At 34.2% G+C, this 72,089-nt stretch overlaps 5 protein-coding genes across 9 annotated transcripts; 1 reads left to right on the top strand and 4 right to left on the bottom strand.

Annotated features, from left to right (window-relative positions):
• Positions 1 to 17,995: 17,995 nt before the first annotated feature.
• On the top strand, positions 17,996 to 23,701 carry LOC131639733 (uncharacterized). 5 transcript variants are annotated; one of them, XM_058910214.1, is made up of 13 exons: positions 17,996 to 18,166; positions 18,246 to 18,311; positions 18,393 to 18,512; positions 18,596 to 18,682; positions 18,777 to 19,361; positions 20,532 to 21,014; positions 21,451 to 21,512; positions 21,600 to 21,705; positions 22,010 to 22,089; positions 22,430 to 22,759; positions 22,829 to 22,888; positions 23,084 to 23,315; positions 23,419 to 23,699. In XM_058910214.1, exons 1-12 carry the CDS (start codon positions 18,101 to 18,103, stop codon positions 23,085 to 23,087), a joined length of 2,049 nt encoding a protein of 682 aa, XP_058766197.1. In that variant the 5' UTR covers positions 17,996 to 18,100; the 3' UTR covers positions 23,088 to 23,315; positions 23,419 to 23,699. The 5 variants fall into 5 exon arrangements, with proteins under 5 accessions (XP_058766197.1, XP_058766192.1, XP_058766184.1 ...); XM_058910209.1 differs by having other exon boundaries at positions 22,829 to 22,976; positions 23,419 to 23,697; XM_058910201.1 differs by having other exon boundaries at positions 22,829 to 22,938; positions 23,419 to 23,696.
• A 113-nt stretch (positions 23,702 to 23,814) lies between these two features.
• On the bottom strand, positions 23,815 to 26,516 carry LOC131639757 (salicylic acid-binding protein 2-like). The gene is made up of 3 exons (XM_058910224.1): positions 25,993 to 26,516; positions 24,360 to 24,485; positions 23,815 to 24,255 (listed from the first exon to the last, which is right to left on the bottom strand). The coding sequence occupies exons 1-3, from the start codon at positions 26,368 to 26,370 to the stop codon at positions 23,971 to 23,973; spliced, it is 789 nt and encodes a 262-aa protein (XP_058766207.1). The 5' UTR covers positions 26,371 to 26,516; the 3' UTR covers positions 23,815 to 23,970.
• A 9,078-nt stretch (positions 26,517 to 35,594) lies between these two features.
• Positions 35,595 to 42,273, bottom strand: LOC131639722 (salicylic acid-binding protein 2-like). Its single transcript, XM_058910191.1, has 3 exons — positions 41,813 to 42,273; positions 36,120 to 36,245; positions 35,595 to 36,038 (listed from the first exon to the last, which is right to left on the bottom strand). Exons 1-3 carry the CDS (start codon positions 42,188 to 42,190, stop codon positions 35,754 to 35,756), a joined length of 789 nt encoding a protein of 262 aa, XP_058766174.1. The 5' UTR covers positions 42,191 to 42,273; the 3' UTR covers positions 35,595 to 35,753.
• Positions 42,274 to 51,246: 8,973 nt separating this feature from the next.
• LOC131607924 (autophagy-related protein 101-like) lies at positions 51,247 to 53,994 on the bottom strand. Its single transcript, XM_058879875.1, has 7 exons — positions 53,777 to 53,994; positions 53,663 to 53,699; positions 53,484 to 53,569; positions 53,319 to 53,414; positions 53,109 to 53,241; positions 52,814 to 52,979; positions 51,247 to 51,565 (listed from the first exon to the last, which is right to left on the bottom strand). Exons 1-7 carry the CDS (start codon positions 53,807 to 53,809, stop codon positions 51,490 to 51,492), a joined length of 627 nt encoding a protein of 208 aa, XP_058735858.1. The 5' UTR covers positions 53,810 to 53,994; the 3' UTR covers positions 51,247 to 51,489.
• Positions 53,995 to 58,403: 4,409 nt separating this feature from the next.
• On the bottom strand, positions 58,404 to 62,028 carry LOC131607914 (autophagy-related protein 101-like). The gene is made up of 7 exons (XM_058879866.1): positions 61,846 to 62,028; positions 61,732 to 61,768; positions 61,543 to 61,628; positions 61,376 to 61,471; positions 61,158 to 61,290; positions 60,897 to 61,062; positions 58,404 to 58,555 (listed from the first exon to the last, which is right to left on the bottom strand). The coding sequence occupies exons 1-7, from the start codon at positions 61,876 to 61,878 to the stop codon at positions 58,480 to 58,482; spliced, it is 627 nt and encodes a 208-aa protein (XP_058735849.1). The 5' UTR covers positions 61,879 to 62,028; the 3' UTR covers positions 58,404 to 58,479.
• Positions 62,029 to 72,089: the final 10,061 nt, after the last annotated feature.

The following is a 72,089-nucleotide window of genomic DNA, read 5'->3' as shown; positions in this document are numbered from 1 at the left end:
TCATATATTTGCTTTTTAATTATTCTAACCAATCAAAAAATCATAAAAAAAAATTGTTCCTTATGTTAAATATTGTTTATATATTATAAACTAATTTTGTACATATTTTGAATAATTTTCTTTTTAAGTTTTAATTATTTGTATAATTATTTGTATAATTATGTATTAATTAGCTTAATCAATTTCCAATCAATTTCAAAAATTCCAAAAAAAATTAGTTTTGTTTTAAAATTAATTAACAAATATTTTGTACATATTTTAAACTTAATTTCTAGGTTTAAATCAATTTTCATCTTTTTTCTTCATTTTAATTTAATTAATCATGCATTAATTATAATTAAAATAAATCATAAAAAATCCAAAAAACATGCCTTTTATTTTTCTTGCAATTTAAAATTCCTAGATAAATGTATAGGATGTCAAATTCATGTAAATAGGCTAGTTTACATTTCCTGCACAATCGATGTAATAGCGTAGATTTACTTTCCGCACTTTACATTTCCGCATTTTAATTTCCAGCACATATAAACTGCGTGTATGTCAAAGATAAAATTGAACCGTTAGATCACTAACTTCAAAGATAAATATCTGAATCCAATCACAATCACACTTGCACCTCTTCAGGTAATCCCTTCTCATTCCTTTCAAAATCAAAGTCAAAATTCCACTGTTTTGAGTACAAAATCGAACCTTGCTTTTATATCCGGTGAAAGGATAGATTTTTAAAGGAAATAGGATAAAGACCTTACAACTCAGGGTAGACCTCCTAGTTTGCTTGCTCAAATCAAAACAAACAAAATTCTCATACACTGTTGATTTTTCAAAACTTTCAAAAAAGACAATACTTTGTATACATCCAAACACGGGTTATTACCAAGTTAACGTTCTTTTCAAAACATCTTTCGAAAGATAAACAAGCATTTTGTATACATCCACACACGGATCATTACAAAATTCAAATTACAAAAGTATTTGGGAACCACATATGAGCAATTTCAGAGCAATTGAAAAGTGATCGAAAAACAAGTGAGCTAAGCAAACTTAAGAGCCCATGGATAACCATGGATACAAAGGGTGCTAACACCTTCCCTTTGTATAACCTACCCCCTTACCCAGAATTTCTTAAAGGTCTTTTTTCTGTTTCTTTTATAAACCTTTCCTTAATTGGATAAAATAAAAGGTCGGTGGCGACTCTGTGAATTTAAAAAATGCGAAAGCATTAAGCGACAAAAAAGAGTCAGTTCACGTATCTCTACAGATCAGAGGTATGGCCCGGTATTAAAAAAAAATCGGAGGTCCACAGAACTGGCGACTCTGCTGGGGAGATACTTTCAAAAACAAAATGTTTTCAAAAGGGGTTACCTTAAGAGAATAGATCACTTCGATGTTTTCAATTGTTTGACTTGATTGCTTTATTTTTCAAAGGCTTTCTTGGGTATTTTGCTTGTGTGAAAGATTCTAACCCGAATCTCGAGATACCTTAAGTATATGACAATAGACCAAGGAAACTGTACGGCATGTACCGATACGGTTGATCTGGTAGTCATCGTTAGTGCGATACTTTGGTTTATACTGATGTCCCTTGAAAACGATCAAGGAGTATATTAGGCTTCCGAAATGTCATTAAACACTAATTTGTCTTAGAACCTTTTTAGTTGAACTTGACTTGTGGCCTATTAAGTGGCTAGCTTTGAAATTGATCGAAGTTATCTCCGCCCCATTGCATCCTAGGTTGTCCCCTTATGCAAGAGCGCGAGCGTTAACTCCGCCCAACTAAAAAACACAAAAACAATCAAAACTATGGAGCCGAGCTACGGTCACTCTGATTCCTGAAAAGGATACGTAGGCAGCGGGGTAGGGCCCGTGCGAGTACAATTCTTTATTTTCCCTACATTTTGCATTCATTCGCATATGGACATAGACATAGTACACGCCCTTTAGATAGAAACAAACATAGGTGGATACCATCGAGTACGATGGGCGCGAGGGGTGCTAATACCTTCCCCTTGCGCAACCGACTTCCGTACCTTGATTCTCTGGTCGCAAGACCTTGTTCCTTCCTTTGTTAGTTTTCCTGGTATTCCTTTCCCTTATGGGATAAATATATTGGTGGCGACTCTGTTCATTTTTCGCGAGCGTGCGACACCCGCGTGACCGTTATTTTGTAATGTTGTTTTTCTGGGTGTATGCCCCCCGTTTTGATCCTTTATGTACAATATACCAGCTCGGTCTATACGGCCGTAGTTGGGCACATTTTTGGGCTGTTTGCCCACTTTTATTTTAATCGTACTTAGTTTTAACACTTTTGTGATTTTCTTTGGGACTTGTGCGCGTGTGATAAGTGCTTTATTCATGCTAAAATGACTTATTATAATATAGCACTTATCTTGCTTATTTGACATATTTCTCACATAAAACCCCCCAATCATTGAATAAACTATTATTGTGCAAGATTACTTGGCTTGGTTTGTTTTTGTGCAGGATTTGGCCTTAAGCAAAAAACCAGAAAACAGAGCATTCGCTGCAGCGAACTTTCTTTCGCTGTAGCGAACTCCAGGCACTCAAAGGCAAAAATCCAGAAACAGTGCATTCGCTGCAGCGAAAGGTAGCGAAGGCCCGATTCGCTGCAGCGAACCAGATTTCGCTGTAGCGAAAGAAGTCAGAATCAAACTTCCCAGTTTCGCTAGCAGCAAGCAGTAGCGAGGTACATTCGCTGCAGCGAACCATATTTCGCTGTAGCGAACTTTGGCGGTTTCTAGAAGATTTGAATTGCTTAAAGCTGAAGAAAACATTCGCTGTAGCGAAATATCCTTCGCGTAGCGAACTCTGGCGGTCAGAACAAGGACTTAACAATGAAGCAAGGCATTCGTTGCAGCGAAACTCCTTTCGCGTAGCGAACTCAGGCGGCCAGAACTGCTATAAAAAGAGCAGAACTCATTTCAGAATTCATTCATTCAGTTTTTATCTTGTAATACTTTTGTAATAGAAACACAAATAGAGGTTTTTAGGTAAAAAGAGGTGGATACACATCAAGAGTCGGGAAATCGTCGTTGATGTCATTCCAACTCAATTCTCCCATTGTTCATCAAGCTACCATGAGTAGCTAAATCCCTCTCTTGTTGGGATTGGTCGTAGTTCACCGAAACAGTATGTATTTTCTTTAATCATGGCGGTATATATAATTTATGTTTGAATCATTATTGTTGTTATCTTCGTTTCACCGTTTATTTCATGGATTGAATTGATATTGACAAATACGATTCTAATCTCGATCCAAGATAACAACTATTAAACCCTAAATGCTAGACATAGATTTAGGTTTAATATTCACTTTAAGTATTGAATCTTAATGCTACCATATAGTTTAATAGACTGAGAAATCGTCGATTAAACCATAAGGTAAGAAATCTCAACAAAACGTTTAGACATGAACTTTGTTGTGAGCAATACGTGATGATAATGAAACAAGCATAGATTGTGTATAACTGATCCAAGATTTGCATATTGAATCGGTGGATGAAAACCAATTCCCAACAAGTCTTTTCCTCTGAAATTTATCTTTCGTTATTTACGCATTTTACTTTCCGTAACTTTCAACCAAACAAATTTGAAACTCTATGCTTAGAATTATAGAAGTTGTTGAACGGTTTTGATATCGCCCCAATCCCTGTGGATACGATAATATAAAATACTTACATTTGAATTGTACTTTCCTACAACATCAAATTGGCGCCGTTGCCGGGGATTGGCGTTTAAGATATTAAAACATCGCAATCGTTTCTATACTTTTAAGCTTGTTGCATTTGTTTATATATTGTATATATTTTTCTGTTTGTTGCAACGTTTGCTCAAGTGTTTGGATAGGTGGAAAATTTTTTGTTTATGCTTCGAGGCAAAAGTTCAAAGGAGCAACTTCTTTTTGATCCCGAGATCGAAAGAACAATCCGAAAGAACAAAAAGCAAACGAAGAAACAAAAATCCAAACAGAAAAAGAAAGGAGCATCTACATCAACTTCCTCACCAAATTCATCAAAGGAAACAATGGCTGAAGTTGTTAATGGTCCTTGTGAAAGTAGCCCAAGGCGGTTCGCCCATCTCACCAACAATCCAGCCGCAAGACGAGCTGAGATGAAAACAGGACTGCTGCAAATTATTTATGCTAATCCTTTTGCAGGGTTGGATCATGAAGATCCATACACTCACCTCACCCGATTCTATGAAATAGCTGGTACCTTAGGTGCACCAGAAGCTGAAGAGGAAGCCGTTTTCATGAGATTATTCCCGCACTCTTTGATCGGCAAAGCAAAGGATTGGTACCTCGATCAATCAACGGAAACCATGACCAATTGGAATGTGTTAGAGAGAAACTTCCTTAGCAGATTCTTTTCTCACAACCGATTCATGGATGCAAAAACAGCTATTGCCACATTCACCCAATTTTCAAATGAAACTTTGTGTGAAGCCTGGGAACGCTATAAATCCATGCTACGGAAATGTCCAAACCACGGTTTCGACGACATGTCACAAATCCACATTTTCCGTAATGGATTATTACCTCAACCGAAGCTTTTACTCGACGCAACAGCTGGAGGTTCCTTGATAGCAAAAAGTGCAGCAGAAGCAATTTCAATCATTGATAGGATGGCTCTCACAGATCACCAAGTTCAACACAGTCGAGGTACCATCCAAAAGAAGCCTGGAGTTTTGGAATTGGGTACAAATGATGCAATCCTAGCACAAAACAAACTGCTCACTCAAACCGTAGAGGAATTGACAAAACAGCTATCCAAGCTTCCTCAACAACTCAAAGATGTGCACGGTTCGTCAAACGCATCACAACAAGTAGCCTTTTGTGAAATTTGTACGGGTGATCATCCAACTGGTTTCTGTCCCCCGATCAACGAAGAGGTAAAATATATGGGAAATCAACAACAAAGGCAAGTTCCGTACAATCAAGGTTATCCACACAACAACAACGCAAGCTATGGCCAAAACCGACCAAATCAGTACCAAAGTTACACGCAGCCGGATAAGCTTTCAAAGATAGAGGATACCTTGAATCAATTCATGCAATTGTCCATGGCAAACCAGAAAAACACTGATGCGTCAATTAGAAATCTTGAAACGCAAGTTGGGCAAATTGCGAAGCAACTAAGTGAGCAACAAAGAGGTACGTTTTCTGCCACCACTCAAGTTAATCCCAAAGAAACTTGTAATGCAATCACGACAAAAGGTAGTGACATTGTTCAAGACAAAGTTGGGGAAAATTCAAAAGGTATAGTTGTGGAGAAAAATCAAGAAAAAGAGGAAGAAAACAATGCGGATCCTGGAAAAGTTACTTTACCGGTTACCATTGGAAATATCTATTTCGATAACGCTTTAGTAGATCTTGGATCAAGCGTCAATCTTCTTCCATTATCCACCATGAGAAAGATTGAAGATCTTCACTTGAACCCTACAACAATGAAGTTGCAACTTGCTGACAAATCAACCACAAAACCAATTGGCGTAATGAAAGATGTAATGGTCAAACTGGAGGGTTTTCGATTTTCAACTGACTTTGTGGTAATCAGCATGAACAAAGATGAAGACAGCCCTCCAATCTTAGGACGTCCATTCATAAAAACAGCAAGAATGATGATTGACGTGGATGAAGGGAAGATGAAAATAAGGCACAAAGATGAAGAAATCAATTTCACATTGTTTCAACACAAAGAGGATTCCAAAGTTAAAGCTCCTGATGAAGTAGGCCTGGAAGCATTGAAAGGAATGGATAAGAAAGAAAGGCCAAATAATGGTGGCAAGGATGTTTTGATAAATTCATACAAACCACCGTAAGTTTATTCGAAACAGGCGTCGAGCTAATGACGTTAAACCAGCACTTGTTGGGAGGTAACCCAACCTTTTACTTCTTTATTATCTTTATGCATCATTAGTTGAATTGGTAAGAAGAAGACATCATGACATGGCACAAATGAAATTCTGCAGAAAACAGAATTATGCAGAGTTCGCTACGCGAAGCCCTGCTTCGCTGCAGCGAACGCAGCAAATTCAGCAAAAAATTCTTTGCCAATCATGTCATCTTCTTCATTTTGAATTTTTGTGTGTTTTCATTATAAGCTATGGGTGACTTATGACCAATTCTTGATACTGGTTGTCCTCTAACAATGAATTGAAAGAAGAAGCATGGAGTAGAGGACCAATTTCACATAAACTAAAGATACAAGAGAAAGGTTATGACTTGAGAGGATTGCAATAGCCAAGGTACATGTTTATAGCTTTCTTAGAATTTAGCATATACATGACATGAGTAGGCTGCATAAAACCAGTTCATACAAACCTATGCCATGACATGTTTTCATATGAATCACTTAGTTCTAAAAACAAGAAAGTGAGGTAACCTTCCATTGTTCACTATATGCTAAGGAGACTGAAAAATTCTTGTTTTAACTCGTTTGATTCATGCTTAAATCTTGCATGTATGTTGGTAATCGCAAAGACATAGAAGGGATCAAGGCAATTCTTTGAAATTGAGCATAACCACTAAACCAAATATAGCCTCATCGTCCCTTGTGAGTGAGTGATCTTTTGCAACCCCTTTTGAGCCCTATGACAATGAATCTATCATTAATGAACTGAACAATACATTAGGTAAACCACTTAGTGGATATTGTTTTATAGCTTTGAAAATCATAAAAAGTTCATATATGATAGATTCTATTTTTCCTTGAATATAACATTGAAACCATGATATCTTTTGAAAGATCTCAATGAGCATTCAAAGCAAGTAAGGTATTATTCAAGTTGGGGAGAAAAGAGAAAAAGACTTTCTTCAAAATAAAAGAAAAAGATTTGAGAATCAAAAGAAAAAAATTAGAAAATGAAGAAAGAAAAAGAAAAGGATATAAAAGAATGTTTTCAAAAGGAAGAAATAAGAAGTATTGGATAAAAGAGTCAAAACTTTGAATGCTCTTCTAAATAGAAAAATCAACAACCTTTTTGTTTCCATTATCCCTATAAATGACACTTCCTTGGTTCCTTAGCCACATTACAACCATAAAAGACCTTAGTGATCTATGTTCTTGCTTATCAACATATCTTGCTTGGATGAAAGTATGAATTGATCTAGATGTTAGCAAAATTTGTCATGTGAGAGATCAACATACCTCATCATTTTCACTTATACTAAAAGTGTGGTAAGTGTGATTCATGATTAACATGTTTAGTGCTTTGGATTGATTGACATGGTTTTTATGTGGAAGACTTGTTTCATGAATATGTCTAAGTACTAAAGGAAGTCATAAAAACATTTATCCTTGGATGTTCAAACTTTAAAGAGCCATGTGCCTCCTATACTTCATTGAGAAATTTGGTTAATCATGTGAAGCTGGTATAGAAACTCTTGCTTTTGTTTTTACTTTGATTGAGGACAAGCAAAGATTCAAGTTGGGGAGAGTTTGATAAGTGCTTTATTCATTGTAAAATGACTTATTATAATATAGCACTTATCTTGCTTATTTGACATATTTCTCACATAAAACCCCCCAATCATTGAATAAACTATTATTGTGCAAGATTACTTGGCTTGGTTTGTTTTTGTGCAGGATTTGGCCTTAAGCAAAAAACCAGAAAACAGAGCATTCGCTGCAGCGAACTTTCTTTCGCTGTAGCGAACTCCAGGCACTCAAAGGCAAAAATCCAGAAACAGTGCATTCGCTGCAGCGAAAGGTAGCGAATGGTAGCGAAGGCCCGATTCGCTGCAGCGAACCAGATTTCGCTGTAGCGAATGAAGTCAGAATCAAACTTCCCAGTTTCGCTAGCAGCAAGCAGTAGCGAGGTACATTCGCTGCAGCGAACCATATTTCGCTGTAGCGAACTTTGGCGGTTTCTAGAAGATTTGAATTGCTTAAAGCTGAAGAAAACATTCGCTGTAGCGAAATATCCTTCGCGTAGCGAACTCTGGCGGTCAGAACAAGGACTTAACAATGAAGCAAGGCATTCGTTGCAGCGAAACTCCTTTCGCGTAGCGAACTCAGGCGGCCAGAACTGCTATAAAAGGAGCAGAACTCATTTCAGAATTCATTCATTCAGTTTTTATCTTGTAATACTTTTGTAATAGAAACACAAATAGAGGTTTTTAGGTAAAAAGAGGTGGATACACATCAAGAGTCGGGAAATCGTCGTTGATGTCATTCCAACTCAATTCTCCCATTGTTCATCAAGCTACCATGAGTAGCTAAATCCCTCTCTTGTTGGGATTGGTCGTAGTTCACCGAAACAGTATGTATTTTCTTTAATCATGGCGGTATATATAATTTATGTTTGAATCATTATTGTTGTTATCTTCGTTTCATCGTTTATTTCGTGGATTGAATTGATATTGACAAATACGATTCTAATCTCGATCCAAGATAACAACTATTAAACCCTAAATGCTAGACATAGATTTAGGTTTAATATTCACTTTAAGTATTGAATCTTAATGCTACCATATAGTTTAATAGACTGAGAAATCGTCGATTAAACCATAAGGTAAGAAATCTCAACAAAACGTTTAGACATGAACTTTGTTGTGAGCAATACGTGATGATAATGAAACAAGCATAGATTGTGTATAACTGATCCAAGATTTGCATATTGAATCGGTGGATGAAAACCAATTCCCAACAAGTCTTTTCCTCTGAAATTTATCTTTCGTTATTTACGCATTTTACTTTCCGTAACTTTCAACCAAACAAATTTGAAACTCTATGCTTAGAATTATAGAAGTTGTTGAACGGTTTTGATATCGCCCCAATCCCTGTGGATACGATAATATAAAATACTTACATTTGAATTGTACTTTCCTACAACATCAGCGTGCGTTATGAGTTTTTTGGGAGATGCGTTATCGTTTTCCAATGTCTTTATTCCTTAACGACACATTTGTTTCCCAAGATTATTGTTCCCCTTCTTCCCTTATAAAAGGAGGTCTTATGGACCTCTTCTTTCTTCATTTTTTCGCAGGGATGGGTGAAGCTAACAAGAAAAAGGTATCCTCAACCTCGTGCTCCCGTGGGGTGAAGAAGGTGAATGAGAAGAAGAAGGCTTCAATTGGATCTACTTCTCGCTCTCGTGGCTCTTTGAGTTCAGATGCTCGTGCTCGGGAGACTGGTGTGAGAGTCGTCGTTGACGTGGATGGTTCTGAGACCGAGTGGGATGAAGATTGGTATCAGTACGTTCACTCGGAGGAGTTTGCCAATCGGGAGGAATAAAGTGTTTTCTTCTTAATTGTTTGTTTTGTAATTTCTCGTTAATGATGAATAAAATAGTGTTGTTGTTCCTTTATGTGTTTATGTTGCATTTTATGAATATTTGCTCGACTTATAACGTGTTGATCACCCAGTGTGTGGAACTGTGGTCGATTACCGGGGACGTGTGCCTGGCATATGGTGAGTCTCGGATTTCGTTGTATAGAGCTCCGAGGCTCATGGCGTGAACGGTCCCCTCGCGAGTGGGGCGTTCTGCCGTCATGGTACTTGTTTACGACGGGGATGCTCGGTGTTCGGGCCCCCCTGAAGGACAAGAAGTCTGTTCGATTAATAGAGCAAGCTTCTATCGTATTGTGATATTGATAGGTGCTCGACACGTACCATGTCGCACATGTGTTTCTAACTGTAATACTGTTTAAGCTTTTCAGCGTTCCAAGGTCGAGCGAGTTCTTCTCCTTGCAAATTCTCTAAGTAATATGCCCCGTTTTCTGTCTTTGCCCGGATACAATAGGGGCCTTCCCAATTTGCGGCCAGTTTGCCTTCTCGGGAATCTTTGTGGTTTCTTTTTAGTTCTAGGCTGTCTATTTTGAATTCCCGTTTAATGACCTTAGCGTCATGTGTTAGGGCGATTTTTTGCTTAAGTGAAGCTTCGCGTAGAGCGGCCTTAGTACGAATTTCTTCGACTAGGTCGAGCTCTTCTTTGATTGCCTCGGTGTTGCCCTCTGACTCGAGTGGCTCTTCGACGCGTCTAGAAGGCACATGTATTTCGACGGGGATCACGGCCTCCAATCCGTACGTCAGTCGGAAGGGGGTCTCCCCGGTAGTGGAGTGTGGAGTGGTGCGATAAGCCCATAGGACGTTGTGTAGCTCTTCTACCCATCCCCTTTTTATTTCGTCTAGTCTTCTTTTGAGGCCCCTCAAAATTACTCTGTTGGCGGCCTCTGCTTGCCCGTTCGTTTGTGGGTGCTCGACTGACGCAAAATGTTGCTTCGTACCTAATTTCGTGACGAATTCTTGGAAGCGCCCGTCAGTGAACTGGGTGCCATTGTCGGTGATAATAGCTAATGGTACCCCGAACCGGGCGAGAATGTTTCTTTTGTAGAAGCGGAGTACATTCAAGGATGTGATTTTGGCCAGTGGCTTGGCCTCGATCCACTTGGTAAAATAGTCGACCGCAACTATGAGATACTTGTTCTGATTGCTTCCGGTCACGAACGGACCGAGGAGATCCACCCCCCACCACGCGAATGGCCAGGGAGATGATAAGGATTTGAGTTCGTTGGGGGGCGCGAGGTGCATGTCCCCGAAACGTTGGCATTTGTCACATTTCTTAACATATTCTTTGGCGTCGTCCTGCATTGTTGGCCAATAGTAGCCTGCTCGGAGAGCCTTCCGAGCGAGTGATCTTCCTCCTAGATGTTGGTAATTGATTCCTTCGTGTATCTCTCGGAGTATGTAGGGGAATGTGCCCTCGTCCACACATTTGAGGAGAGGTATGGAGAATCCTCGTCGGTAGAGGCGATTTTCGATTAAGACGTACGAGCAAGCTCGTCGTCGGATAGTGGAAGCCTCTTTAGGATCGGTGGGCAAGATGTCACTTGTTAAGTAATTGTATACGGGGTCGTCCAGCAGGACGCGTCCCCAATTGCGCTTACGAGTGAGAGGGAAGATGAGGTCTCGGTACTGGGTTTTGGTAATATCTACTGGATTACGGATTTGTTACCTCCCTTCTTTCTTGTGCTCGCTAGTTTTGATAAGACGTCTGCTCGAGCGTTGTGTTCCCTTGGGATGTGTTTTACTCTTGCGCTCCTGAATCGGGCCAGCCTTTCTTTCACGAGGGTCAGGTATTCGGTGAGGGCTTCGCTTTTAACCTGATATTCGCCCGAGATGTGGGATGCGGCCAGTTGAGAATCGGTGAATACCTCAATGTCTTCAGCTTCTAAGTCGTTTGCGAGGCGCAACCCGGCTAGCAGGGCCTCATATTCTGCTTGGTTGTTGGATGTTAGGAATGATAGTGAAAGGGATACCTCTATGAGGGTTCCTTCTTCATTTTCAAGAATGATCCCTGCTCCGCTGCCGGTCGAGCTTGAGGCACCGTCCACGTATAAGGTCCACCTTCGGGCGTTGTTGTTTGTTGTTTCGGGGAAGGCCATCTCGGCTACGAAATCTGCCAAGACCTGTGCTTTAAGGGCTTTTCTTCCCTCGTACTTGATGTCAAACTCCGCAAGTTCCAACGACCATCGAAGCATTCTCCCGGCCATGTCAGGGCGTGCAAGCAATTGTTTTACGGGTTGCTCAGTTCGTACGACTATGGTATGTGCTAGGAAATAGTGTCTGAGTCTTCGGGCTGCGGTTATTAACGCAAGTTCGACCTTTTCGATCTGTTGATACCTGATCTCGGGGCCCTGGAGTGCTTTGCTTGTGAAGTAAATGGGTTTATGGCCTTCCGAGGTTTCTCGTATCAAGGCCGCGCTAACGGCCTCGGTGGCCACAGCGAGATAGATGTATAAGATTTCTCCAGCTTCCGATCTAGATAAAACTGGTGGGCTAGACAACGTCCGCTTGAGATGGGAGAGGGCACGCTCGCACTCTTCCGTCCATTCAAATGTGGTCTCTTTGCGGAGGAGTTTGAATAGTGGTAGGGCATGCTGCGCGGATTTGGCCACGAATCTTGATAGTGATGTGAGCATGCCGTTCAAGGTTTGGATTGACTTTTTTGAATTTGGAGTGGGCAAGTCTGAGAAGGCCCTGCATTTATCCGGGTTGGCTTCGATTCCTCTTTCTGTTAGGTAGAAGCCGAGGAATTTTCCTGCGCGGACGCCGAATGCGCATTTTTCTGGATTGAATCTCATTTTACACTTCCGGGCTTGCTCGAAAACCTTTTTAAGGTGAGCGGCGTGATCGGTTTCCTGTTGGGATTTAACGATCATATCGTCCATATATACTTCGAGCATATCGCCTATCTCTGCTCGAAAGACTTTGTTCATCATGCGCTGGTATGTCGCATCAGCGTTCTTCAGACCGAAAGGCATTACGTTGTAGTAATAGTTGCCCGATTCGGTCATGAAGGCCGTATATTTCTTATCAATTTTAGCCATGGGTATTTGATTATATCCGGAATATGCGTCCATGAATGAAAGTAATTTAAAACCGGCAGAATTATCGACTAGTTTATCTATGTTAGGGAGAGGATAAGCATCTTTTGGGCAAACCCTATTAAGATCGGTGTAGTCAGTGTACATGCGCCATTTTCCATTTGATTTTTTAACAAGTACAACATTGGAGAGCCAAGTAGTGTACTTGGCCTCAGATATAAACTTGGCCTCTAAGAGGTTTTTTACAGCTAGTTCGGCCGCAACCGTTTTTTATGGTGACTGTTTTCTTCTTCTCTAAGCGACGGCCTTGCAGGTCGGGTCGATGGTCAGGTGATGGCAAGCCACTTCTGGGTCAAGTCCGAGAGCAACGAGCTCAAAGTCTCCGTCCGGAATTGGCCGGGGGATCCCTCATGATGCGTCCGCGTTGATGCTCTGCTCGGGTTCTCCCAGAAAACGACTGTCGAGGTCGACAGTGTCGATGCGGGGCATAGACTTGTTGGTTTCTGAAGTAGCGCTGGTTGCTGTCTTCTCTTGGGCCGGTATTTTTATCGCGCTCAGGCCTTTGGCGGAGGCTTTGAAACACCTCCTGGCTGCTTCGATGTCGCCGTTGAGTGTTGCTACTTGTCTTTTGGTCGTATAGTATTTGAGCTTGAGGTGCACGGTTGAGGGAACTGCTATTAATTCGGCCAGAGTGGGGCATCCGAGGATGCACTGGTATATTGACGGGCAGTCGATGACCAGAAATTGCACTTTCACTGTCCTGGTGGTCTCTGCCGACCCGATAGAAACTATGAGTTCCACGAATCCCCACGGCTTGGTTACTGTGGCATTGAAACCTTGTAAGCTAGATCGTACGTATGGTGTAAGGTGACTGTCGTTCAGCTGCAATGTTTTGAACAATTGGGAGTACATGATGTCCACTGAACTTCCTTGGTCGACCAATATGCGTCGCACGTCAAAATTAGCCATCCGAGCTCGAATGAGGAGAGGGATGGTCGCGTTAGGTTCTCCTCCGGGCAACTCTTCTTTATAGAAAGATATTGAGGAGGGACTGCCTTTGGCGTGGTCGAAGTTTAGAGGCTACGTTCATGCTGGCCGAGATTAGCTCGTCGAACTTGCGTTTCACGGATCCGACGGTCAGTTTGCTGAAACCCCCACCTGATATAACCATTGTGGACGGGAACCTTTTCCATGTGCTATGGGAGGAATAGGTGGTAGCTGTGTTGGCCCAGACAGGGAGGTAAAAATCTTTCGGCCTGGTAATGCTCATGGCCAATTGCATGGCGGGCGTATCTTCCGCCGGCTTTTCCTCGGTGACTGGTTTAGCTTCTCTAGTGGCCTCCTGCTTCTTCGCATACTGTTTCAGATGTCCCTCCCTGATTAGTATCTCTATGGCATCCTTAAGGTGGATGCAATCTTTGGTGTTGTGCCCGTGGCCTTTGTGGAATCTGCAGAATTTTGATTTATCAACGTTTGGCTGGGCGGGCATGCTCTTAGGGAATCGGACCTTGTCTGTCAGAAACTCAGCGTTCGCGCATTCGTTCAAGATGCGCTCCCTTGAGGCGTTCAGCGGGGTGTACTCTCGGAATTTCCCCGCAGGGGCTTTGTAGTCCTTGGGGTCCCGAGTTTTATCATCTTTCTTTTTGTCAGTTCCCCGGCGAGACTCATCTTGGCGCGCATTTTTACTGCTTTCCTCGTGCCTGGAATTGCGGACGGCGTGGGCAGCTTCTTTCTCCTCATATTGAACGTAGGCTTGGGCTTTGAGGAAGAATTCGTCAAGAGTGGATGGAGTTTTAATCCCGACGGCTTTAGCAAAGTCCGAGCGTGGTCAGAGGCCGCGCTCGAGCAAGAATTTCTTCATATGGGCAGTGGTGGATACCTGTACGGCTTCTTTATTGAATCTTTCTATGTATGCCCGTAGAGACTCGTCCTTTCCCTTGTATAATGGCTTCCAATGAGGCTTCTGACTTTGGGTGTCTTCGGGAAGCGGTGAAATGTCTGGAAAAAAGTTTTCCGAGCACCCTCCATGATGTGATGGACTCGTCTGGCAAACTTTTTACCAAGTCATGGCTCCTTTTCGCAGGGTGGTAGGGAACAAACGACATTTAAAGGCACCGGGCACTCCTCTGTAGTCGAGAAGGGCGTCGATGTTCTCAATATGTTCGTCCGGATCGGTGGTCCCGTCGTAGGTCCCTAGCGGAGGGGGTTTTTCGAGACCAGTTGGCAAGGGAGCCTCTAAGATTGACTGAGATAGAGGACCATGGCGTTCCTCTTCATCGTCGCTGGCGGATGGAGAAAAAGATCGGCTCTGGCTACGCCTGCGTCGCCTCCGGTTGTCGTCGTGCTTGGCCGGAGGTGATCTAGATTTCCTTCTTGGCCGAGGGAACTGTGAATGGTGTCGGGGACGCTGCTTGCTTGGCCCTTTCTTGGAAGAATGATTCGCCTTCTCCCTGGGAGAAGGGAAACGTGGGCGTTTCTTGGTGATTATTTCATGTCGAGAACGAATTTTGTGATCGGGGGGAGTTCTTGAGCGGCGCTTCTGCTCAAGGGCCTCGATCCGGCTACTTTGCTGTTGCAAGAGCGCATTGGTCTGGGCAAGAGCAGCTAGGACATCGTTTATGGTCTGGTCTTGAGGAGGCTGTCCTTTGGAGAGGAAGGGGTTGCCCAGATTTTCTTCGTGGTTGTCCTTCCCGCTGGGATCTTCGAAACGATGAGATTGGTCATCTTGAAGATCCTTAGGGGACGGGGACGCGGTGACACTGTCTCGAGGAGCGGTGTTTCTTGACGGCGGAACAATGGAGATGTCGTTTTTCTTGAGAATTGCAGCGTCTATTGACGAGGGATCTTCGTTATTACCGGCCATGAGTAATGATTTGATTAGAACTTTGGTTCTTGAGTTCTTGCAAGAGGCAAGAGTGGATCAAGAAGGTGCAAGAAAAAGGAACGAGGGGAGCTAGATTTCCCACAGACGGCGCCACTGATCTTACCGAGCAGATCAGATGACCAGCAACAATGAAGGCTTGAAGTTCAGGATGACAAATATGGAGAAAACATGTGTTGTACCTGCAAGGCACTCCGATGCCAAAGTAAGTACGTATTCCACAAGGTACAACAAAGTAATAGGGTTTTAGTGGTAAGAAAAAGATTACCTTGCCCTCTGTATGTAGAGGGCTATTTATAGGATGTTTGAAACGGATTGGACGCTTCCTTTTAGGGGGATATTCAGGAGACGTGTGGACTAGTTGTTTACCGAGCACGAGGAATCCTCGTGGTCGGTTACTTGGCACGTTTGCCCAGTCCGGTCGGATGGAAACCACCACGTGCGTTCTGAAGCGTATTGGGCCGAAGGCGGGAATGACCCAATTGATTGGATTGGGCCGGTCCAGAACATTATGCATTAAATATTTATAAGAAAGATGGATAAATTCATACTATATTTTTGCATATGTAAATTCATAATATATGAATTTTATATTCATATGATATTTTTTACAATTTACTTATCAAATTTCATTTTTTAAAAACTTCTTTTTTAAAGTTTTTCAACCATTGTTATTTGTCCAAGATTTGTCAGAGATTCTTTATAAAACTTAACTGTGTTTAAACTTATATTTTATTAGATGATAAAATAATATAATATCAATAGAATCAATAAATTTACGATACAGACGAATTTTAAAATTATAGGCATGCCCGACGGGCCGAACCTATTTTTCAGACCGACAAAATATTTACTTAAATTGAACAGATATTAGAGACCATTAAATCCGACACGACAAAATATTTACTTATATTGAACAGATATTAGAGATGATATGTTTAATGACTTATGAACTACTATAACATATATGTGGTTTAATAGCAATTATTAAATCTATGTATATCCAGGCAACTACTAAAACTTTATAAATTAAATTAATATTTGAATGACAATCAATATTGATTTTTTTTTTTTGAGTTTAAAGGTAGTGCACAGACAGTGTAAACTAACTTTACATATACAACCAATCAAAATCCTTACAATTGTCATGTTATATTAGTTTTTTTTTTAAATTTAAAATTATGTTTTAATTAGATACATGGTTGTGATTGGTTGACATTGTAAAAATATTTTACACTGTCAGTGCATATTCCCTTTTCTCATTTTTTTTATTAATTCGTATATATATATATATATATATATATATATATATATATATATATATATATATATATATATATATATATATATATATATATATAGAGAGAGAGAGAGAGAGAGAGAGAGAGAGAGAGGAGGGTTATATTGACTCCAAGAGTAAGTGCTGAACACTTACTCCAAATCTTAACCATTGATTATCATTAATCTAACGGCTTTAATTAATTTTTTATGTTGAAAAATATTTCCAAATATAATTAAATTAAATGATCAATTAAAACCGTTAGATTAATGAAAATCAATGATTAAGATTTGGAGTAAGTGTTCAACACTTACTCTTGGAGTCAATATAACCCTCCTCATATATATATATATATATATATATATATATATATATATATATATATATATATATATATATATATATATATATATATATATATATATATATATATATATATATATATATATATATATATATATATAGAGGAGAGATATTCTTACTCCAGGAGTAAGTTATCAAGACTTACTCCTCATCATGACCATTGATTCTTCTCAATCTAATGGTTAAAATTAATGACTATTATTTTTCTCTCTCCACATTTAATTACTTATTAATTTTAACCATTAGATTGAAAAGAATCAATGATCATGATGAGGAGTAAGTCTTGATAACTTACTCTTGGAGTAAGAATATCCCTCCTTATATATATATATATATATATATATATATATATATATATATATATATATATAGGGGACGACTCAAGTGAGAACACTTGGTTATTATGAGAAATGAGAACAGTGAATCACGACCATTAGATTTGATTTTAATGGACTGGATTGATTTCTCTTTCCATGATCCTTAATATTTATTTTAAATCAACACAGAAAGAGAAACCAATCTAGTCCATTAAAATCAAATCTAATGGTCGTGATTCACTGTTCTCATTTCTCATAATAACCAAGTGTTCTCACTTGAGTCGTCCCCTATATATATATATATATATATATATATATATATATATATATATATATATATATATATATATATATATATATATATATATATATATATATATATATATATATATATATATAGAGGGCATATCATATGAGAATGACATATTTATATGAGAATGTGAGAATGAATCTGAACCATTGGATTTTAAAATAAATGGTGGAGATTATAAGTGAATCTTTTTTTTCTCTCTCCTACTTCATTTATTTCAAGATGCATGAGAGAGAAAAAAAAGATTCATATATAATCTCCACCATTTATTTTAAAATCCAATGGTTCAGATTCATTCTCACATTCTCATATAAATATGTCATTCTCATATGATATGCCCTATATATATATATATATATATATATATATATATATATATATATATATATATATAATTATAATTATAATTATAACTATATAATATTTATTAAAAAAATAAAGACAAAGGAACCAAAATCAAAAAACCCCTCCTTTTAGAGACCAAAAGGCCAATTTTTTTTCTTTTCAACTAGTATCAAATTGCCCCGATAAACCCATTGCCATCCGGAAACGCAGCGTTCGGTGCTTTACCCGTTGCGGCATAAACCACTTGTGAGTTCGGAAAATGTCTCCGGCCGGTAAACTGTGGTGGCTCTGCCGCTGTGTCGACGAGTCTCTGAGCCGCTACACAGTCTGTTTCTCACATTCAACTATAGCATTTCCTTTCTTATCTGATCCGTTAAACCAAACCTGCTTTCCATGTACCTCAGGAACCACACGCGTTCGTTTCAACGAGCAAAGAGAACGAGAAGGAAATTCTAATCGCTTCTTCTCAGGTTCTCATCTTAAAACTCACTTCAATCTTCTATAGTTGCTTAATTGTTCATTTATTCGGTTATTTTGCGATTTTTTTGTAGGTCGTGAGGAAAATTCAGCTGCGAATTCGTGAATTTGGTTCTTTAAGTAAAGAGCAATCGTGCGGTTCAGAGAAGCATTGTTCCGTCCATCAATGTCTACCGAAAATTGTGACTAAAATGGTGAGTGTTAGAAACAGCAATTCATTAGCATGCTTTCTTTATAGTGTTCTTTTGAATATGATTTGTATTTTTTTATGTGGCAGGTGAATTTGTTAGGCGTTGAAAATGAATTTGTTCAACACGTCGCGGGCAATGCTCTTGTCTTAATTTCAGAGTTCATGTTTACGACAGTAAGTAGTTTTCGTAGTGGTTTGGCCGAGGTTACGCTAATGTTATGCTTATGCATGCTTTATGATATTTATGATTCTTTGTGATGATTTGTAGGGGAACAATTGGGATGAGTTCGTCAATTTGTTATGCTGTTCCTTTGAAATGGCTTTTACTAGAATGCTCCCGTGTTTGTCTGAAAATAATAACTTTGATTCTCCTGATGTTGATTTTGCGCTGCAACATGGGCTGATGAGTTGTGGTTGGTCTACTGTGGCTGGTATCATTGGAGTGCTTCGTGTTATATGTAAACATTTGAAGGAGGATTATGATGATGAACTTGTCAAAGTGTACTATGACTCCGTTAATTCTTGTCTTCTGAAAATGCCTTGGAATTTGTTGGATGAGTGTTGGAGTTGTGACAGTGTTAGCACGAAGAAAAGCTTGCCGGTGAATGAACTGCATCTCAGTAATTTGGGTGCCATGGATCCTGGAATCAGATTTCTTGGGACTTTTCTCCAGTTACTATGCACTTTAGTTGACCGGAATGATTCTGTGGAAACTGGTTGTGATTCTGCTGACAAACATCCACTATTTGTCACAGTAATGAATCTTATACCTAGACTTGTAAAGTGGTGTCTCCGCAAGCAAGAAGACAATTTTGAGACTTGCATCATCCATTACATGAAACATAAATTGCTGGTATGATTCTTCCACTTGTTCAAGAACTTGAGAATTGATTTTTTCATTACTTCTGGTATTGAATGCCAATAATAATGGTCATTATTTCCACTTTAAGTTTTATGGACAAGAAGGTTATGATTAGTATAATGCCCTGTGCATTTTGTAGGATACGTAGTACAAGAAGTAAAGTTTTATTGTTGACTGCTTTTAGTGTTGAGATTCACAAATATCAATAGATAGTTACTTGTTACATATTGGTTACATTAAGGTGGTAATAGTTACTTGTTACATTACATATTGGTTACATTAAGCTGGTAATAGTTAGCTAGAACAAAAAGTCAGTTAGTATTAGGCTATTAGCAAATGAGGTTCAGCTAAAATAGGATAAGGGGGTGGAACTGAAGATTGTTACCAATGGGAAAACGGGTAAGCAGTGTGGTTGTATGGGGAAACCCTTGGAAGAGATTTTTCTCCTTTCAGATTGACATTCAATCCATCAATAAAAGATTTGGTATTTTTGTGTCTGTCTTTCATATGATTAACTTATTCGTGTTTCGGTGTAACACTGTCAAACCTTGACAAAGATATTCCATCTCAATCTCAGATTAAATTTAGTGCTTGAGTTTTTTCTTTCTTTCATCAAACACTTAGTACTTGAGCTGATATACCGTGTTAACTGTTAACACTTTATTTGTGTTATTAGATGAGAATTTTACTAACTTTATTCTATTTGACCTAGACTCTTAGTATATATAGAAGTATAAGGTAAGTTATATGTAAAACAACTTTTAAGAGTTTCATTAAATATACTCTCTTAGTCTCTTTTTCCATTTGACATCTAAACACTAAAATTTCATCATTGTGTGTAGTCTCCAGCTATACATCAATGGAAGAGTACTTAGATGCATGTTGTCCTCAGGATATAGAAGGAAACATGCGGCACCAATTAATGCATCTATAGGGATAGGATAGGAGTCTCTTTTGGTTTGGGTTGTTTGTGAATAGATTATTTTCTATTATACTACGGTAAGTGGTAACTGTTTTAAGTATTATTTTTGTATCGAGTAAACCCTTAAAGACTTCACATGTGGAGTCTATGAGATTCACGAGTTTACATAGACTATCGAGTTTGAGTGGCAGCCTTGCTCATATGAAATGAACTCTTCAAACCTACCTTGTTTTTTGCAGATTCTGATGATCAGGGTTGGCTCACTCTCGTGTCTGGACTGTTCAGACTCTTTTTCTTGGCTTGAAATCCTTCATAACTACTTTCAAGAGCTTCTGCTACAACCTTTAACTCAATTTGTGTCTGCTCAATGTGATTGTCTTGAAGGCTCTCCATTTTTATTGAGCTTGGCTGATGGAGAAACATATGGGATGTCTTCCAGCCATCTACAAAGACAAGCTATTTTCCTCTTACTGGATTGTTCTATCAGTTTGATCAGTCAAAGAGGATCAAAGGAAAACCACAGTGATTGTTCGGCTTTAAGCTCATATTTTACCAATAACCCAGATCCAGAGTTTGATCACTTTCACATTAAAAAGGGATTACTAGAGCTTTACAAGTGGATTCAACAACATCTTCCAAGTGAGGTCTCTATCAACCGTGAAAACTACTCAGAGATATGTATGAACTTCATGTCATCTTTTCTCCAGCTATATCTTCATGAGGTTTGTCTAATTTCCCTTTTCTTGCTGTTTGTACACATTAGTTAATGAGTGTGAACCGTGAAGCTTGTCTGACATGGCCATTGTCTTCAAAGCAGTTTTTGGTTCTGGAAATTTAGCTTTTAAAAATCTCAGGTGTCATATGAATGTTTGATAAGGATGATGTCTCTGACAAGTCCGAATGGGTGATCATGTACTGGAAACTGTGAAGCATGAAAACTTTTTAAAAAGAAGCTGCTGTGTTGATATCGAAATACTTCAAATTTTAATAGGAATTTTGAATATCCATCCATGCTTCTTAGGTTCAGGTTCAGCGTATATTTGCTAAACTGGGTCATTAATGAGAGTCCAGACTTTTTCTTGTTTTCCTTTAGCAGAAAAGTTTTAAGTCTCTTGATGACATCTTCTTTATTGAGGTTATTTAACACTTGATTGGCAGGATGATCTATTGTTTGAAGTGCTTTTGCAATTGCTGAGCATATCATCTTGTCTCCAGCAACTGTAAGCAAATGTATAATCTTTTACTTTTGTTAGTAAGCTCTTAATGGAAAGATTCACTGCCACTATAATGAGATTTCAATGATGTAGGTCTGGAAGAAAAGATTTTGCATACCAGGATGTAAAGAGAGACCTTCATTTTGATCTGTGTGACATTTTTAATCCCGTGTACCTTTTCCATCTGTTTCTTTCAGAGGCTAGTATTATACTTCCATAGTAAACGCAGATAGGAAAAGTCATTATCTGTTTCACTATTTATTTTTAGGGTCTTGCTACCAAGTGTTCTAAAGGCACATTTTAAGGAACCAAAGATAGAAATGTTATCTTGGAAATTATTTACATAACTTTATAAAAGCTTAAAATGATTTTTTAACACAAATTTCAAGATAATCTTTCTCTATATTGGTTCCTTAACAAGTTTTCCTTTAGGGAACTTGTTAGCATTTGCTTTATTTTTATTTTGAAAAAAAAACTTATTATCTTACCCTTTATTTGCACAGATACACTATGATCATCAAGTGCTTCTTGACTATCTCATTTCAAAAGATACTGGAATAAGCTGTGTTAAATATCTTCTAAGGTATATTATGCTAACTATTTTGGACCACGATTTCCCTTACCGAGTTTCTGTGATTGTAAATAAGTAGGCAGAGTTATAATCAGATCTAAGTTTAGTAGCTAGTTTTCTACCATATGTGTATTTTTAAACATAATTATTTTCAATTTTGATGTTTTGATGTTATGGTTGGTGTGTTGCATCTATGGTTCATGTATAGTTAGTTTAATGTCAAGAGTGAAGCAATTCAAGAAATAGAAAATTACCAATTAGGTTGTGAATTTTGGTGTTGGTACTTACCTGACACCTATTGCTATTTGAGAATTGGTATTTACGTTTTCCTCTTTTGCACGATTGTTGGTAGATGCATGCATTTGATATGCAACTCATGGAAATTATTTGTGGAATTTCCATTATCTGGAGAACTTGTAAATCAATCATCTTGCAAGAGAAGAAAACTTTCAGGGGATGATCTACAGTTTGTTGCTGATGAAATGCCTTCTTCAGCTGACAATAATGGCAGTATTGAATTGCATATCAAGAATTTTAAGGAAGATAATGAATATGACTTCAAGCACCATAACATTGAACAATTCAAGAAAGCTGCAGAATGTTTACTATCTTTAAAGAATTCCATTGGCAATCTTCATCAAAAGAGCCTGTTTCCCTATAATCCTGAAGTGCTTCTGAGACGGTACGTTGCTTAACAATGCTTTATTTCTTGTCTATCTTCAACAAATAGTAACCAACTTATTTCTTTTAGTCTTGGAAGATTTCAAGAGTTATGCTGCCAGGAAAAGTTATTCGACAGACAGAAACTTGAGTAATTAACTAAACTACTATCTTGTATAACCCTGGAAGCTTGGCAATCTTGTGAGTTTTAATGGTTATAGAATAGAACTACATATTTGGTTAGTAGGCTTTTCTAGAGTTATTTCAAGATGTTATGCCAGAAATTATTTTGTTCTCAAGCTCCGATGTTAGTTTGCTAATTGAATGGAACACTTGTTGAAAACAGGTAGTGGTGGTAGCATTGATGGACAGAAAGGAGAGAAATGACTGGTAGTAGTGTCCATATTCTTGGGTCACTCCATATGTCTTGAGTTTTCTATGGATCAGTTGATCTATAATTATATGCCATCTCTGAAGAGAGTTGGATGATTGATAGCATGGATTGATGGATACCGCGTGCTTAGGGTCTGAAATAGCGGGGTAGTACCTGGTTCCTATCACTGTTTCCATTTTTGAAGGTACCAGGTCCATTCTCTCAAAACTGTAAACCAGCTGCAGGATATTCATTTGGGAACCTTTTGTAATATCCTATTAGTAATCTAAAAATATATCATATTTTAGGGTGAGCAGTGCTCTAACTCGTTGGAGATTAACCCAAAGATTGATCACTAGCTGGAGGGGTTGCAGAATCAAATCCGAAAGAGATAAGTGTACAAATTTTCATAAATTTAATATCATTTGAGACTTAATTTTTCAAATTTAAGGAAGTGTAAGCTAGAAAATTAGTTCCAAAATACTTCCCATGTGGCATTTACTAAATTTCTTAAATTTAATCTAACTGGACAAATCCTGGCAGAAAACTTTACTTCATCTACTCAATTATAGATTTGGTGAATTGATATTTAGTGACAAAAAGGTACAGTTTTATTTTACAAAACAAAAGGAACATATAATTTTTTAACAAAGGAACATTTAAATATTTCGTAAGTTTCATATATTCATCTACATAACCTTGTATTATCCATAATACTTATGAAGTAAGTTGTATATAACATACATGCATGGAGAAATAAACAGAAATTGCAATGCAAGCCACTTATCCATTCCTTTATTCGAATACAAATAAAATTGAAATCCAATAAATAAAGCCAAAGGCTATTATAGTCCATGACTTCATGCGTATTTAGCAGCTATCTGATAGAGAGAATCACATACTTGTTGTGGCTTAGAAATCATTGCCATATGATCTGAGTCGTTGATCTCAAATACATGATTAATGCCAGCATTTTGGATCATCCAGAGTTGAAAATTCAATGGAATTGAAGTGTCTCCATTGCAACGAATAAAAGTAGTTGGAACTGACCCATAACCTTGTTTGGAGAATAAGTTGTTTTGCTGAGTCAAGTCTTCCATAAAGAGGGACGATGGCCTTACTAAACTCTTGGCCAATTCAAGATCCTGTCAAATCCACATATTTTGCTTTTATTTCCATCATTACTATATATTGCAAAGCTCAAATATTTGAGCATTAATTTAATTTGTAATAGTAGCATGTAGTTTACCTCAGGGGAAGAGCGTGGATAGAGCCTATTAGATAAAAATTTGGGACCAAAGGATATTGCTGTTTTGTTTCCACTCTGGGAGAATTCTGTATCCAACCAATCAGCCGCAGGGATACTCTCAAGATACTGTTGAAGTTCATAAGAAACAATGCTCTCAATGGTGAACATAACTACTCCAATTCCATATTATTTTTCCGACCAAAGTTATATACTATATATTTTCATATTATAGTGTATATAAAACCAAATTCTTTCCATAAAATATAAAAATCCAATACATGGTCTTAATAGTCAATGGTATAGTGTAATTACAGTAGATTTCTTAAAATCTATGCGTCAATAAAGGGCCTATTGATAGTAACTGGCAAGTATTAAATTGATATTCAACACCTCCAGTAGAATCTCGAAAAAGAAAAAAAAACACCCAGGTAAGAATATAATAGTTATATATTTACAGTATATTTTTTTATAATTAGCACATCTCTATATTCTTAAATTTTAATAATTATATATTTACAATATAAATAAGTTTTAGACATATCTTATGACGATATTTGTTTATTATTTCTTAAAAATATATCATTTATTTTCTTTTAACCCCTGCAAATTTTTATTTTTACTTTTAGTCATTCAAATATACTATTTTTTAATTTTTGGTCTTTGATATTTTATCGTATTGTTTGTATTATAATTGATCATTATAATGTTCATTTTAATTTTTATTTGAAGGACTAATTAAGTTTTCAGTTTAATACCTATATAATGGAAAGTAGATATATTTCTAATATTTAATTTCTTTATTTTTATTTTTTTAATTTTTTTTTTGACAAGAAACTTATTTTTTAATTTTTATCTTCATATTTTGGTTCTTTGATATTTTATTATTTATACTTCTATAGAAGATATTTTTATAGAAGATTTTTAGGATTATCAATTCGGACCCTACTATATTATTATTATTATACACACCAAACTCAATAATGACGACCATGCGCAAATGAATTAACTATTTTTTTAATACATATTGTAGGCATGAAGTAATAATAGGTTATTTTATCTATATGTAATTCTTTTTCTTATGCAAAAATTAAAGACTAAATTGAATCTCCTACCATGATTAAGAGGTTAAAATTTCTTATCAACTTAACAAATGTATTGTTAGTAATTTAGAAATTCAATGTATCAAAGTCGTTTAATATCAAAACTACTTAAATTTTTTAACTTACTATTCATCTACTATCTATAACCATTTAGGACGTGCAAGACAACAATCTACTTACTAGATCAAAATTTGTCCTTTTAATTGTGATAAAAAAAGAATATCAAAAATATTTTTTACGATTAAATTTTATTATTATAAGATTTCTATTCAATTTGTGACATTTGATCTGTAGTTCAAAACTTGTCGCATCTGAATCATGACTAAAAAGAGTATAATAAAATATTTATTAGAATTAAACTATAATAAATAATGTTTCTATTTAATTTGGTTATTTGGTATGCATGGGGTTAATCTACACAACTTCGAAAATCTATAGGCTGTAATTAATAAATTACAACCATATATATAAATTGCATTTGTAATTTTTTTATTTAAAACTCTAGAAAATATTATGAGGGTTATGAAACAAACCTTTTCCATAACATAAGATGGTTTATGTTGAATATCAGGAACAAAAGCTGTTAAGAAAACAGCAACAGAAATATTTTCTGGAAATTGTTCCATAGCAAGTGCAATGCTAAGTCCTCCAAAGCTATGACCCACAAGAATCACCTTTTCATTAGTTGGAATTGTGGCCATTAACTCCAACAAAGGTTCAGAATACTCTGAAATTGTATCAACATCTTCAATTTTCTTTGAGTTGATTCCAGAAGCTGCAAGATCGATTACAGTGACCAAATGACCAGAAGATTCTATCATTGGCTTTACCTTGTACCAACACCAAGCTCCATGGCCAGCACCATGAACAAGAACATAATGTTTTCTATCTTGTACATTTTCAGTACTCATAATGTTTTTGTTGATATATTTTTTTTTAATAGGCAAGAAATCTAATGTTTTTATTGATGTTGTTGTTGTTTGTGGTTGGTGAATTAGTGATTGTGGATTAATATTATTTCACCATCTTATTACTATTTATAGAGAATGAAAGAAGCAAAGTCAGATTGATATATCTTGACAAATTGCTCGTGGTATAGGACTAAGATTGATATATACTTCGTCCACATGCAAATGACTTTTTAAATTTGGACACGTGATTTATACAAAGCCATCCCTCAAACAATAAAATAAAATGGCTAAATCTGAGAAAACATGATAATTAATATATTTTCATATTTATTTTTGACACTTTGGTTTTTAATGCTAAAAATAATAAATTTATTACATAGGCTCTATGAAGCCTGGACTTGGACACGGATACGGAACACGAGACAAACACGGACACGAAGACACCGCTACTGTAAAAAACATAGAACACGGATACGGCTATATATATTTTATATATAAATAAAATAATATAATTTATAGTACAATTTATAAAGGGTCTAAAATAAAAATCAAAATTTATGTATAATTATACTCGGTACTCTCAATCAACAAACCAAAAAAAAATTTAAATTGTGTACTTTCAATTAAAAAAGAGAAAGAATGAGTATCGGAAGAAAAAGAGTGAAACACGGGTGGTAGCGGCGACAGTGGAATACCGACTTGTGGCGAAGCGACATGCGGTAAAGATGAAAACAATCAAAGAAGATGAAAATAAACAAAGAAGATGAAAAAAATAAAGAGCATGAGTTGTTTTTATAACGGAGAAAATGGAATATAAAACGTAAAAAATGTTTTTATTTTTTAAAATTATAAGAATTTGAGAAGTTGATTATGTGGTTATTTGAAATAGTGTGTCGTATCCGTGTCCGTTATATTTTAATTATTTTTTTTTCCGTTTGACATTTCAAAAAATGTCTGATACGAGTTGTTCCCGTGTCGTATGTGTGTCGGTGTCTGATACCTGTTCGGTGCGGAGACACGCCTCATTGAGATTGAGATACGCTTCAAAGTTATATTTACAATAATGTTATAGGTCAATGGATTTAGTTTTATAGATTTAAATGTATTTTCTATTTATTTATTTTTTAGTCATTAATTTTTAAACTGCCTTTTTTATTTTTATGAACTTTTTTGAGATTTGGTGATCTTTCATTATTTTTGGGATGTGATATAGTCAATAATGATGTGATATGAGATAGTTGAATTGAAGATTTCAAAATAAAAATGTGTTCCATTCAAGAAATTAAACTTTTCCTGATTCAACAATCAAGAAAATCTAAAAACTTCTTCTAGTGATAAAGATTGATGGGAAGTATTGAAAATATGCGGTAAAAAGAATTGCAACTTGAAAATGTTTGGTAAAAAGAAAGTTGGAGAGTTGTATTTTGCAACATTTATATAGGGGTGGACAAACGTAACCACCAACGAAACCGAAGTGGTTTTGGGTCTACGGTAAATTATGTTTGGCTTCGGGTATGAGCGAAGTAGATAATTTAGAAAATTATACTTCGTACCTCTATTATTATCCTTCTATTCCTATATTTTTAAAAATATCTTAATTCTATCCTTTAAATATATAAAATAATTTTATTATTTAATATTTATAATTTCACACACCTATCAAAGTGCATTGGATAACTTGCAATCAAGTTTTTTAGTTTGCAATTTTTCTTCACCGGATAACTTGTAGTCTAAGTTATCCGATTTGTAATTTTTCTTCACCGGATAACTTGCAGTCAAGTTATCCGGTTTGTAATATTGTAGATAACTAATTTGTTTACCTTTGGCCACGGTTTTTCCTTGTTGCCTAAACTTTTTTATTTTTTATTTTATTTACTTTTGATCACTGTTGTTCCTTGTTGGCTAAACTTTTTATTATTTTTTTTATTTTCGAATTAGTTAAAAACTATGCACCATAATCATTTTTAAATGGTTTTAGATTTTTTCCTAACAACCCTTTCATGAAAAGACTCGTGTTGATTTGTGGGGTTAGTCGGTAACCCTGAAAGTAGTTTGGGACGTTGCAGACACTACATTTAATCTTAATGAAGTCAAAATATGATGGAAACATGAAAGGGTTGTTAGAAAAAAAATCTAAAACCATTTAAAAATAATGATGGTGCATAGTTTTTAACTAACCCAAAAATTAAAAAAAATAAAAAGCTTAGGCAACAAGGAACAACCGTAGCTAAAAGTAAATAAAATAAAAAATAAAAAAGTTTAGGCAACAAGGAAAAACCGTGGCCAGAAGTAAATAAAATCGTTATCTATAATATTACGGTGAAAAAAATTTACAAACCGGATAACTTGACTGCAAGTTATCCGGTGAAGAAAAATTACAAACCGAATAACTTAACTGCAAGTTATCCGGTGAAGAAAAATTACAAACCGGAAAACTTGATAGCAAGTTATCCGATGCACTTTGGTAGGGGTGTGAAATGGTAAATATTAAATAATAAAATTATTTTATAAATTAAAATGATATAATTGAAATATTTTAAAAAATGTAGGGGTAGAGGGACAATAATAGGGGTATGAGGTATAATTTTTGATAATTTGGTGTGATTGGGTATGGACGGTCGGGTTCGGTGTTAAATATTTGATTCGTCGGATCCCGTAACCGACCAAATCATCTAGTATATATTTGTTTCAGAACTGGGTTGGGCTTAAAATGCATTGTGCTTGAAATTTGAGTGGGTTAAACTTGCTAATAAGAATTTGAGAATGACAGTCATTTAAAAAATAATTATTTTTATAATTTTTGACAAATAAATTATTACAAAATTAAAATTTTATTTAATCTCTTTATTCTTTATTTATAATATTTTTATTTTTATTAGTAATAACTCACTTTAATTATATTATAATTATATTATAAATAAATATCTTTTTAAAATAAAATCAAAAGAAATTTGGGGTTTTGGTTAATTCGGATATACATATCCGAATTAACCAATATATCAAATTTTCGTTGCAGTGAGTTCGGATATGCATATCCGAATGAACTAATATTCAAAAAGAAAATTGGGTGCCTTCGGATATGCATATTCGAAGGATATTTTGAGGTTTTCAAGGGTGTTTTTCACCATATATGAGTGCAATGACAAATTCTCAAATTCTTAAAATAAGAGTTGTTCAGCGACATGATTTTGTCACGTGAAATTTATGCTCCTAAAAACAAGAGTTGTGACATGATTAACACGATGTAAAGAATTTAAAATAATAAAATAATGAATGTCAAGTTTTTACACGGAAAAATTTTAAATTTTTTTAAAAATGAGATTTTGACATGTAAAATACGTTGCTAATGAAGAATTCAAAAATTAAAAAATTTGAATGGAAAATGTTGACCGATTGAATTGACTGAGGTGCAAGTAGATAGAGTATTTTAAAGTTGCGAAATGAATTCCCGATGCTAATAGTTTACCATTCTCACATGTTTTTATTGCAAATATAAAAACAGAATATATATTTTTCGAAAACAGTATAAACAAAATATATAATTAAGACATAATATATACTTAAAACAGTAAATATATTTTAAAAACAAAATATATAATAAAAACATAATATTTAATAAAACATAATATATAAAATTTAAAACATAATATATAGTTACAAGGAAAATATGTATTTTAAAATATAATATATAATTTTTAAAACATAATATTTATTAAAACAGAATATATATATATATATATATATATATATATATATATATATATATATATATATATATATATATATATATATATATATATATATATATATATATATATATATATATATATATATATATATATATATATATATATAAGTAAATATTTTTGTTAAGTAAGTAAACACAGTTGACCAAAATTACTATGAGAAATGTAGTATGAATTAAATTAGTATGAAATGTAGTTTGAGTTAAATTTAGTATATTAAAATTAATTGGCATGAAATGTAGTTTGTAGTTAATATAATTAATGTTTAAAATAACGTGTAAAAAAATATTATTAAGTATTTAGTTATTAAGTTCGGTAATATTTGTAGTTAATGTTTGACTAAAATTTTAGAGTTGGTCGATAGATTAAAATCACATTTATAATTTAAATGAAAACCATTTTGTAAATGTCCAATATGGAATATTTTCGATACTATCGTATCGTAGTTAGATGTACGATGTATTCAGGACGACGTGGACTTAAACCAAATTTTAAGGAAGGAGTTAAAAGGGTTTATCACGTGAGCATTTGTTCAAGAATGTTGGTTGAAGCGAAGGATGAGTAAGACTTTCTTGTCTTAAATATGAATGTAGAGCTATAATTAGTAACCTAGAGGAACTAGAATGTCACTTGAAGAGAAGAGATTTCATTAAATATTATTGGGTTTTGAAAATAATGGAGAAGAATTGCAGAGTAACGTACCAGAGACTACTAATACGCATGCTTCAAACAATTTAATCTGATCGATGACATGGTTGATGATGCTTTTGTGGTGAATAATGTAACACCCCGAATTTGATTTATTTAATTGAGTTTTTATTACTTTCATTTAATTATTTAAGTGATTTAATATACTTTTAATAATTTATTTTGGTGATATGACCTGTTATGTGATTTTTGAGGGATTATTGAAATTTAGTGGAGTTTTATTTGATTAAAATAATAGAATAATAATAAAGTAAGAGAAATAATGACATTGCGGAAAAATTAGAATTATTAGAAAGATAAGGGAAAATGGTGAAAGTAGAGATGAGTTGAGGGGTAATAATTTGAAAAGAGGGTTATTTATATTTTAGGTTAAAATAAATAGTAAAGTGAGGGGGAGCCAAACTTGTCAATACGTAAAAGTTGTGAAATTGAGAAAAAGAGGAAAGAGTGAGAAAAAGGAGAACAAGACTTTGAGGAAAAAATCACCATAGTCAAAGACCTTGATCAGCTGCTGGAAAATTAAGGTAAAGAGGGGGATTACTTGAATATATGTGTCAATTGCATGAAGGATAGAGAGGGATCATCACCCTCCTCTAGGTTTTTCATCTTTTTCTCCATTGTTAAGGTTCAAGTGTTCTTGATGAAAAGTTACGAAATCTATGTGATAATTACCGAAATTGATATGTGATTCGTGCTCTAAATTACTCTGAAAATTATACATGATGTGTTGAAATGAATATGAATGTTGTTGTTTTCATTGATATGTTTTGGTTTGACATAACCTTGAATTCCTGATTAATTGATGAAATTGGATGTTAATCAATAAATATATGATGTTTTAATTATAGTATAACATGTAACTGTTGTTTTCTCGTCAATTTGGATGATTAGGGGTCGAAATCAGTGCTTAGAATGAGCTCCCATGGTTAAAAACTTAGATTTTGGGTTCTGCAATAGCGTGACGGTCGTCACGATCGTGACAGTCGTCATGAGCGTGACAAACTGGTCTATGAAGGCCGACGATCATCACTTGGGTGACGGGTAAACCGTCATGGTCCCAGGTAGGAATTCTCTACCAATTGTAACCCAAGTGTCGGGTTTGTGAGGAAAGGGCATGACAGGTTGGGTAACGGTCTCCACATTGGTGACAAGCTGGTTGTCACGACCGTGAGACCGTATTTGGGTGTTTGGTCAATTTTTTCGATCTTGTTTTCTCGTGTGATCGATGTTTAACTGCTGTTTTAGTGTATTTGATGAAATTAATTGATATATATGGATTATTATAATGAGGAATTAATAATTGAATTAATGGTATAATTATGTATTGTGCATGTAATTATAAATGTTGTGTTAAAGGTGTAGTTCGAAGTAGGAATTATTGTGTGTGCCTTATGGCATGATGTTTATGGCTAGAAGTGGAATCATAAGAGTTGTTAGTATTATTTGTTTGTCATGCATCATACATGTCGATGTTGAAAGAGGCGAGTCACAGGTTCAAAAGTAGGGACCAATGATAAGTCAGAGGTTCATAAGTGGGGATCTGGTTTGAATGAGGAACCATTATTGAGTGGACGAAATCATTAACAAATCTATGATTTCCAAATTCGTACCACATGCATTGAGTCGAGTTGTGAGTCACATTGCATACATAAAGGCTTTGCAAATTGGATGTGGTGTGTAAATGATGATTGTGATGAATATACCACTCTTGCATTCTTTTGCATCTTTAATATATTTGAGTGCATTCACATTCATTTGTTGTTTGTTTTGTGTCGTTGTGTATAATGTGGTAAAAATGCTAAAGAGGAGTAAGTTTTGCTTTGGGTCGGAAGATGGCCTTGGAGATCTCTTCATTCATTTATTGTTTTATGGTTGTTTAGTTGGATCATTGCTTGGATCTGTAACATTTGGGAACGAGTCGTTTAATTGTATGAGTTAATATTTGGATTATGTTATTTTAATTACGATTTCAGTTTGAAGAGATAAATTGAAGTATGTGTTATTTATTAAGTTCTGCTGCGAGTGTTTAATCAAACAAAATATGCATGTTTTGTTTGATTAGCATCATAAAACGAGTGTTTAATTCCTTTAAATTAAGAGTCGTGGTTTTAGGGTGCTACATAGTGGTATTATAATAGGTCGACCCATTCGGCCTAGGTTGTGAACCTAGTTATGCCCTGTGTGCGCGATACGTTTGTGAACTCTGTTTGTGCTTGTTGTCGTTAACTGCTGTTTTCTTTTTTATATATGATTAGTTGTCTTTTTTGGCTGATCGTGCAGAAAGAAATGCCCTGAGGTAGAAATAATGAAGTGATTGCGGATGCTCTAGGAGCCTTGGCTAAAGTGATGGCACAAGCAAATGATCCGTTGCATGTGAATTAGAATATGTATGATCCCGAGGGTTGTGAATTAGAATAACATTCAAGTTGGCTTCAAGAGATTGAGAAGATCTTCCGGGTTATGGTTTGCACTGATGAGTAGTAAGTGTTATTTGGGACACATATGCTATATGAGGAGGCTGAGTATTGGTGGAACAACACTCATTAGAGGCTTGAAGCTGCGGGTATTAAGGTCACATGGGAAAATTTCAAGATTGAGTTCCTTGAGAAGAAATTTCCCACTGACGTTTGTAGCGAGAAGGAGATCGAGTTTCTTGATCTGAAGCAAGGAAACATGAGTTATGCTGACTATTGCAAAGTTTGAGGAGTTGTCTAGGTTCTGCCCACATTACAATGGAGTAGTTGCTGAGGGTTCTAAGTGTATCAAGTTTGAGAATGACTTGCATCCAGAGATCAAGCAATTCACCAAGTATCAGGAAAGTCGTCAATTCTTTCTGTTGTTTAATAGAGTGGCTCACCCTTAAAACCACCCACAAATCCTCCAAGTTTCCTTTTCAACCTCATCTCTTCGTCTAATAGATGGTATTAATTAATTTTCACTAAAGTTGTTAATAATTTTAGTAGTGATATTATTTATGTTGAATTGTTTTACTATTCATCTACTTTTTTTAATTGGTTATAGATGAAAATTAAAAGCTATTATGAAAGATTTGAAGATGAGAATCAGAAGATGAAAGTTTTAGGTTACTAAATGGACATACTTTGTTTTTAGTTAGAACATGTATGCTTATTTTATGATCACAACTATATTTTTTGTTATTAGTATAATCCCATGAAGTAATCTAGGATTGACATGATTTAGCCATAGCTAATTTTAAGTTTATATGACTTCAAGTTAATTTGTATATGAAAAAAAAGAGATAAACATTGAAGTATATATTAATGGAGGTGAAACATGGGTAAAAAAAATTATCCAAAAAAAAATTTACTATCAAAATCTATACCAACAGGAATTTAGTGTCACTAAACTGTATAGTGACGGAAGCGAGGTGTAGCTATAAAAACCGTAGGTATAACTAAATGTTTTATACCATCGACTTAAAATTCATAGCATATAGTGATGGAAAACACCTGTAGATGCAACATATTATATGCCACAAAAATATTTGATGGATATATAAGTATTTTGTGCTATACATGCGATAAATAGATATTTACCTACATCTTTTGGCTGTCAAAATAGTCAAATTTCTTGTAGTGTTGTCATCGTGTTTTGGCCGGGGACTAGCCTCTACGGAGATGCCAATAACTTCCTCATTATTGCTGATCAGCTGGGCCTTGAAGGAATTATTGGAGATGGTCCCTCCGAGCTATCCCCACATCTTTCCCCAAACACCTATTATGGGAGATCACAGAGCTTTTTGTGAACAACAAGTTTGAGGGGCACATAGTTATCTTTGAAGTTCTAATAGAATTTATGTACACTTCAAAAAGCTTATTATAAGTTGACCTTGGTAAATATAATTCCTTAGAACATGGAAGAACATAGTCAAATCGACTACAGAATACAGATTCATATATCATTGTCCACTGCCGTTGCATAAGTACTGGTGCGTACCCAATACCCGGTACAGAGTACAGTATTTTTAGAAAAACTAAGGTAGGGATACGTTAGTATAATGCTTTAAAAATATGATTATAAAAATAACTAAGAAATTATATTATTCAAATAACAATAAAATAAAAAATAAATTGTTTAAAAAAAGTTAATATCAATGCAATAACATAAATAAATCACACTTAAAAGTATCAATAAATCATAAAATCATGGTTGAATATCAATATTTTTTTCTCCAATATCATTAAAAAGTGCGGCTTCTAGTTCAAGTTCATCGAGAGAAAGACTAGCAACTTCAAGAATACAAGTTCCATCAAATAGATCGCATTCATCTCCACCAATATCCCACATTTTTATTGATCCTTCATTATAAAACTTACTCTTTCTCCGAGAGAAGACGAAGATTCGTATGAGCAAAAACTAAATCCTCAACCCGCATGAATCTAACCTATTTCTTTTTAATGAATGAATAAATTCATATGTGCTCCAATTTCTCTCAGCAGAAGACGAAGAACTTGGCTGTGAAAGAAATTTTAATGTAATAGATTAGTCTTCCTTTCACTTTTTTTATTTATAAATAGAATAAATAACCTAATTTTTAGCCACTAAAAAAAGTTTCAAAGCATACCATCCGAAAAAATTAAAAAACTTGGGTACATGGTACCAAATGTGTACCCGTTGATGTACCAACTTAAAAATAAAATAAAAAAAATTAGTACGACTTTGGTGCATACCGGATGAATATCATACACATACCGATACCCGATACGAGTACTTTACCTAAAATGGAGTACATGTGCTTCACAGTCCATAAACATAAGAAGTTTTATATAACATACATGCATGGAGAAATAAATAGAAGTTGCAATGCAAGCCACTTCTCCAATGAAGTTTCTCAGAGTTTCAAACATGGTGATATTCCTTTATTCGAACACAAATAAAATTCAAAAACAATAAATAAGCCGTACGATTTCAAGCGTATTTAGCAGCTATCTGATAGAGAGAATCACATAGTTGTTGTGGCTTAGAAAGCATAGCCGTATGATCTGCACCATCGATCTCAAACACATCATTAATGCCACCATTTTGGATCATCCAGAGTTGAAATTTCAATGGAATTGCAACATCTTCATTGCAAACAATAAAAGCACTTGGAACTGACCCATAGCCTTGTTTGGAGAATAAGTTGTTTTGTTGAGTCAAGTCTTCCATAAAGAGGGACCCTGGCCTTACTAAACTCTTTGCCAATTCAAGATCCTGTCAAATAAAATATTTTTGGTTTTATTAGCATTGTTACTATTTTATTAATTTAATTTGTAATAGTAGCATGTAGTTTACCTGTGGGGAAGAGCATTGATAGAGCTTATTGGACAAGAATTTGGGACCAAAGAACATTGATGTTTTGTTTCCACTCTGGGAGAATTCAGTGTCCAACCATTCATCTGCAGGGATACTCTCAATATACTGTTCAATAATACTCTCAATGGTCAATTCCATATCGCTTGATATTTAAGATTGAGACACATAGATCATGAAATCATTAGTAATTTGTATAGTGGGTTCCATATTAATTTTCCAACCAAAACTATATATTATTTGTTCATATTGAAGTATTGTAAAATAAAACTGTAAAAAAAATAGTGTAAAATAAAACCAATTTATTTCCATAAAAAATAAAACTGTAAAAAAAAAAAAAAAATAGCGTAAATAAAACCAATTTCTTTCCATAAAACATAAAAATCCAACAGGGTCTTAATAGTCAATAGACCATTAAATCATTATCTTGAACTTACCCTCTAAAATTAATTGTGTAGGTATTCTTGAAAGAACTTTCTTAAAAGATGATGATCAAGAAAAAAGAAGTTCGAAATCCAAATAGAGATTCAAGTTGAACTTTCTTAAAAGATGATGATCAAGAAAAAAGAAGTTCGAAATCCAAATAGAGATTCAAGTTGAAGAAGTTAATTTAGAGATTTAATGTCTATCTTAAGAATGGAGGAAGATTAAGGATCTTCTTATTTAGAATGTTAGATAGCTGTAAGGGAATTTCATCTTAACACTCCCTTAGTAAATTATTTAATCTTGTGGTTTTTGTTTCACAAATTAAGACAAAAGAATTGATGAAGCTATCCTAAAGAACATTGATCTCTTTCTATGCATTAAAGGTTAAATCAATTGCAGATATACAACGTCTAAGAACCCATTCCCAAAGCTAATTGAGTGATTTGAACCTTAGTGGATCTTTTAACAAGTTTGATATTTTTGGAAATGTGTTGAGAAATAAAACAAGTCTCGTTGCGAAAGGTTACGATCAACAGTAAAACATATATTTCGATGATTTATGCTCCTATAACTAGATTAGAAGCCATAAGGATGTTATTAGCTTTCTCTTGCATCATTAATTTCAAATGGATGTAAAAAAGTGCTTTTTTTAATGGCTACATCTAATAGATGGTATCTATTGATCAACCTCCAAGTTTTATCAACTTGACCTTTTCCAATCATGTTTTCAAGTTTAAGAAAGTGTTATATGAACTGAAACAAGCTTCTATAGCTTGGTATGACATTCTAAGAAAATTCTTGCATGAAAACAAGTTCTAAAAAGGAAAAGTCGATAAACCCTCTTTATCAAGTAAACCGAACATGACATGTTACTAGTTCAGGTTAATGTGTATGACGCCGTATTCGGTGCTACTAACGAATCCTTGTGCAAGGAATTTTCTGAAATGATGCAGAATGAATTCGAAATGTCAATGATGGGGGAGCTTCAATATTACCTATGACTTCAAACCCATCAAACTAAGGAAGGAATTTTTATAAGTCAAGCCAAATACTACAAGAATTATTAAAGAGGTTTGGCATGGGGAAGTCCAAATTAATAGCAACCGCAACCCAATGTCAACATCATGCAACCTCGACAAGGACAAAAATAGAAAACTAGTTGAAGAAAGCAAATACCAAGGTATGATAGGCTTTCTTCTCTATCTAACTACACCTAGTTCTGATATCATGTTTGTTGTATTTGTTTGTGCTCGCTTTCAAGCATACGCGAAAGAATCACATCATAGTGCGGTCAAGCGCATCATGAGATATCTCATTGGCACACAACAAATGGGTCCATGGTAACCTAATGGAACTGATTCTTACTTAGTTGGGTACACCAACTCGAATTTCACTCAGTGTAGGGATAGGAAAAGTACCAGTAGTACATGTCATTTATTTGGGAACTCATTTGTCTCATAACATAGCAAGAAACAAGCAAGTGTCGCACTATCTATAGCTTAGGTAGAATACGTTGCCGCAGGTAGCTGTTGTTCTTAGATTATTTGGATGAAACAACAACTTAATGATTACAATGTTTATCTTGGAACCGTCTTGATAAGATGCGACAAATTTAGCGCCATAAACCTCATTAAAAACCCGATTCTTCACTCTCGGGACAAAAACATTGAGGTTATAAACCACTTTATTAGGCATCATGTTAAAAAAGGGAACACATACTTGAATTTGTAACCCCATCTAATCAACTCGCATATTTTTTTACAAAACATCTTTACAAAGAAAGCTTCTTTTTCATAAGAACTGAACTATCATCCACGAATTAGTATGCTTATATCTCTTCTCCACCTCCTTCTTCCCTTTCTCTATTTAATATTTTGTGATTTATGTGCTTTGATTGTTTTCCTCCTTTTTGATTGTGACAAAGGGAGAGAAGTATGCTCTCGAGGAGAGTATAATATACTCTCTACTCACGTGTGTGTGTGTATGTGAGAGAGAGAGAGAGAGAATTTAACCACTCTAGTTATATATCTAGATGTTTTCTTTTACCACCTTCCTTTACCACTTCCCCGAGAGATGAGTTGTCATCATCAAAAAGTGGGAAAATGTGGATTTATGTGCTTGCAAATATGAAGCTGATGATCCTACAGAGAACCTTCCAAATATTTTAATGACGACAACACCAATGATTATTGAAGTTGGTGGCAATAACTTTCCTACTCTCTGATGATGGTGACCAAACTTGAAGACATCTCAAGCCTTATAAAGAATGAAACTCAAGATTTCATTGAAGTGCTTATATAGCCAATGTATCTAGAAAATGATCTTGAAAGTCTCAGAGTTGTGAAAAAGAGGACATGTGAAAGATCACACACGTGCGTGCACTCACACACACAAAAACAGAAACTTAAAAGCCTTTTTAAACCTCTTTCTTATCCAACAAAACACCTAAAAATATTTTTAAGCCTTAGCTAGTTGATTAGGAAACTATCAGGTTCATTCAAAACATTTTTTGAACTATCAAATTGATTGGGGCCTATAGCCAATCGATTGGGAAAAGCCAAATTAATTATATAATTGATTATAAGATAGTCTTATTGATTGGCGATTACTATATATCCAAACTTTTCAAAATGGGCTCAAATAATCGATTATTTAGGTCATTTAGTCGATTATAATAAGGACCCAATCGATTGGACAATCAATTTGGCTCATGAATTGTTTCATCTTTTAGCCAAATCTTCTCATATATAAAGGAGACGCCTCTTCTCTTCATTACACACCAGAATTTCGAATTTTTACATTTCTTTGGAATTTACATCTCCTCTCTCTAAAATATTCTCTTTTCACCAATGTTGTCTCCGTGCTTTGTGAGTGAAAACTACTTGCGAGGAAGAATTTTTTCTAATGTTGTGCCATTGTTACTACTCTCAAGTGTGCGATATTTTTGGGAAGTCGAGTTTGCTTCTTGACATTAACCAGTCTTAAAATCTATGTTTGGTTCTAGGACTTTTCTTGGAAAAGTTTTATTTGCTTATTGAGATTAGTCTGAAAAATTTCTAATCGGTTCGTTAGCTCAGTATTGGTAAAAGTTTTCGTTTCAGTTAGGGATAAGGCATTATAAAATCTTTAGATCTGCTTGTATCATGGTTTGTGGGCATAACCTATAAAAGCTCAAGTTTATAGTCTAAATATCAAGATCTCTTTAGGATAGGAGTAAGCCGACGTTAGACTAAACCTCAATAAATCTTCTTCATATCTCTAAACTCTTCTATCTTAATTTCTGCTATTTACTTTACTGTTTTTATTTTCTGTTGTTTTTTTTACTCCGATCTTAAAGAATATTGACACAATTCACTTTTTAAATAACAAAACATTAAATTTAATCACAAATTTCAAATACCACAATTAATCCCCTCTTGTACTTGAAATCACTTGTCCAACATTTTACAGTTTAAACAGAGTTAGTAGACAACACAATCGATGAACGAAAGAATCGAATAATCATAAATATGGTAAGTTGCATATTTTCAGAAGAAAAAAAACATAAACTATGGTCTGAAGCTGTCAATTGGGCAATCCATATATATATATATATATATATATATATATATATATATATATATATATATATATATATATATATATATATATATATATATATATATATATATATATATATAAACGGAAAAACAAATAAAAAATAACACATTTCTATAATTTATCACTCTAACTATTTTTTCTTGATATGAAGAAACTTTGTTAGAGACTTAAAGTAATCTAACTATTTTTTCTTGATATGAAGAAACTTTGTTAGAGACTTAAAGTAATAGATATATTGAATACTATTTTAGGTCAACCTTGTGGTATATCCATAACTTTTAGTTGGATGAGTGCTTAATAAAATATCGCTAAATATATAACCTTTAATATATGGAGAATATTTTAATTAAAAAATATTGATAACGAGAATTATTATATAATAAATATTTGATCCTTAATGAACCACATGATGCTAAAGATCAGAACCCAATGAATCATTGAGGGCATCTAATAATTTTTTAGAGTTTATCGATTCAGACCCTACCTTATTATTAATATTATTATACCAAATTCAATAATGACAATCATGTGCGAATGACTCAAGTAAAATATGAAAATCTATTACTGAGTTTTTTTTTCTTCATATTCTAGGCATGAAATAATAATAATAATAATAATAATAATAATAATAATAATAATAATAATAATAATAATAATAATAATAATAATAATAGGGTATTCTTTCTATATATAATTTTTGTTCTTGTGCAAAAATTTAAGACCCAGTTGAATCTTCTACCATTATTTTAAAAATCAGATCAAATAGATCGGTCGAACTACTTGAACTAAGAATTAGAGAGGTCACTAGTCTAGTTCGATTGTTGGACCAAATAAATTATTGAACTAGTGAAAACCGATTAGAATCATTCAAAATTGGTAAAAATCGGTAAACCGATGGTTTTGAAAAATTGACAATTTAAACGTTTTTTCTTTCTTTTTGGTCATACAAAATGACGCCGTTTTGATAATTTTTTTTAAAAATTAAATTGAAATATAAGTAAACTTTGTTCAAAAACTATTTGTAACAAGTTTCTCCCTTTATAATTAAATTTATCAGACACTTGCAATTATTTTATTATGTTCCAATTAGATTTTGTCCAAAATTTATATGAATTTGTATTTTATACTATTTTATTTTGTTGTGATGACTATGTTTAAAATTTTTATTTAAAGAATAAACTTGTAAAATTGTGATATTTTGAAGTTTTAGAATTTTATAGGTATCGTGATTTTTTTTAGAAATCGAATTATCCAATTCGACCGGTTTAATAATTATATAGTTTTGTTATAAAGATTGGTTAATTCAACCGATCTATATATGTGATTTAATTTAGTTTAGTCATACGGCTCCACCAATAACTAAGAGGTTCGAGCAATAAATCAATAACCTGACTAGTTTGATGACCAATTCACTCGTTAAAACCTTGCTTCTAATACTTGTTTAAGAGGTTAAACTTTCTTATCATTAAACTAAAGAAAATCTATCACATGGGTAGAGTATCTAGTGATATGTTTTAGTTGAGCAGTTAGTACTTAGTATATGTTTAATTCTTACCAATAATATTTATATATTAATGTACAAAAAGTTGATGATAACAATTTAAAATAATAAAATTCTAAAAAATAGTGTGAAGGGTTATGAAACAAACCTTTTCCATGACATAAGATGGCTTATGTTGAATATCAGGAACAAAAGCTGTTAAGAAAACAGCAACAGCAATCTTTTCTGGAAATTGTTCCATAGCAAGTGCTATGTTAACTCCTCCAAGGCTATGACCCACAAGAATCACCTTTTCATTATGAGGAATTGTGGCCATTAACTCCAACAAAGGTTCAGAATACTCTAAAACTGTATCAACATCTTCAATTTTCTTCGAGTTGATTCCAGAAGCTGCAAGGTCTATGACAGTGACCAAGTGACCAGAAGATTCTAGGATGGTCTTGACCTTGTACCAACTCCAAGCTCCATGACAAGCACCATGAACAAGAACATAATGTTTTTTATCTTGTAGATTTTCAGTACTCATAATGTTTTTCTTGCTGTTGCTGTTGCGGTTGTGGTAGGTGAATTAGTGATGATTGTGGCTAAATATATTATTTCCCCATCATAACTATTTATAGAGAATGAAAGTTGAAAAGTCAGATTGATCAGGCTTGACAAATTGGTAGTGGTATATGACTATTAAGACCTCGTCCACTTGAGGATAACTTTCTAAATTTGGACACATAATTTACTTTTTATAAGTTTAAATACATTTTTTTAATTATTTTTATTAAAACTAATTTTTAATCATTTATTTTTAAAGCGTGTTTTTTATTTTTATTTTTTGTATAATTTTTTAGATTTAGTGAGCTTTTATTATTTTTGGGATGTGTGATTGAGACACAGTTGAATTGATGATTTCAAAATAACATGCAATTGAATTGAAAATTTTAAGATAAAATTGGCATATGAATCTTCTCCTGAGTATTTAATTCAGCTGTCGTTGGAAAAATAAATAAATTTAATTATATTTTTAGTTCTTTTATTTTTAAATTTTTAGTCACCTATTTTAAAAATATGTTTTTTTTTGTTATCTAAGATTTTCGTAGTTCTTCTTTATCTGACTGCATCATTAATAATGTAGCATGTGAATCATTCAACCACGTCACATTTTTTTTAGATATTTTATTTTAAGTTTTTAAAAGTTTTAATTACTGTAAAATATTTTTTTATTAAATATCCAATAGTTTAAGATTAACTTATGGGAAAAGCTAACATGTGCTCCAAGAACACAAGTTAATGGAATATTTATAGACATTTTTTTGAAATGCATGCATTTAATATATCGAAACTTTAAATATAACTTTATTGCATTTAATTACATTTAATTTTTTCTAATTATAGTATCTTTAACATGTGCCCTTAGGGCACATGTTAGCATGACCCTTAACTTAAATAGGGTACTGAGAAGTTCACTCTAGTTCCTGTTTTGTTTCACTCTTAGCTTTGCATTGGATGGAGGAGGATTATGATGCAACCTAACTATTCACATGCCACATCATTAATAAAAGAAAAAATTGATGGTGCACTGAAAAGGTGTAAATTAGAATATGATTGGTAAGCTTATAAAAAAACTCATAAATAAAAAAGTTTTGGTAACTGTATTTAGTTTTTAGCTTTTAATTTTTTTACTAGTTTTTCTCTTTTTCTTAAAAAGCTATTTGAAGTAGCTTTTGAGCTTGTAGCTTTTAGCTTGTGACTTTTTCTTCCATTTATATCCTTATTATTTTAATAAAAATCTATTTTTACCATTCGATATATATTATGATTCAATGTTTAATGTTTTTTTTAATCTTTAATGTTTTTAATAACTTCTAAAGTATATAATAAATTTTGAAATAGTGTTGATAATTTTCAAGTTAGTGAAACGTAATCGAAGAATCAATTAAATTAACCGTGACGAAGAAAATTAAAATTTTTGTTATATTTTTATGGTATAATATTAAATAATAAATTTATTTTTATCATTAATTTTGATTAATTTAACTGAATTCAAATTTCATATATTTCATTAAATTTATTTATATAATTTATATATAAATTTAAAATAATTTGATCTTTCTTAAACTTTTCACATATATTAAAACTACTTTGTACGTTTGTATTAATATATTTATTTTTATCAAATATAAATTAATTTAATAATATAATAATATAATACGATAAGATAAATAAATCACAAATTTCTTAATAAGAATGTCTTTTTGTGTCATTTTGTATTTATCAGCTTGTGTAACAGCTAATTTACCAAACACTCAAATTAACTTATCAACTATCAATCACCAGCTACCAGCTATCAGTCATCAGCTACTAACTACAAGCTACCAGTCACCAGCTACCAGCTAATTTTATCAAACAGAGCCTTATTTTTACACTGTCAATTAATGACAACTATGTATCTCAATAAATTAGACTGTAAATTTTAAAATACTTATATGATTTGACACTTTGAAATATTCTAATTGGATGAATGTATAATAATTCTTTATACTGATAGTGCACTATCGTTAAATTCTTAATGAAATAGAGAACCATGAAAATCTTAAATGAAATAAAATTTAAAAATAAAAAAATTAATTTTTAAAATGTGGAGACTAGAACTTCAAAAACTAAATAGAAAGATAGAAAATATATTTAAGCCTAAATAAATTAAGTTGATTAAAAATGAGAGAAACACATAATTAATCAAACGGATGTAATTGGTGTTGCACACAGCAGGAGGGAGAGAATACGAGAGAATTGTGATCCATAAAATTGTGTTTCCATTCAAGAAATTAAACTTTCAAAATCTGTTCGCTTGATGGAGATTGATGACGAAGTATTGGACATGTTAGGTGAAAAGAAAGTTAGAGAGTTGTTTATAACATAAAAATTGTGACATCGACCAAATTTCAAATTTTATAAAATAAAATGATCAAAAATTTGATTTTAAAATTAATAAATTAAAAATTAATTTAAGCAAAATAGAAGGAAGAAAAATTGTTAACCCGATATTATATAAATATTTATAGAAAAAATTGTGAAATTATTTTGATTTTCATCTTAATTAGATTTGCTATGTTTTCATATCATGCAGATATTTTTTTATAGCTTTTCTTTTTATGAATAGATTTCGAATTAATGAAAGAATGCTTTTCCTACTATGCCATTTGGTACCACATTTTGAAAAGCATTAGGCTTATTAAGTACTACCTATTAATTGTTGTCTATTATGGACAAAGCACCTAAAGTGAACAATTAACTTTGAATAGCAGAATAAATAATATCAATCATTAATAAAAAAAAAAGTCAGTATTTAAAGTACATGCATAACAAATTATGGATAATTAAAATATCAATATTTAATTTTATGACTTCACTAACTACTTATTTTAATGGGTAATTTAAACTCATAATCCCATATATCCACGTGTTTTAAGAGAAAAAGCAGAACATGTCTCTCTCTAAATTTATTGTGCACATTTCTCTTTCCCATTCACCCTAGGCTTTGTGGTGACGCTAACCCTAGATCTTTTTGGATCCTCTCTCAAACCTCTCGTTTGGTTCTCACTCTCTGGTTACATGAATAATAACTCTCTTGGTTGTGGGGTATAATGGAGAAATGGAAGGACACCCCCTCTTGAAGGAAGAAGAAGGTGTCACGGTGGCGCTAGAAGAAATTAGTAGTGAAGAGGTCTTCCAACGAACCCTAGCAGGGAAGCTATGGACGCACAACACTTTTAATGTGAGGGCCTTTATGAGCATCATGGTTGGGGCGTGGAAGCTCAAGAACCCAGTTGAAACCCAGAAGTTTAGCAAGATCCTGTTTCTGTTCAAATTTTCAACTAAACGAGATCTGAAATCAATCTTAAGAAATGGTTCATGGAGTTTTGATAAAAATCTTTTTGTTCTAGCCCGAGTCTCAAGCGAAGAACAACCATTGGGATTGAACATGCATTAAAAAAATTTCAGGGTGAGAGTCTATGATCTTCCCCTAATACTTCAATTTGAAACAATTCGCAAAGAAAATCGGCAATATCGTGGGGTCTTTTGAGGAGATGGGATTGAAAGAAGCACCCAGAAACAATAGATTTCTCATAATCAAAGTATCTATGGGTCTGAAACAACCACTTTACTCGAATCTGAAGGTGGAGAAAAACACAAAAAAGAGGGGGTTGAATTGTGTTCTTTATCAATTAAAAATTCCCTTTCTTTATATTCTTTTATTTCTTTTCGTATCTCATTTTCTGGATATGCTTTTAACGTTGCGAAAACATGCTTGGAATGGAGTTGCATAACGAATGAGATATTCAATTTAACTTCTTTATATCATCAGAACTTCTAACTTGTTTCAGTACAGTTCTAAGGATATTCTGCATAAATGTTCTGAGTTAAATTAATTATGCAGAAAGTAAAAGACACGTTTATTTTTTATCCTGGTTCACCTTCTGAATAAAGCTACCTCCAGTCCACCTTCCTCAGGTGATTTTCCTCTCAACAGAAGTCTTAATCCGCTATAACCAAACTTGATTACATCTGCACGATCCTCCGTCGTGACTAACAACCTGCACAGCCAACTGCTGTGACTAACCCTGCACAAGCTACCCGCGAGTGACTAACCCCTAGATGACTGAACCGTTCAGTGATCCAATCTAGATATAACATTCAGCAATCTAGAAACCTGCACAGCTACCTGCTGTGACTAACCCTGCACAACTAACCTGTTGTGACTAACCCCACACAAGCCAACTACTTGTGACTAACTATAAATGATGAACCGTTCCGTGATCCTATCAGGATATAACATTCATCCATCTTTTGGAGATTACATGTGTGCTTCTTAATTAAGAAGATGGTCTCCTATTCTCAATACGTATGTTTACGACACACTAACTAACAGTCACTTCTGGTGCCTAAACAGTCTATTAGAAGTTTCCTAAGATATAACACACTATGAGCAACAACTCTATGTGTTTTACAATTAATTACAAGACATAATAAATATTCTTGTAGTCTTCTTTTCTTGAACTTCTGGATGAGATCCTTGCATGTCTGTTGATAAGCAGAATATGAGCATCAGCTCCAAATGGTAAGTGCTTCTTCATGCTGATCTTTGTATTCAAATCTTCTCAAGCTGATTAAGAGCAGCAACCCTAATGTTGATTGCTTATGATTTGATCTTCATCTTCTGAAAGCGAATTTAGAGCAACAACTCTATTTGAGTTGCTTCTTCAGGTGATCTTCATCTTCTTCTGAAAGCAGATTAAGAGCAACGACTCTTGTATTAATTGCTTCTTTCAGTTTGGTCTTTTCTCATCTGAGTAAGGAGATTAGAGCTTCAGCTCTTGAAATTAATTCCTTCTTGTAAGACCATCTTCACTTCTTCTTAAAGCAAATTTAGAGCAACATCTCTATGTTGAATTGTTTCTTCCAATGCTTGTCTTCCTCTTGAATACTGATCATGAAGCCTGTTACAGCTGATAGCACATTTAATGAACATAAGCAAACATGAAACACTCTCGAGCAACAACTCGGTGTATTCAGTTTCTCAAGTCATTCAATGTGAGCAATGTATGAACTGATCAAGTATTAGTGAACTTCTGATGATCCTGTGGAGAATACTGCTTAACAGCAGAGATTTCTTTTTCACTCTCTTATGATTTCTTCACATAGGCTTAAGGTTAGTGTATGACAACACTATGGATTGATTCATCACATACTGAGTATGTGTTGCCTCTTGTGTAACTTCTTATGCATGGTTTCACATTTCTTCACTTATGCTCTCATGCTCAGCTTCTCTCTACATAATTTCTCTTAAGGTTTCTCCTTTTTTGCATTCTATAGTCGCACCATGGATACACATTTTGGATACTCACTTAATGCATTTTTGGTGTTCCATTGACACACATTCAAGTTTGAAGTTTGATCTATATATATAGCTTGTTGTGTTACCGTTGGAATCTAGCCGTTGCAATTGTTTGAATATTGCTTTGAATGCCTTCGTCTCGATTGGCTCATGAATGACAAGTGTTACTCTGGGAAGAACCTTATCTTCAACATGATGATTAATAGTTGATGGCGTGTTTATTTGGTTAAGCTTTGTCTTTCCAACGCGCTGCATGTGGCTTACGTCTTCAATCAACCTTGGGAGTTGTTCCTTTTAAATGTTGTAACCATTTTTCTTATGATGATGTTTCTAACGGCTTCCCATTTGATTCTACGCTTTGTATTTTATTCAATTTGTATGCTGAGCTGTAGATTCTTCATTGGTTCACAAGTGACTCTTTTATTGTTTGCGTTTTGTATGTTACTGCGTTATTCTATCAGAATTTCTGATCTTCTATTCTTGTTGTACCGAGACTTCATGTATCTGATAATTCATTGTAATTCCTTGAAGCTTGTCTGATGTACTTTCTGATTTTGTGCTTGTTGTATGTGAGTGTTGATATTGCTTGTTCTTCTGAGTGGTCTTGTTTTTTATTGTTGCTTCTTTTGCTTCTGATCTACTGTCTTTGGCTTGTTTGACGTGTTCTTAATCAGAACATCTGATGAATGATGTGTTGGCTTTGTCAATCTTCTGTATGTTTGATTTCATATCTGACCCGGTTTCAAATGTAGTCATTGTACTCTTTCCTGATGAATCCTGTATAAGACTTATAGCATAATATCTGTACACTAAGTGAAACCATTAGTAATAAAATTGTTACACACAAAATATATGTTCGTTATCATCAAAACCAGATTCTAAACATAGATTCTCAATCTTGTTCTAATAGAATCAAATACATTGAGTAGCTTTTGGATTTTGGTTTTATGTATGTGATTCGAATTAGAGGGTTTCTTAACTCGAATAATAGAAAGCTTGACACGAATCATATAGTCAGTTTTTTATTGGTTCTTGGATCTTGATTCAAATCATTTGATCTCTTGAAATCAATACCATAAAAGGATGTAATTTTAGTGACCTGAGAAAAAATATTGAAGAAATCTATATTTTCTCTTTGTCTAAAATCTTTGGCCACAAGGCGAGCCTTGCATTTATAAATTATACCATTGGGCTTTAGTTTATTGTCAAAACCTCTTTTTTTGTTTTTCATCACCGGTTTTAGTCCGGTTCGGGGGTCAGTTCTAACATCGAGTGGTTCCAGCCCCCAGCCGATCGTAGTTGTGGGGGATCGAACCATGGTTCTCCATACCAAGTCCAACGCCAATCATCATAGGACCAACTAACGATTGGTTTTTCAAAACCCATTTAATACCAATTGGTTTGCAATCAGGAGGCAAGTCTATTAAGTGCCGGATCCTGCTAGATTCTAGAGAATCCATCTCATCCCACAAATCGACATCCAGAGATGACAATGATTCTACAAGATTTGGTGGCTCTTCTTCAACTTCATGGGTCGCATAATCAGCTCCATAGTATTTAGCGACTATTAGTTTTTTACTTCTTAAAAGTTCAGTTTCTCCTTCATTATTTCTTTGGTACTTATTATCATAGGAATGTGATTTGATTCAATGCCCCCACAATTTCTCGATTTTAAAGAAAATTTATATTCACAAAAGTCAACATCATTTGATTCTATGATCATTTTAGCGTTTAGCGCACCTCATACCAAATTTTAAGGCGATTCGGAGATGCATCTCCGAAAACACCATGTTTTCATTTGAATGTTAAATTTATACTTTCAGGGGGTATTTTCAGAGATGTATCTCCGAAATAAATCAATAGGGTATTTTCGGAGATGTATTTCCGAAATAAATCAGTATATACCACCTTCCAAACATATTTTTCATTAAAATCTCTTTCTTCCCTTCCCCTTCCCTCTTTTGAACCAAATATATATATATATATATATATATATATATATATATATATATAATATATATATATATATATATATATATATATATATATATATATATATATATATATATATATATATAAACAATGTCACATGGCATGCACGTGATCAAACTCGCCCCACCCCCTTTGTGATGTATCTCGTAGGAGAACATAGCAAGTCATGTGTTAAGTGAGTCTGACGAGACTCTCTTGGACAATAACTGAATTTCTCCTCACCTCCTGCATTAAAGGCAGGGCCGGCCCAATAAATCAGGAGGCCCTGTTCTAATATTAAAAATAACTTAAATTAAAAAACAAAATTTTAATAATTAAAAATAACACATTAAAAATAAAATTATATATTAATTAAATAAATGAATAAAAACTCAAAATATTATTTAAACTAATAATATTATTTCATACAACTTAAATTTTTTAACTATTTAAAAATAGTCTTTTTCTAAATATTTATATAAACAAATTCATTGTTCATATTTTATTGTTTCTAAAATATTATTTTCAACTGCTATCAGTGTCAATATATTAAATATTTTCTTAAAACATTCAACCCGTTGTGAAACTATATTCCTATATTAAATTATTATATTAGTAAAAAAAATCAATTTTATTTAATAAAAATATTAAGGAATTAGTAATAAAAGAACATTGACAATTAGTAATAAAACCTTAAGAATTAAAAATTTGAAGAAAAAAATTAAATTAAACAAAAATATAAATTAATAACATTGACTCAAGAGTATAAAGTTAACTATTTTAATATAATATCCACATTATATATTATGAAAGATGTAAAGAAAAATGTAACAAATTTTATTAGAGGCATAAATAAAATGTTAAACATCACGTATCACGTGAACACCATCAATATGTGCCTATGGTTTTATAGCGTTAATATACAGGCCTGGCCTTCGTGTTCCGTCTCTCACTCTCTCATTTTATTTTTCTTTTTCTTTATATATTTTCCTATTTAATAATAATAATAAATAAAATTGGGCCCCTTAAATTTTGCGGCCCTGTTCTATAGCACAGGTTGCACCTGTAGAAAGCCGGGCCTGATTAAAGGGATGCCACACCCCTGTCATTCTACTAAATGATTCAAAGTTCAGAGACGGGAGGCCTGGTTTGCAGCCATTAGAACCAGTTTCTCCTTAGACTCCTCTTTTAGATGACCATATCTATAAATATCAAGTTAGACAGTTGGGTAGATCATATCAAAGCCTAAAACAATCTTTGTGCTTAAAGTAGAGTAGCATGTGTACTCACCGCATGTACAAAACTCATGACATAATATTTTTCCTGCTATCTCATTGGCTACATATGAGAATGCACGTTTTGAAAGCCATTCTACATGTGTCGCAAGTTGGTGAAGTGTGTGAAGTATTAGGCACATATGACATAATGGTTGTTGTCTCTTATGGATAAGACCCCCTAAAGCGAATAATTAACTTTAAATAAGTTTAATAAATAAAATAATAAAAGAAAAATATTAATATTAATAACAAATCATGAATGAGGCAAATTTCTTTAGAAGCTGATTAGGAGACTCGTGAAAATGTTGCGCAGAATTGTGCAAGCGGGGCTTACAAATTCTAGCCAAAATGTATACGATAAAGTAAATTATTAGGAAGTTAAAGTAAATGATTAGGAACTAGCAGAACCAATGAACTGGAAAATACAAATAGAAAGAAAATGTTCATCTTTGGCTATAGTAGTCGAACTTGTTATCAATATTGACACAATTTGCGATATTACGTAATGAAAGCCACTACACATGATGTCGGAGATACCTTCAACGGAACACGAACTCAGGAAAGAATATGAATGATTGAAAATCAAATATGTCAAAATCAATTCTATGCTTTTAATAAAATCACTTGTCTCTTCTAAAGTGGAGCAAAACATTCACTAAATCTCATAAACTGCTCTATAAACTGGAACTATCAACTTAACATTGTTGGATGCCCAGTCTGTATCATTCTCTTGATAATGTCCATTCCAAATGCAGAATCGGATGAACTGGTCAAAAACAACACTGTGTTAACTTGACAGCTTCAGCAAAATAAATGATAAGTACATGAAACTAAAACAGATTATACAATAAAGGTATTCTCAGAATATTGACTTTATGAGACAATTGTTGTTTAAATGATCAAATGTACTAGTTTACTACATCTTTATGTGCAATGATTCCTCACAAGAAAAACAAGGAAACCAATAATGGAGTGGGACTGATCAGTGTAATGAGTATCATTAAAAAGTTCTATACTTAAATTTAATTACAGACAATGGATAAAAGTGAAACACTGACACCTCTACTACTAGGTGTGTCGGGGTGTCAGACATTTCTTTGATACACATACGACACATGTCAAAAAAACTCAAACAAGTGCTCCCAAAAAATGATTTTGTTTTATTTCGTCACTGTTTATATCGGTGTCTGACACTCATATAACACTTATACGATACATGTCTAACAATTCAAACAAGTGTCTTGATTTTGTTTTGTTTTTTTTAACCTTGAACAAATCTACGTCTACATGGTGAAAGATGCGTGAATCAATGTTAATCAATTTAAAGATACTAAATTCGATTAGAACATTTTTAACTTTTACAATAGTAAATGATAAATGAAGGTCAAATACTACCAGATGTGAAGAAGTGTCGGTGTTCTACTTTTGCATTAGCGGTGTCGATGTGCCTGTGTCCGTGCTTCATAGATGGATAACACAATATCATCAATATAAGTACAAATTATGTCAGTACATATTTTCTCCAACACTAATTTCAATCAACATAAAATCATCTAGCAGTTCTTTCACAATATAGAATTGGCCAACAACTTCAATGCAACTACTATCCATCAACTACTAAGCATAGGAAATTCACATCCTAACACCCTCAACAAGTTAATTAAATCAAATAAAAATAAGGAGTTTTTAGCATAGATTAGGAAAATGATGGCAAATTTGGCTATCAGGCAGCTTGTTTCAGCAAAGTTTAAGTTCTCTAAAATTATACTTTGCAGTAAAAGAATAAAACCATTTACAGCAAAGTCTTCAAACATGGCTCAAGTGATACCATAATTATGCAACTTGTTGTATGATGTTACACTTAAATTTCACCTTTAAAGGCAACTTCACATCACAATCACAAACAACATCCAATAAAGCAGAACAATCATTCAGAATCAAAGATATCAAATTATAAATAAAAAAATGAGATGCCGAATCACAGAGGATGTATTAGAAAGTGTACACAGCTCACCTAGGTATTGTAATTTCATAGGGAAATGACATAACCTCCTCTGAATTTGGTATTGGTGGAACATGATCCATCTTCTTGTTGACGAAATCGATTATTTGAAGTAAAACATTACGTAGCGATACTTCAAGTGCTTTCCTTCGAGCATTTTTAGCCTCTAATTCTCCCTCTACTCATGATAAATGGGTATTAGACACAAATTAACAAATAAAGAATGAGGGAATCAGAAGGAACTCATTGTATAATACGAGTAAAATTTAAAAAAGATTTGTTTATCGAACACAGAAAGCAACTGCACCTCCGAAATCAGCAACTTCAGAACGCGATTTCAGATTCAGATTAATATACCAATGCTCAAAATACAGATGCTCAATCTTGTTACTGAACCAAGATGTCTTTTTGTTTTTAACCTCATAGAAAGATAAGCATATCTGCATAATTAACATTTCAAATAGGTAATAAGAAAAAACTGCTTATCTAATTGTGAATCCACAAGCAAATAGGTAACCTGACTCTTTTTGATTGGATGTTTCACCAACCAATCAAGAAACTGCCCAATTTTCTCTTCTATTTTCTTTTCAACCTCAACCTCTCCACATTGAACCTACACAAGATTAAAAACTTAGCACAAATCATTAAAAAAAAAAGTAAGAAATTAAAATTAAAAACGTACATAGGTGATGTCACAGAGTTCCAAGTCAACATCTTTAGGACGCACAAGACCTAATGCCCGATGAAAAATGATCGTGTGCAATATGCCTATAACACCGTTACTCAAAGTAATCAATTAATCTTTTTCCAATTCGAAAATCAAACAAAAACAACAAGAGTGATAGTTATGGAAAAGTTTACATTGCAAAACTTCGTGTATCTCAAATTGCTCGACTTCCTGCAAAATAGAAGCAATTGAAATTAGATTAAGAAGGAGAGGTGCGAATAGTAGAGAAAGAAGAGATAAAGATTTACCAGTTCGTTGAGCTGAAAAACTTCACAGTTCATGATTAGATGAAATGAAACCCTAGTGAGTTCGGGGAAGAAGAGTAACAATAACGTGGATCAGAGAAGAAGGGTAGTAGCGAGAAGTGTTTATATATTTGATTTAACTTGTAAGTGAATCCGCATGAGGGAGTTAGAGAGTAGAGAATAGGGTTTTACGCAATAAGAATACTTACTAGAGTTAGTTAAGTCGGTTATAAATGTAACTACTTTTTTCTCTAGTAGTTAGAATTAGTTATAGGTGTTTTATATGCTACTTGCTCACCTATGATTAGTTATCACAGAGCAGAGATGAGATGTCACTGTCATAAACAAAAAAAATGACTTAAATGAGTCACTATTATAAGCAAAATTCATTAATTTTTAGACTAATAAATACTTGTATTACTATTATATTCTTAATTTAATTCAAAAATATTTAATGTTGGTGGTTTTATTCATCAAATATAAATAAAGATATTATATTAAATTTTAATTTGATTGTACATGAAATCAAAAAAATTAATTACACTTAATTAACTTTCTTAATCTGTGTGAAAGTAGTTATTTTTACTTATAATTGCAACCGGATGGAGTATCATTTAATAAAGTGACTGCCAATTATTTATATTTATATTATGGCATCAAGAGCTCTCTTCTTGAGAGTAATTTCAAACTTTTTTTTTTATATATTTTTACAAATTCATAGGCAACTTGACTCCGTTGTTATTGTTCATCAATCTTCAATCTTTAGCAACACCAAATTCTTGACCATATTGTTAGAATTTGGAACTATATGATTGGCGATCAATTGAGTCTGAAAAGTGTGTGTGAGAGAGAGAGAGAGAGAGAGAGAGAGAGAGAGAGAGAGAGAGAGAGAGAGAGAGAGAGAGAGAGAGAGAGTAAAATTAAGGGTGAAAATATGGATTTTATTCATTCATAAGACACCCAAAGGGTATATACATGATGTGCAATTAACTAATAAATAAAAGTGAAAACTCGTAGGTGTAACCAATTTATATATAATGTCAATCGGTTGCACTTAGTTACTGACTCAATTGTTAGCTAAAACTTCTACAGTGTAATTTGTTGACATATTATGTCAACCTGTTGCACTGAGTTGAATTATATTATTTTCTCAACACACCACCTTAATTCAAGTCCTCTAAGTCTTCCAAGCGCGTATGCTTCTACAATCTCTTGAACACTTCAATCAAGACTTCTTTGGTCAGTAGATCGGTCACTCAGTCTTCACTTCTAAAATACCCCAACCTCAATCTTCCTTCATTAACATCTCTCAAGTAGTGAACTTCTCTCAATCTTCCTTCACTAACATTTTCTCTCAATATGTGAACTTATTGCACTGATGGACTCATTGAATATCACATCTTTTATAATTTAAACTTTTCCATTCGAGCTGAGACACTTCTGGCCCTTGGGTGTCGGTGAAACTCCCAAGTATGTGCCTTTAGAACTCTTGAACTCCAACTTCTGGTGATTGTATGGCCTGAGACGAGGGAAGTATGCATAACCAAACACTTTGATATAACCATAGTCTGGTTGTTTTTGACGTAATGCTTGATATGGTGATATGTAATCTGTTAGAGCACTTGTATGGAGTTTATTGATCAAATAGTCTGTAGTAGTGAAGTTATGATCCCAGTAAGAGGTAGGAATTAAGGCATGTGCAAGGAGAGTGAGTCCCATATCTATAATTTATCTGTGCTTTCTCTCTACAGCTCCATCATGGTGAGAAGTATGTAGGCAGGTGAATATATGCAGGTTGCTTTTCTCATTAAGTAACTTAGCAAATGGCGTGAATTCTCCTCCAAAATCGGATTGAATTGCCTTGATTTTGGTGTTAAATTCACTTGATACATAACTTTGAAATAGCTTAAATGCATTTAGAGCATTACGTTGTTCTTGAGCATATATATCCAATTTTACTTGGAAAATGCATCTATAAAAGCAATGTAATAGGAGTATCCATTGTATGATGGTACAGGATATGGTGCCCACAGGTTAGTATATACAAGTTCAAACATAGTGTACTTAGTATTGGACAATGGTGCAAATAATCTATGTGATTTACCAAGGCAATAAGATTGGCAAAAACAGTGCAAATCTTTATTACTAAAGGAGTTATTGCACATTTCAAGAACCCTATGTATAATTGTAGAACTTGTATGACTTAGCCTAGTATGATAAAGTGTCATTTTATTTGCAAAAAATAATATTAACACTATGTGCTATCTAATCTCATGCAATTTTACGATGAACAATTGGAAGCAAGAATTTGACTTGTGACATAAGTTATGTATTGAAGGTTCAAACAGCAGGTAGTTCATGCAATAAAGGTCACTTTCATTGAAAAACCCTTCAAGGAACACCTAATTAGATGCCTGGGATTTAACAAAACATTGATTAGGATGAAACTCTAAATAAGCAGGATTTTTCTTAGAAAATTTAGAGACTGATATAAGGTTTCTTGTAAGGTTAGGCACATGTAGCAAATCAGTTAATTTGAGTATAGAGTTTGACACTAGATTTGAGTGAAAAGTTGTATAACCAATTGTTTTAGCTGCTAGGCTATGTCTATTTCCTACCACTACTTTTTTTGGACCTATATTATAAGATTTAATGCATTTCAAGTTTAAGGAATTGGAAGTAATATGGTGAGACGCATCTGAGTCTGCAAATCATGCATGAGACTTGAGTCTTGAAGAAATTTGCATCTAATCATGATGAGCCAAGTATGTTGCAGCTGGTGTGGTCATGGCCTCCTGATTTTTTGTTGCTTCTTAAGTGGAGTTTGGGATGGTTGATGTAGAGTCTTGAGATTATGGTTTTGGTGGCACATGCTTAAAGTACTCATCAAACATGTGCAAGCACTTAGCTGCAGAGTGGCCATATTTGTTGCATAACTTGTGTTGTGTGCAAACACTCAACTTCTTGTGCCGCATTAGTTGTAGAACTTGGTGAAGATAACTCTTGTGATACTTGTCAAACTAAGCTTATTGCACGTATAAGAGCCCTTTCACATCATAGATGTCCAATGGATCGACTTTGCTATACACCATCATAATGAACAGATTGTACTCTTTTGGTAGACCTTGGAGGATTGCATCAACTTGATCACGTCCATAAATTTGATCTCCAACTAACATAAGCGAATTTGCAATAGTTCGAACATGCAACCATACTCTGAGATGGATCTTGAACCTTTCTTGCTAGTTTTAAATTCTAAGCGAAGTTGATGCAAACAAGCCTTTATATGAGAATTGAAGTGTTTGTGTACCTTGTCTCACACCTCATATGAATTCTTGCAAGATCAAACCCGTGGCAATATAGACTCATAAATCGTAGAAAGTGGCCATGTAAACAATGCTTGGTTTTGTACAATTTAAAACTCATAGTTCTCTGAAACTATGTTAGCAGTTCGATCTTGTTCTGTTTTGAACACATGAAGGATTAGCAGATTAACTACCACTTTGTGGAGTTTGTGTGAAAGAATAACTCCCTCAACTTGTTGATTCCATAACAAGAAAAAAATTTCTTAGAGCATGATGGAAAGTTTCGATGCAAAAGTGTTTGATGTACCAGAAAATGAGACAATATTCGATAGCGTTTGAGACATTTGCATATCTTGTTGCACTATAGGTGGTGAGAAATCAGCGGCAACCATTAGAGCTTCTTTGAAGCTTGGACTTTCCAGCACAAAATTTGTTGTAGATTGAAGAATTTCAAAGTTGGAATCTGCACTATTGGTGTGAGCTAACTGATGTAGAAGAAGCAACTGATTGAGTCCGGTCCCCTTAAGCGATTGATATAATGTTTGATCAAGACGATCTCATGATGAAGATAATGTTATGGTGAGGATGGAGAGAGAGAGAGAGAGAGAGATATATTAAATTATGCAATATCTTCTTGCTAACAAGTTTTGTATTATTATCATCATACTCTAATTTGTACAACCATGTGTTTATGTAAACGGTAAATACATTCACAATGTTAGTTACACTTTATAGCTCATGTAACTAATTTTAATTAGCGTAACTAACTTTACCTACCATCCCTAACTTTCTCAACTAACTCAAGACTAAAACTCTAATATGTAATGAAAGCCACTATACATGACGTCAGAGATACCTTCAACGAAACACGAACTCCAAAAAATATATTAATGATTGAAATAAATGGGAAAATATTATGAAAATTGAAATTTAGAAATGAGAAATATTTTAAAAAGAGAAACAACACTTTATCTTCGAAATTATTCTTTATTGACAAAAACATTGAAGGTTGCTTTCCCTAGCAACTTTCTTTAGCACCTAGTTTTGGTTTCTAACGTATAAACAATAATCTATTTAACGTGTGTTTGATTTTGGGAAGATAGAAAATTAATTTTTGAATGAATTGATTTTTTTTAAATTGATTCGGGATAAAAGTGAGTTGAAGATAAAATAAATTATTTTTATATATATTTAAGAAAAATAAATCGAAAATAAATTTCAACTCAAAAATCATATTTGGATTTAAAAGCTAAGCTAAGAATCGATTCTAAAAGCAAATTCAATTTTAGTTTAAAAAATCAAATATATCAAAATCAATACTACACTTTTATAGTCACTTGTCTTCTAAAGTGGAACAAAACATTCACTAAATCTCATAAACTGCTGTATAAACTCTAAAGATCAACTTAGCATTGTTGGATGCCCAGTCTGTATCATTCTCTTGATAATGTCCATCCCAAATGCAGAATCCGATGAACTGGTCAAAAACAACACTGTGTTAACATGGCAGCTTCAGAAAAATTAATGAGAAGTATATGAATCTAAAACAGATCATGCAATAAAGATATTCTCAAAATATTGACTTTATGAGACAATTGTTGTCTATATTTTTCAGTCAATGCCAAAATGAGAAGCTGAAAAAGTAGACTGATAAATAATAAGTTAAATTTTGATTGGTCCAACTAAGACCCACTTTCCCTTTCCTCCTGCTTAAACTCACAAAGTTTAGTTTTTTACTCCATATTCATAAATCGAAAACTTTTGTATTCCACAAAAGTATGCTAATGGGATCACAACGTTGTACAAGCATAAGACTTGCATTGTTTAAATGATCAAATGTACTACTTTACTACATCTTTATGTGCTATGAATCCTCATAAAAGGATCAGAAAAACAAGGAAACCAATAATAGAGTGGGAATTCTGATCAATGTAGTGTGTCTGATCAAAAAATTCTATACTTAATTTAGCTTACAACCAATGGATAGCAGTGAAACACAGACACCACCTCTATAATTAGGTGTGTCGCGGTGTCCGTCATTTGTATGACACACGTACGACATGTGTTCGAAAACTCAAACAAGTGCTCCCAAAAAATTATTTTGTTTTGTTTCCTAACTCTTTGAATCGGTGTCCATTACCAATATGACATTTATACAGCACGTGTCGGACAATTCAAACAAATGTCTTAAAAATTTGTTTTTTCTAACTTACACAAATCTTAAATACATCCAAATGGTTAAAGATGGGTCGAACACTTGTTAATCAATTTAAAGATATTAGGTTCCATTAGAACATTTTAAACTATTTCAGAAGTACATAGATAAATGAAGGTTAAATACTACTATATATGTATATATGTAAAGTGTCAGTGTCTTACGTCTTTTGCATAAGCGGCGGAGTGTTGATGTGTCTGTGTCCGTGCTTCATAGATGGAAAAACAATATCACCAATACAAAGTACAAAATATGTCAGTACAAATTTTCTCCAACACTAATTTCATTCAACATAAAATCATCTAGCAGTTCGTTCAAAACAGAATTGACCACCAACTTCCATGCAACTTTCCATCAACCACTAAGCATAGGACTATCACAGCCCAACATCCCCAACAAGTTAATTTAATCAAATAAAACAATGACTTTTTAGCATTGATTAATAAAATGAAGGTAATGAGGAAATGTTTAAGTTCTTAAAAAACAGTAAATTGATGCAGTACTTCTAAGTTCTTAAATTAATTGATGCAGTGCTTCTAAGTTCTTAAATGTTGGGATTTTAAGGTAGTAGTGATAGTTTAGAATGTAGTTGGATAGTGTGAAGAGCTTTGGTTGATAGTTGAAAGATAGTAGCAAGTAGTGTGAGAGCTAGTATCGGAGCATGACAACACATAAGTAATCAATTTGTTGTAGGAGGAGAGTAATAGTATGATGAAGCCTTCAATGTTATTGATATTGAACCTTAAAGGCTTAAAGGCTTGTACTCAAGTTGAGCCTCAGAGGCCACAGGTCTCAATTTTTGTATCGCCTAGACTTGTGCTCTATCATAACTCAAGCCTTAATTGTCATAGGTTTACGACATTAGTTAGAGTTGAAATTAAGAGGGTTGGACCGTTAGACTACCTGAACTCCTCTCTCACATTTTTAGTTTTGGGTTTTAACTCAAACAGAGTCGGGCCGTGTAGCTACCTGTACTCCTTTGTGTTTGAGTCAAAGACCTCATTTTCTAGTTTTAATAGAACTTGGTGACAAGAAGAAATAGTTTGCTACGCCCTATGAATGATCGAACGTAGCTCTGATACCACTGTTAGTAGTTGATTAGTTGATAGTTGATAAAAGATAGTTTTAGAGAGTTGTTTAGAAAGAAGGCTATTTCATTGATTTCTTGGATGATGAATTACAAGATAGCAATTGCCTATTTATAGGCTCAAGTCACCAACCTCTCAATGGTGGTGAATATTTCTACATCTCTTTAGTTCTTTCTAGAATTCTCATGATAGATTAGTATCACGATGATTCTAGGTTGTTCTATATTTTACATACACTTACAATTCTAGATTGATCTACCATATCCATTCACACTATAGTTCTAGATTATTCTACCATATTCTTATACACTATAATTCTAGGATATTCTACCATTTTCATACATATTATAGTTCTAGGATATTCTACCATTTTCATACATATTATTTTTAGAATATTCTAGAAATTTGTAGCAATTTCAACATTAAATTATGACAGACAACATCCAACAAAGCAGAACAAATTTTCAGAATCAAAAAGATCACAAAGGATATATTAGAGAGTATACACAGCTCACCTAGGTATTGTAATTTCATAAGGAAAAGAAATAACATCCTCAAAATTTGGTATTGGTGGAACATGATCGCCCTTGCCGACGAAATCCATTATTTGAACTAAAACATTACGAATCGATACTTCAAGAGCTTCCCTTCGAGCATATATAGCCTCCAATTCTCCCTCTTCTGATGATAAATTAGTAACAGAGACAAATTAACTAATAAAGAATGAGGGAATCAGAAGAAATTCATAGTTTATCGAACACAGAAAGCAACTGCACCTCTGATACGATCAACTTCAGAATTCGGGGCTATATTCAGATTAATATACCAATGCTCAAAATACAAACGCTCAATCTTGTTACTGAACCAATATCCCTTTTTGTTTTTTTCCTCATAGAAAGATAAGCATATCTGCATCATTAACGTTTCAAAAGTGCTTAGGTAAATAAATATCATCACATTGAAACAAATTGCAACTGAGTAACAAATAGCTAACCTGACTCTTTTTGATTGGATGTTTCACAAACCAATCAAGAAACTGCTCAATTTTCTCTTCTATTTTCTTTTCAACCTCATCCTCTCCACATTGAACCTACATAACAAAAAAGAACTTAGCACAAATCATTTGATAGCGTTTTCTATATGATTAAAGCATCAACGCACATAGGTAATGTCACAGAGTTCCATGTCTCCATCTTTTGGACGCACAGGACCATACGCCCGATAAAACATGATCGTGTGCAATATGCCTACAACACCATTACTCAAAGTAATCAATAAATCTTTATCCAATTCAAATATCAAACAAAAACAACAGCGATAGTTATTCGGATGAGTTATGGAAAAACTTACATCGTAAAACTTCATGTATCTCAAATTGCTCGACTTCCTGCAAAATAGAAACAATTGAAATTGGATTAAGAAGGAGAGGTGTGAATAGTAGAGAAAGAAGAGATAAAGATTTACCAGTTCGTTGAGCTGAAAAACTTCACAGTTCATGATTGGATGAAAACCCTAGTTTGTTTGGGGAAGAAGAGAAAGAATAACGTGGATCAGAGAATGGCGTGAAGAATTTATATATGTGATTTAGCTTGCAAATGTATCCGCAAGAGGGAGGGAGTATAGAATAGGGTTTTACGCAATAAGAATACTTACTAGAGTTAGTTAAGTCGGTTATAAATGTAACTACTTTTTTCTCTAGTAGTTAGAATTAGTTATAGGTGTTCATTATGCTACTTGCTCACCTATATTACTTACCATAGGGATGAGCTACATTGTATTGATCATTATCATTTAATTTAATAAAATGATTATCAGTTATGTAGATCATATATATCTTTTAAATTACAAAAATTATTAACAAAATATAAGAGCACTCGGAAGAAATTGTGGGAGTCTCTTTCCTCTTAATCAGAAGTCCTAAATTCATTTATATATAAAAAATCATTAACAATTTCTTTTAAAAGATAATATATAATCATGTTATTTCTATCTATATTTTTATTTATAAGAAATTTTTTAGATAGATACAAACATAACATGTATCTTATATATTATTTTTTTATTGATTAAAAAATGAAAATAAAATTTTCTTTATCCACATTATCATCATCATCCCATAATTTCAATTAAAATATAAGTTATATTTACTTTGTGTTTTTTAAAATAAGTTATAGTTTTAATAAGGAATATATTTGTAAAAATAATAATTAATGTGTATCTAAAAATTTGTAAAAAAAAAAAATATTGAAGAATAAAAAATTCAAAAAAAAAGTCTTATTATTAAAGATAAAGAGTATGTAAATCCTGTTAGTGTGAGATTGGAGTTTTGTTTGAAGAAAAGTCTCACAACTCGTGCATTTTTTATGTATCTAGAATGTGGGTGTTGCCAAGTATTGGATTAATTTAGAAAATTTCTTCACCCACCTCCTAACCTTCTTGCCCACCCCTGGTGAATTTACCACAATACCCCTTGTTTCGGAAGTTCATTTCCGAAACTGTACTTTTTTTCTTAAAAAAGGTGTTTTCGGAAATGTATCTCCGAAAACGTGTTTTTTTTAATATAAATATTGATTTCGGAGATGCATCTCCGAAATAAAGTTACTTTTCAGAAAATGTGGTGTTTCGGAAGTTCATCTCCGAACGCACCCCCCTTGGAGAATTCGGAAATGAACCTCCGAAAATATGTCTGGACAGAATAAAATGAAAAACAACAACAATTCGCTTTATTTAATCGGGTGAAGATTACAACGATAATATTACATAAAATTAAAGTTACATATTGTTGAACACGGGTAGGTGGGGATGAGAGAGTGGTGGGGAGAAAAAAAGGCTTCCAAATTTCAAAAGGTTTTCTTATTCTTTTAATAAAAATACGTACTACTGTAAGTAACAAATGACGGAGGAGGTGTAACCGGGGCCGGAACATATGACGGAGGAGGTGGATGTCCGGAGGAAGAAGAACCGGAGGTACGTCCACCGCGAGACAAAGGAGCCAATCAATGTAAGCTATAGTTTATCATTATCATCAGGGGACGTCATTACAAAAAATTGGGAAAAAAATCTTATTATTTTTAATCTTGATTTTTTAGAAATGACGTCCCCAGATGATAATGATAAACTATAGCTTACATTGATTGGCTCCTTTGTCTCGCGGTGGACGTACCTCCGGTTCTTCTTCCTCCGAACATCCACCTCCTCCGTCATATGTTCCGACCCCGGTTACCACTTCCAAAAACTAACATGATAAATCCAATACAAAAACACTGTGCGATACAATCCGAAATCAGAACAAAACACGTCAAACAAAACAAAAAGGGTTAAATGGTATTCCCCCTGCCAATAGGGCGTGTTTCAGAATTGCTCCCCTGAATATTTTTTTTAAAGATCACACCCTCATAAAAATAAAAAACCATTTTAACCACACCCTCTTACCACCATTGCTGACTGGGCAGTTGAATATTGGGTGACATGGCAAAGACCACATTTTAAAATTAAAATTCCTTAAACTTTCTTTAAGTTCCCCCCCTTGAAATAGAAAATCTAGGGTTCACTGTTGGCGCTGGAGAAGACGAACCGGAAGCGTGGAGGAAGACGAAGCAATAGACGACAACGGTGAATGTTCAGAGGTTAGTTCCATTAATCGAAGTCTGTAACTTGCTTGTATCATGGTTTGCATTCTTTTATCTTACATTACGTTTTACATTTCAGCCCAATGTTCTGTTTAATGCTCTTTTTCGACATGGAGGAGAGTTTATTGATAATAATGGTGAAACGATTTATAGAGGTGGCGTTTCTACTTTAGTTTCGGGGGAACATATAGATGAGTGGACAATGCATCATATTCTTAACTTAGTAACTGGGTGGGGGTACCTAGAAGGTTTTTTTAGGCTGTGGACCAAGATAGTTGACATAGACCCTAATTACTTTCAGATTACAAATGATGGGGATGCCTATGATTTTGCTGCATATTGTTGTGCGATGCAAGTGGATGGGGAAATTTTTGTTGAACATGATCCAAGTGTAGTTGGGAATGTCACCCCTAAGTATGTGTCTGATTTAGAGGTTAGTGATGAAGAAGTTATTGAAGGTTTTAGTGATAGTGAGGATGAAAGGACAACTGCCATTGTTGATGGGTTTGATGATCTTGATGGTGTTGATGTAACTGTACCAATTAGGGAGGGTCCAGTCATTGCAGGCTTGTTACCATGTCCAAAGAAGAAGAAATGTGATGATGAGGATGAAGAGGAATACCTTAGTGAAGAGCTTAATAGTTCTGACCCTGATAACTCAGAAGATGACAAGAAACCAAAGTTTGAAAAGTTCAAGAAGGAACAACTTACAAAGGACTTTAAGTTTAAGTGGGGCATGGAGTTCACTTCCCTAGATGACTTTAGGGAGGCTATACGTGAGTGGACAGTTTTAAATGGTAGGGAAATAACATTTGTTAAAAATGAGGGGTATAGGGTGAGAGTTGAATGTAAAGCCAAGTGTGGTTTTTTAATGCTATGTTCCAAAGTGGGCCACAAGCACACTTATGCAATAAAGACTATAAAGGACACCCACACATGTGCTAGGGTTTTGGATAACAAAACTGCAAATTCAAAGTGGGTGGCCAAGGCAGTTGTTAAGAAAATGCAGACCTGTGAAAACTTGAGGATAAGTGATATTATTCAAGATATGAGGCAAAATTATGGAGTGGGGATCACTGTGGGCAGGGCATGGAAAGCAAAAATGATAGCAAGACAAATGATAGAAGGGGATGCAGACAAGCAATATTCAAAATTGTGGAGGTATGCAGCTGAGTTACACAGGGTGAGTGCTGGAAACACTGTAAAGATCAACATTGAGAGGCCATCACCTTCCATCCAACCAAGATTTGGTTCATTCTATTTCTGTTTTGAGGGATGTAAATAAGGGTTCATACATGGTTGTAGACCTTTTATTGGGGTTGATGGCTGTCATTTGAAGACTAAGTATGGAGGGCAGTTGTTGATAGCAGTGGGAAGGGACCCCAATGATCAATATTTTCCATTGGCATTTGGGGTTGTTGAAACAGAAACAAAAGAATCTTGGAAGTGGTTTATACAGCTGTTAATGGAAGATATTAGAATAGAGAAGAGATATGTATTCATCTCAGACCAGCAAAAGGTATTGCCTCTAACAATTAATTATGTACTTTTAATTTGGTTTTGTATTTACAATGTTATTTATCCTTGTATGCAGGGTTTGGTGGCTGTTTTTGAGGAAATGTTTGAAAGGATTGAGCACAGACTTTGCTTGAGGCATTTGTATGCAAATTTTAAGAAATTTTTTGGTGGAGGAGCACTTATAAGAGATCTAATGATGGGAGCAGCCAAGGCCACATACCATCAAGCATTCTTGCAGAAGATGACTGCATTAAAGGTTGTAGATCCACATGCTTGGGAATGGCTAATGGGAGTGCCTACTAAATCTTGGTGTAAGCATGCTTTTAGCTATTATCCTAGCTGTGATGTTTTAATGAATAACATATCTGAATCCTTTAATGCAACAATCTTATGTGCTAGGGATAAACCAATATTGACTATGTGTGAGTGGATTAGGAAATATCTAATGAATAGGTGTAGCCAATCTACTTTGAAACTTGATAAGTGGCCACACAAAATCATGCCAATCCCTAGGAGGAGACTAGATGCTGAGGTAGCTATGAGTGGTCAGTGGTTACCAACATGGGCCATGGGGGAAAAATTTCAAGTCACACATGCTTATAACATCCAAGAATTTATAGTTGACATAGCTAAAAGATCATGCTCATGTAATTTTTGGCAGCTAGTTGGTATACCCTGTAGGCATGTTGTAGCTGCCCTAGGATTTAGACAGCAAAATCCAGAGTGGTTTGTTAATGAATGCTACAGTAGGGAGAAATATGCTTTGTGCTATGGTTTTCCTATTAGTCCTATAAATGGACAGGACATGTGGCCTAATGTTGAAATTGAAGATCTATTGCCTCCTGACTTTAAAAAGGGTCCTGGTAGACCAAGGAAATTGAGGATTAGGGAAACTAGAGAGGAAGGTGCTAGAAGGAGGCTACCTGGTGTGTCTTACAGGTGCACTAGATGTGACAAGATTGGGCATAATATCAAGTCATGCAAGAGCAAGGTGCAAGATCCAAGTGCCTTGAAAAGAAAGGTATGATCTTAATTGATTTTGATAATGTTGTATGCTTTAGATTCTTCTACTGACATTTTGCTTATGTTGCAGAAAAAAGGACAATTGAGGGCTGCTAATAATGCAAGTGTTGACACATGTGAAGCCAATCCAACTGCTACAAATGAGGACAAAACAAATGTGGTGAAAGAGGCCAATCCAACTGAGGTCAGAACCAGTCAAGCCAGTGCAAGTGAGGGCATTCCAAGTCAAGGCAAGCCAAGAGCAGTGAAAACCAGTCAAGCCAGTGCAAGTGAGGGCATTCCAAGTCAAGGCAAGCCAAGAGCAGTGAAAACCAGTCAAGCCAGTGCAAGTGAGGGCAATCCAACTCAAGGCAAGCCAAGAGCAGTGAAAACCAGTCAATCCAAAACAACACCAGCTGAAGAAAGTGCCAAAAACAAGGGAAAAGCTCAAGTGAAACCAGTGAGAAAGAGGGTCAGTGAGAGAATTAAGGAAAATTGGTTTAAAAAACCAAAACCTTTCACAGGCCCTGGGTCTGCACCAGAACAACCATTTTTTATAACAGATGAGGGTGATGGCAATGACTCACAAAGGAAGAAGACTATGAAGAAGACCCCTAAAAAGAAGTCTATCAATGACTTGTAGTTTACTATGTCTGTTTATTTTGTCTGTTGCACATGTTGGTGCCTTTTGTAATGACTAAATTGCACTATGTCTTTGTGTATTGACTGAATTGCACATTTTGGAGCTTCATGTGGTTTTATGGTTTATGCACATTTGGTGCTTTTCTTGTAAACAGAATTATGCACATTTGTGCTTTTAATGTCTTTTGGTAATGAGCTAATTATGCACATAAGGTGCTTTTGGTATCAACTCAATTATGCATCTGTTATTTATATATGATCTGAATTATGCACATATGTGCTTTTGATGTAAACTAGTTTATGCACATAAGGTGCTTTTGGTATCAACTCAATTATGCATTTGTTATTCCTTTTTGTTCTGAATTATGCACATGTGTGCTTTTGGTTATTACAGCAATATGCAAACTCTTAAAAAAGGCATGAACCTCCTTCCATTAAAAAGATGTTTCCAAGTATATTACACATCATTGAAAATTACATCAATCAAACTTAACTAAATTAGACAGATTAGTAGAAATTGTAAATACATACAACAATCATACAACACACAATAAGAACTATCCTAAGCTGCATGTTTTTCCTTTTCTGAACTTCAACCTTCATCTTCGCTTTCTCCAATTTGGTTGACACTAATTCCAATTTCAATTGTAGTATATCACACTTCTTACAAAATGGTGAAGTGACAGTTTCTCCTTTGCTGAAATGGAGTATTTCATCATCCCATAGAAATAGTTCACAGCTATTAACAGTCTACACAAAAGGATATGGAAACTAAATTAGCATAAGAAAAATCAATATTATATGATGACATAAACATACTCACCCCAGAGCTTCGACATTTCCAGAATTTTCGGTTGGGATTTTGCACTGTGTTGGCTCTCCACATCTTCATCGTGTTACCACACCCACATCTGGGCAAATCATGCGATGATACTGACCCAACCGTGCTCGCGCGTGAACTGCTTCCAACCATGGCTCTGCGAGAACGATTTGAACGGACGAGGAAGAACAAGGTGAGAAGAATAGGGTGAGGAAGAACAATGGAAATGAATCTCGTACAAATGGGGAAGAAGCTTACCCTAGAAATCAATAAAAAACACAGTCAGCAATTGGTCTTTGCCATGTCACCCAATATTCAACTGCCCAGTCAGCAATGGTGGTAAGAGCGTGTGGTTAAAATGGTTTTTTATTTTTATGAGGGTGTGATCTTTAAAAAAAATATTCAGGGGGGCAATTCTGAAACACGCCCTATTGGCAGGGGGGAATACCATTTAACCCAAACAAAAACATGTTATTCTGCCCGACGAGGGTTACAAAATACACATCAAACAAAATAAAAACACGTTATTCTTCCCGACGAGCGAACTCCTCCGAATGAAGATAATTATACCAATCCTCATCCCACTCAGTATCAGAACCATCAGCGTTGATCACACCTGAAGGCTGAGCCTGCACGTCCGAGCCATGGACCCCCAGGGGACGAGAAGCAGAACTAGTCAAAAGCTTCTTCTTCTCCTTCACCTCCTTCACTTCCTTCACCTCTTTCACCTCCTTCTTTGAAGAACCCTTTCTTCCCTTAGCGCCCTCTTTAGAAGACGCAGTCCTGCGTGCTGGTTGGTTGCCTGACATGTTCCTGTAAACAATTGAAAACGATTAATATGCATAGACAAAATAAAAAACAAAAAAATTTGAACTTCTGATACATTTCGGAAGTTCATTTCCGAAAACTAGGATGGAGGTGTTTTCGGAAATGAACTTCCGAAACACCCCTGCGATGGAGTTTTCTGCAACTTCCATGACAGACCCCTAAACCAAACTTCAAACCAAATCAAAATGCTTCTAAACAACCTAAATACTACTAACAACCTAACCATATATCATTTATGCAATTAAAACCCTAAATAACATGCATCATAAAACTAGATCTAAAAATTTCAAAACTTACAAAGTGTTAGGATTGAGGGCTTTTGAATGTTGTTTAGCAGTGTGATTGGAGCCTTGATGCAGCTTTGGAATTCTGTTTGCACAAATTTTCGCCTTTGCCACTTTTTGTTTTGATTTAGGGTAAATGATTGGGGGAGGGGGAGTGTTTTGATAAATCTGCAGAAATCGCAGTATTTCGGAAGTGAACTTCCGAAATAATGTTTTCAGAAATGAACTTCCGAAATAAGTCAATTTTTTCAAAAAAAGACGCTTTCGGAAATGAACTTCCGAAGCAGGGGTATTTTGGAATTTTCGCTGGGGGTGACCCCCATAGGGAGGTGGCCAAAGAAAATTTCTTAATTTATAAACAAAGAATGTGATGTCACTTCTTGAATGAGTTGAATATAGAGTTTGCATATTAGACTTCTAAATTGGGTGGGATCAAATGGTAAGGGCTCATCCTTTATGTCAAGTTTGTGTCATACGTTCATGGGAGTGGATGCAGGTTTGGCTGCCAATAGGCCAATATCTTCTAATAGATTAGGATTGTATTTGCATTGATATAATGTTATCCTTTTTAAAGACCTAGCAATCTCAAAATTTAGAAAGTATTTGAGATTGCCTAGGTCTTTGATGATGAACCTTGTGTCCAAAATGGATTTGATGTGAAATATTTCTATGATGTCATTTATTTGATTTCTTGGTAAACAAAGAATAATCAAATTTGATAGGGAAAACCTAAGTTAAATAAAATAGATGTTAGATTTTGGTTCAATTGAGAGTTGGCTTGTTTTAAGCCATAACGCATTTGTTTAATTTGCAAATCATATTATTTGAAAATTTTAATCCAGCTGAACATTTCATATATATTTCCTAGTCTAAATATCCATAGAGAAAGACAATACTAATTTCTAATTGGTGAATATGCCACTTTAGAGTGGGATTTAGAGTGAGAGCAATAGAAAATTGAAATTATAGAACTAATAACAGATATCAAGATAGATGTCCTAACAACACACAATATCAAGATAGATGTTATTACATCTGCAGACTTATAACACACTTATCAAAATTAAAAGTAAATGACAGAACGATAAATAACACAATGAATTGTTAACAAAGTTCAATGCAAACAACACCTAATTTGGGGGGCTACCAAGCCATGAAGAAAGTCCACTATTAGTAGTATTAGTTCAAAGCTAAACACTCATATTTACAACTTATCGCCTAATCACTACCCATCGCTATTTCTGCCTAGAAGTCGACTTCTAGACCTAAGAAATTGTCATCTCACTTCTAATCACCGCAAGTGATAAAAACAGTCACACACCCTGCGACCAAATGAACTAAAGTAGAAAGATCACACTTTCCAATAAACAAAATACTTAGTTAAGCACCTAACTAAGAACAATACTTGATCTTGCTTAAAAGCTTTGATCAAGAACAACACTCAACTCTCTTGCTTAAAAGCTTCAAGAGTGAGAACACGCCTCCACCTCAATGTATCAGAAGCTACATGGTGACACAAAAGAAGAAAATACACGAAGTACTTGAGGAACTCCCAAAACAACAATCCTTATTGCACCCACGATTCCCTTTGTGTGAATGCTTGGCAAACTAGGTTTCCCAAGTTCGTTTTTATATATACTTGCAGAATGGGCTTGGACTTCAATCTGAATCCAATCTTCTCTTTTCTGAAAATAGCTGCAAGATCTTTTCACAACTTAGGAACAAATCAAATCAAATCAAATCTTATTTTTCCAAAAGAAATCTCAAAGATTCTTTTTCTAAAAACAATACAAAAATCATGGAACTAACAATAATAATAATCTAATGGTTGTCGTTTTTATCAATGGACAAAAAGTTTCTAAAAATCTAAACCATCAGTTTGATTTAAGCCTAGGGCAACAATATGTGCCTTATCTCTCTCAATGTTACCATTGGCTAAAACTTTAATTTAAAAATCCATTTGCAACCAATGGCCATTTTATTAGGGGGGAAGTGTGATAACAACCCAAGTGTGAGTACTAGTGAGATATTTAAGTTCCTAATGGATGGCTTGTCGCCAATTGGGATCTTTGATAATGGAGGATTAAGAGATAGGTTCTTTGACGGTGAAAATTTTTATGTTAAAAATTCTGTGTGGATGAGATAGATTTTCATAAGAAATAAAGTAAGAAAGTTGATGAGTAATAGTACCTAATGCAATGGGAGGAGGAGTGAAAGGAGTACCTTGGATGAGTGCAACATGATATTCTTGAAGGAAGGTTAGAGGTTTAGTTAATCTACCTTATTTTCTTAAGACGAGAGGATTGCTTGGTTAAGGAGTAAGTTGTGGGAATTGTTAATGTTATGAAGTTCAGTGATGATGTCATTAGGAATAGGGGAAGAAATATTAATGGGTGTATTAATAAGTGGCTGGGTATGTGTGACAGGTATGTAGTCTAAAAAGAAGTCAGTAATAGGGTAATATGTAGGTTGGTTATGGATAAAAGGGAAAATATTTTTCAAAGATGGTACCCTAGATATTAATAAGTTTCTATTATGAATATCATATAAGATGTGAAATTTAACACCATTATTTGTTCCTTAGTAAATGCATTTATGGGATCAAAAGTCTAGTTTATTTCTATTGCGTTTGTAACTACAAGGAAAGACTATGCAGACAAAAGTATTTATACTATAGTAGTAAGGAGTATTATGATAAATTAGAGTAAATAGGTTCTTATAATTCAACAATATAAAAGATAAGCGATTTATGATAAAAACTACATAAGATATGGCAGGAGACCAAAAAATGTTGGGGAGTTTAGATTGAAAAAAGAGAGCATGAGTTACCCTTAAAAGAAGTTGGTGCTTTCTTTCAACTAAACCATTTAGTTGGGGAGTGTCAATGCATGAAGTTTGATGGTGGATCCCATTATTTGAATACAAATATTTTAGTGTAAACTCAGGGTCATTATCAGACCTAATGTTTGTTTACAGTAATTTGAA

Source organism: Vicia villosa, linkage group LG1, assembly GCF_029867415.1.
Source record: "Vicia villosa cultivar HV-30 ecotype Madison, WI linkage group LG1, Vvil1.0, whole genome shotgun sequence".
NCBI lineage: Eukaryota > Viridiplantae > Streptophyta > Magnoliopsida > Fabales > Fabaceae > Vicia > Vicia villosa.
Note: the sequence above shows the minus strand (reverse complement) of the source record. Positions and strands in the feature narration are given on the sequence as shown.

Bases quoted from the DNA above. Each gene is read 5' to 3' on its own strand.
- LOC131639722 (XM_058910191.1), bottom strand. From the start codon at position 42,190: ATGAGTACTGAAAATCTACAAGATAAAAAACATTATGTTCTTGTTCAT. The intron at 36,246-41,812 runs GTTTGTTTCATA...ATTATTGAACAG, and splicing joins CATCTTATGTCATGGAAAAG to TATATTGAGAGTATCCCTGC. The intron at 36,039-36,119 runs GTAAACTACATG...TTTATTTGACAG, and splicing joins ATCAATGCTCTTCCCCACAG to GATCTTGAATTGGCAAAGAG.
- LOC131607914 (XM_058879866.1), bottom strand. From the start codon at position 61,878: ATGAACTGTGAAGTTTTTCAGCTCAACGAACTG. The intron at 61,472-61,542 runs GTGCGTTGATGC...TTTGTTATGTAG, and splicing joins AACTCTGTGACATTACCTAT to GTTCAATGTGGAGAGGATGA. The intron at 61,063-61,157 runs GTGCAGTTGCTT...ATTTATCATCAG, and splicing joins TGAAGTTGATCGTATCAGAG to AAGAGGGAGAATTGGAGGCT.
- LOC131639757 (XM_058910224.1), bottom strand. From the start codon at position 26,370: ATGAGTACTGAAAATGTACAAGATAGAAAACATTATGTTCTTGTTCAT. The intron at 24,486-25,992 runs GTTTGTTTCATA...GAACTTCAACAG, and splicing joins CATCTTATGTTATGGAAAAG to TATCTTGAGAGTATCCCTGC. The intron at 24,256-24,359 runs GTAAACTACATG...TGGATTTGACAG, and splicing joins ATCCACGCTCTTCCCCTGAG to GATCTTGAATTGGCCAAGAG.
- LOC131607924 (XM_058879875.1), bottom strand. From the start codon at position 53,809: ATGAACTGTGAAGTTTTTCAGCTCAACGAACTG. The intron at 53,415-53,483 runs GTACGTTTTTAA...AATCTTGTGTAG, and splicing joins AACTCTGTGACATCACCTAT to GTTCAATGTGGAGAGGTTGA. The intron at 52,980-53,108 runs GTGCAGTTGCTT...TATCATGAGTAG, and splicing joins TGAAGTTGCTGATTTCGGAG to AGGGAGAATTAGAGGCTAAA.
- LOC131639733 (XM_058910214.1), top strand. From the start codon at position 18,101: ATGTCTCCGGCCGGTAAACTGTGGTGGCTCTGCCGCTGTGTCGACGAG. The intron at 18,167-18,245 runs GTCTGTTTCTCA...CATGTACCTCAG, and splicing joins AGTCTCTGAGCCGCTACACA to GAACCACACGCGTTCGTTTC. The intron at 21,015-21,450 runs GTTTGTCTAATT...CTTGATTGGCAG, and splicing joins TCCAGCTATATCTTCATGAG to GATGATCTATTGTTTGAAGT.